This window comes from Natator depressus, chromosome 3 (genome assembly GCF_965152275.1).
Source record: "Natator depressus isolate rNatDep1 chromosome 3, rNatDep2.hap1, whole genome shotgun sequence".
NCBI classification, from domain to species: domain Eukaryota; kingdom Metazoa; phylum Chordata; order Testudines; family Cheloniidae; genus Natator; species Natator depressus.
Genome location: NC_134236.1, coordinates 130,135,982 through 130,208,070, shown reverse-complemented (window position 1 = coordinate 130,208,070; position 72,089 = coordinate 130,135,982). Strand labels below are relative to the sequence as shown.

Genomic DNA, 72,089 nt, shown 5'->3' with positions numbered 1-72,089 from the left:
AGCTCCCAGCACAACTCAGAGCTACTCCATATTGTACTAATTTGTAATGGCTTCATCACATTTCCTAGCTTGCCTGGTCCCAATCCCTCCCGAACCAGCCACTTTTAGAGCTGCTCTGGCTGACATTAGACCTCTTGCAGGTGGCTTGTGCAGCTTCACCCCTGCTTCAGGCAGATTTACCTTTGCTGAAACCTGCAACCTGGCTTGCTTCTGTTTCTGCTGGCACAACTCAGAAAGCGAATGCCACCTCAGCTATGTCACTACTGGTCTGTCTCTCATGTTGCTATTAGTATGATTGAGGATAACAACCTCAGTCAGGAAAAGGCATTAGCAGAAGACACTAATGAAAGGTTCGGGATATTCTTAGAAAAGACCATCATTTAAAAGGGATGATTTAAAATATTTATTTAACACAGGAAATTATTTGAGTTAGCTGACTTCTGATATTACACTACTTTTTTCTTTCATTTACAAGGTTACCAAACAAGCCAGTGAGGACCACAGGTGCTGGCTTCCACCTTTCCCCGGGGATGCTCAACCCCCACTTAGCCCCAATCCCCACCCCCATTCCACCCCTTCCCCCGAGCCCCCACCCCTGCCCTGCCCCTTCCCACCCTGACTCTGCCCCAGGCCCCACCCCTATTCCACCCCCTCCCCCAAGGCCCCACCCCTGCCCTGCCTCTTCCCGCTCCCACCGCACCCCCACCCTGCCTCTGCCTGCCCAGTTCTGCCCCCCTCCCCTGAGTGCGCCCCCCCAGTGCATCCTGAACACTGCAGAATGGCTGATTGTGGCGGGCAGGAGGGAGCTGGCTACCGGTGGGTGCTAAGCACCTGCTAATTTTTTTCTGTGGGTCTGTCAAGGTTCCTCCCCCACTCTGAACTCTAGGGTACAAATGTGGGGACCTGCATGAAAAACCTCCTAAGCTTATCTTTACCAGCTTAGGTCAAAACTTCCCCAAGGTACAAAATATTTCACCCTTTTGTCCTTGGATTGGCCGCTACCACCACCAAACAAATACTGGTTACTGGGGAAGAGCTGTTTGGACACGTCTTTCCCCCCAAAATACTTCCCAAAACCTTGCACCCCACTTTCTGGACAAGGTTTGGTAAAAAGCCTCACCAATTTGCCTAGGTGACTACAGACCCAGACCCTTGGATCTTAAGAGCAATGAACAATCCTCCCAACACTTGCACCCCCCCTTTCCAGGGAAATGTTGGATAAAAAGCCTCACCAATTTGCATAGGTGACCACAGACCCAAACCCTTGGATCTGAGAACAATGAAAAAGCATTCAGTTTTCTTACAAAAAGACTTTTAATAGAAATAGAAGTAAATAGAAATAAAAAAAAAAAATCCCCCCTGTAAAGTCAGGATGGTAAATACCTTACAGGTTAATTAGATTCAAAACATAGAGAACCCCTCTAGGCAAAAACCTTAAGTTACAAAAAAGATACACAGACAGAAATAGTTATTCTATTCAGCACAATTCTTTTCTCAGCCATTTAAAGAAATCATAATCTAACACGTACCTAGCTAGATTACTTACTAAAAGTTCTAAGGCTTCATTCCTGGTCTATCCCCGGCAAAGACAAAATATAGACAGACTCACATACCCTTTGTTTCTCTCCCTCCTCCCAGCTTTTGAAAGTATCTTGTCTCCTCATTGGTCATTTTGGTCAGGTGCCAGCGAGGTTACCTTTAGCTTCTTAACCCTTTACAGGTGAGAGGAGATTTCCTCTGGCCAGGAGGGATTTTAAAGGGGTTTACCCTTCCCTTTATATTTATGACAGGGTCTCCAGGGCTGGATCACCCACAGAATCAGCACCTACGGCGTGGACCCCCAAAGTGGTCTCTGTGACCAACCAGAGCTTTTAGGAAGCATTATGATAACACTCAACTCTATTTGTCCCTGCAAAGAAATCATTGAGGAGATACCGTAAAGTTACATAGGCAGAACAGAGAGCTTTCTCCAGGAAAAGAGCTTCTCAGCTTCCAGCTACAAATGTTTTCAGAATTTCAAAAGAAAAAAGGGCGTCAAGCAGCAAGATTTGGATTCGAAACACCCTAAAGCAGTGGTTTTCAACCTGTGGTCCGTGGACCCCTGGGGGTCCTCAGACTATGTTTAAGATTTCCAAAGGGGTCTGCACCTCCATTCGAAATTTTTTGGGGATCTGCAAATGGTTGAAAATCACCGCCCTAAAGGTTGGGGTGTTTGGGCCCAACTCTTTTCAAAAGTCCCAATCAAGCATTAAGCTTGAATTGTTTCTTTCAGAACAGATAATCCGTAGAAGACTTCATTTTCTTGCAGTTGGTATGAAGAATCCAAAAGGAAACCTAAAACATGGTTGAGGGGAGGAAGGATTATTGTCAGGGCCGTCCCTAGCGGGGTGTGGGGCCCAGGCTGGAAGTGACGTCACTTCCAGGACTGACCATGCCAGGGGCGGGTAGGAGAGGCGGGGGGAGATGGTGCCTCCCCAAACAGCCAGGCATAGCCTCTTGCCCAAACTCCGCCCGCCCAGAGCCCCACTTTGGCGGTGCCGCTGGGCTCCAGGGAGCTGAAGCAACGCCGCCCGCCTTCCCGAGGCTGGGGAGGCTGTGGCAGCACCACATGCTCTCCCTCCCAGTGCTCTGGGGCTGGGGATGCTGCAGTGGCCCCACTGCATGCCTTCCCTCCCAGCGTGCTCTCCCTCAGGTGGAAGGAGCAGGGAGAGGGGTAGCCTTTCCCAGCCAGGGGTTCACCCACCGCCTATGCAGCACTGGCCAATTGCGCCGGCCCGCGGGGCCCCCCAAAGCATGGGGCCCGGAGCGGTCACCCCGATTTGCCGTCCCCTAGGGACAGCTCTGATTATGGTCAGCATTTTGACCCTTCTGGGTCTTTAATATTAGGGGACTCTGCTAGTTGATTAGTGTCCAGTTTCTCAAAAGTGGCTATTGACTTTGGGGGACTCATCTTTGGACACCTGGGGCTGCCTTTCAAAGCTGATGCACACCCACTGCGCTCTTTGACTTCTTTTGGAGTCCTGGGTGCTCAGCACTTCTGAACAGGAGGCCAGCAGGTGTCTGAAGTTGGGTACCGTGAGATGGCAGCATCCAAAATCAGTTGCCACTTTTGAAAAACGTGGTCTGAATCCACTGTGGTATCAGACACGTCAGCCGGTGATGGGGACAGTATTGGTTTCTGCCTCTAGCGCCGCCTCCTGTAGATGGAAGAAATTGTGAGATATCGAAGAAATTGTGAGATATGGAATTGTTGATTTCTAGTGGAGACAAGTTTAATGTTACCCCTTACACCACCAGCACCCACCAGCCACCCAGCTGTTTGGAGGGCCCTGCTGATCAGCTCCTCCCCTTTCCCTCTCTCCACCCAGTGCCCCCTGCCGATCAGCTGTTTGGTGGAGGTTTCAGTGGTAAATTTTCAACTACCCTACTCCTAGTGGACAGGAGGAACTCTGGGTTAGGTGCTTGCCCACCCCTCAGCTGTCTAAATATTTTGCTTGATCTCCATTTAGGCAATGCCGTGTCCAGTGCTGGGCCAGCCACACCCCATTCCTCGCTTCCGTACTGTCTGCCTTTGCTATCAGAGACATTGGCAGTTTGTACTTAGAGTGTGGGTTGCTTTTAGGGACAGCACTGGTGGCTGCCCATCTCCTAGGGTGTCATGCCTTATGAAACCACCTGGCCTTTCTGTGCCTAAAGCTGTGGTATGGGTAGCCATGATTCAGTTTTCTGTGTCTGATGCAATGTAAGTGAAGAAGTCTATCCGCTGGGTTCAAGCCTCTGAAAGGATTCAAGATAGAAAGTCTGTGTCTCACTCTTTGTGTCTATCATAGGGACTGGATAATTGTTCTTTCTTTGCTTTTATTTTAGTTTAAGGAAAGCAATCTCGACTGAAAGTAAATGATTTGTTTTGTGTATGGAAATAACAAAAGCCCTCACTGGTCCTGAGAAGAGATTTATTATGCTGGATTTTGCCTAATTATGTGGTGGTTTCATAGGTACAAAAATCTGCAAGATTATGAAATTGGTATAGTTTTGCAATGAGGGAAGAAAGAATAGCACTAAGAATGGAGACAATTTCCCCTATAATGCTTTTGATGACTGGATATATAAAAAACACAAAAGAAATTAATTTTATGATCATGTGGTCAGAGCCCTGTGTCAATCAAGCAAAATCTATATAATTTTCTATCAGTCAAACTCCCCTGTCAGCCAGCGATCCAGATGGTGGTGGTAGTATAAACATTCAGGTCAGCAAACATGGTTATCTACATGCAGCTTAATTGGCCGAGGGTAAGTTTCCATACCCCACCAACCTGTCTGAGCCTAAGCAGAAGGGCTCCCCACTGGAGAAAGAAGGTAGTGCTCTCTCCAACCTATTCACTCCTTGGCCTTGCTGAGGAAATTGCTTGATCCTTCTGGCACTCTTGCCCTCTGTGACGTGGATATTTGTTCACTATGGACCAATGGGACAACCAGCTCGTTTAATCGTACCCAGATCAGCCAGGGGATGCTATGGATTCTGAGCACTAACAACCTGTTCGGGATGTAAACCAGTGAGTGAGAAGATGAACAGGATACAAAGCCTCTCCCCAGAGTTGTCTTATCCCCTTTCGGTGATATAATGTTCATGTCACTCTTTGCATATGGTTTAATCTGAATTAATTTTTTAAGCTAGGTCTGGCGCAGGTTGACCTTGGCAGCACTCAGATTCTGTCTGCCCTCTTCCCTCTACCAGGCCTGATTTGAGAACCTCTTAATGCTTTGTCCAGAAGGGTCCTGGTGACCCCCTGCAGCTGTAAAACATCCCCTTTTTGTTGACCCCAGTAATTCTGCTTCAAAATTCACATGCTACAGGAATTGTCCCCTTAGTGGCCCTCCAGAGAGCATGTTATACCAACATGGAAAAGACTTTTAATCAAAGGTGCGTAGGGCCTAACAGAGAAGCTGTTACTGCCGCTGAGCCCAGTGTGTTATCCTGACTATCTACATGCATAAGTACATAAGTAGTGAGGAAGGGGTCTTGTTGTGGACCTACAGGTGGGCATTTCACTTATCTGAATTCATCCAAACCTTTAAGTATTTGATTCAGCTGAGTTTCCAGCTGGATCATTTGTCCCAATCCTTAATTATGAAAATTCTGTGCTTGGCCTTTGCTTCACAACCATTCAGTATCTTCTTCTAAGAAGAAAGAGATTAACAAAGGGTGAAATGGGGTGTGCAAGAGCAGATCACATATTTCAGGTACAGAAATCTGCAAGTAAGCATCCCAGGAGAAATCTAGAAAAAGAAGAACCTGATCTGGTCTTGCCTTTTTATTTTTGGAAGCAATATTAATATGTGAGAGAAAGTTCTGTCTATTCTGAGATAGATTTAAACCTCAGTGGAATGTTTGAAACTCATTTCAATGACAAAATATTCCACTGAAATGATGAGCTGATGATGATTTTAGAGCAGCTATAAATAAATGGAAGTACTTTAAATAAACAATGTCACATAATTGGTGTGACTGAGACTAACTATTAAGACAAACTGAGGGAACTGGGATTGTTTAGTCTGCGGAAGAGAAGAATGGGGGGGGGGAGGGGATTTGATAGCTGCTTTCAACTACCTGAAAGGGGGTTCCAAAGAGGATGGATCTAGACTGTTCTCCGTGATAGCAGATGACAGAATGAGGAGTAATGGTCTCCAGTTGCAGTGGGGGAGGTTTAGGTTGGATATTAGGAAAAACTTTTTCACTAGGAGGGTGGTGAAACACTGGAATGCATTACCTAGGGAGGTGGTGGAATCTCCTTCCCTAGAAGTTTTTAAGGTCAGGCTTGGCAAAGCCCTGGCTGGGATGATGTAGTTGGGGATTGGTCCTGCTTTGAGCAGGGGGTTGGACTAGATGACCTCCTGAGGTTCCTTCCAACCCTGATATGCTAGGATTCTATGATTCTATGAAACAATAACAGCTGCCACTCACTGAGCTAGGGAAACGTGGCAGGTCAAATGCTTGGCTGGTGTAAATGTGCAACAGAGCTGCTTCTACTTATAACAGCGGAGGATGTGGCCTGGAGTCTCTCCCATCTCACCATCAGCAAGGGAGCTTAAGTATGTACCCAGGCTCTGTGCTGGGCCTGTCCTACCCACCCTGAAGGAATACAGGCCCACATTAGATTGGGTGATTGATGGTTTTAAATTAAGTTGGGATATTAGCATGAGCAATAGGCCCAAAGCATGTGACCAAAAAGAATGAGCTCATGGGAAAGAAGAGTTGTTGTGTTAAACTTGTTAGTGACCTTTCAGAATAACATTGTTATCTTACTTAAGGTTTGAGCCGAAGTAATAGAAATAAAACACAGTTAATTGGGCACCAGGTGCAGTAAATAATTGGCTATATAAGAAACTGCTTCATTTGACCTTAGCTAAGGTCCGATAATTGGCAATGACATCACTTGTTTGTTAAAGGGTGTAAAAAATAAACTCTGAAAGGGTTCATTGCTAATATCTGCTTGATTGGAGCTGACCAATAGGGGCCTAAGCACCCCTGGGTTTAGTTTGTTTGTAAGTATCTTGATCAAATGCTTATAAATATTTTGTTACTGTTTGGATGTAGTAAATTGGTTATTAATTAGGCATTTTAGGCATATTTAGAGCAAGTGTATAAATACCATTTGGCCTTTGGATTTAATAAAGGAATTTATGGTTAAATTAGTGTTGTGGTAACACCTTGCATAAATAATATTAATTCCAATGCAGGCTGAAGCTCGCACTTCACTGGATTCACTGCTTTTGTTACCTGTGCTATCTGCAATCAAGCTAGCTCAGGTAGGCTAGTTCCTTCACAGCTTTTGCTGTGTAGACATACCCGGGGCAGGGGGGAGGCTATACCAATCCCTCCTAAACTTTTTACATTTTTATTTGGGTTTCACTTGGTTGTGTCTCACTCTGACTCATTGGATGCTCTCTGCTCACTTGGAAATGATATCCAAGGCAAGCTTATGTGTACTTGAAGTTTTTCCTATTTGGTGCCAATATTCAAGGCAGCCTACTGGTTGCAGGTCTATGGGGGCAATTTTTTGTACTTGCTGCCCTTAGATGGGGACAAGGTTATAGCAATGGAAAGGATTGATCAGTCACAGGTAACACAGGCTGAATGTGATTTCAGGTGCATTCACTTCAACCCAAGATGCAGGTAGAGGGATGAAATATTGTACTACCCCAAAGAATAGGAGCACCCCTTTGGAGAGCAGGCTGAGGGAAGCATGTGCTAGGTGGATCATGCCTGATGTAATTTGTTCTTTCATATCATAAGGGAGAGACATAGAGATGAAACAGATTCCAGGACTCTTGGTCCTTGACAAGCATTTGAGAGTATTGCAGGAATAATTGCCTTGGTTCACCTACACCCCCCCACCCCCCCATGTATATATGTCACAGTTCAGGGCAACTGTGTCTGTATTTCCCCTCTGTGGTCCAGCAGGGGCACCCACATTTAGGATTCTGGCTCCTCAGCCATCACCTCTCTTGGGAGGAGAACAGTCACTCTCACCTTCCTGACCAAGAGACTTTTCTGTGGTTACAAGTTCATGGCAGCCTCAGCTCAGAACAAGCACATAGACCATGCAGATCAGCCCGTTCCTTTATACAGTTTGGGCCTTTGATCTTCCGATTCTGGGAACAGCTGATCAGCAGACAGTGGTCCCCTCCTCAGTGCATGGCTGCAGAAGGCTGGGTTTTTGCACAACCAGTGTGTGTGTGTGGGCAGGTGGGGAGGGATTTGCCTTTCCCCCCCTTCCCCCCCCACCCACAGATTTTTCCCAAGAATTCCACTTTGCACATATTGTCCCAATAGACCATTCTGGTCTGCCACATTGTTCAATGTAGTCCTTTGCTCAGCCACAATAATACATAATACAATGTGCTCCAAAGATATTTAAACTTCATTCAATACAGTTTTTCAAGGCTATTGCAGAAAATTGCCATATCTGTTACATTTCCCCTAAAGAAGGGGGTGTAACTAGTGTAATAGAATGCTCAACTGTATAATCCCGTTCAGCCACTAGGTGGCACCACGTGTGTAACATACCTTATTTAAGCTAACCTCAGCCGTAGCTGACAGAACATTAAAGAATCATATAGTGAACACATCTCTGGCATATCTCTCTGGAAAGGAAGCTCGGTAGCCAGTCCATATCTGGTACAAGAGCCTGACCTGCCAGTAGCAGCCCTGCAACATACCATGTACAAGGTACACATGACAACTAGAGTGATTGACCGGCATCCTAGGGGAACCCATGGACTTATTTCCTGGACAGGCTTATTCCCTGGATGATAGGTTTCAGAGTAACAGCCGTGTTAGTCTGTATTCGCAAAAAGAAAAGGAGGACTTGTGGCACCTTAGAGACTAACCAATTTATTTGAGCATAAGCTTTCGTGAGCTACAGCTGAAGTGAGCTCTAGCTCACGAAAGCTTATGCTCAAATAAATTGGTTAGTCTCTAAGGTGCCACAAGTACTCCTTTTCTTTTTCCCTGGATGATGTTTCTGTCATGCCAGGGCCTTTCCTAAGTTCACATTTCAACTATTCAGATGCTAAACATTCTGCAGACAAGCCGGCGTGCATCCTTTAAAAATCGGTACAGAGTCAGTGGACAACTCTCCTGTACAATTTCTCTGCTTAGCTTCCTTCTAATGCTTTGAAAGCTGTCTCTTCTATGCAATTCTGCACAATTGAAAATGTACGTTCCTCTTTAAAGTAAGAAAACTGCAGAGGACATAGTACTTAAGCCACGGGGAAGATAAAAATAACTATTATTTAATTGCTAGAACTTTCCTAAACCACTTTATTAAAAATTAAAGTGTGAGGGTACTATAATGCAGGGGTGTTCAAACTGTGGCTCATGAGCTACATGTGGCTCTTTTATAGTTAAAGTGCAGCTCTCAGAGCCCCCCACCCCGTCATTCTCTGCTTACCAGATTGGTTGGGAGAGGTCGGAGCTTCTGCCCTGCGGTGAGGTGGTGGGACTAGGAGCTTCTGCTGAGTAGGGAGGGGGGGTTTCGGGGCTTCAGCTCTGCGGGAGGCATCTTCTGGGGCTTGGGGCTTCAGCGGGAGCAGGGCTGAAGCCTCATGCTCCAGCAGGCTTGCCCCGCAGGGCTGAAGCCCCGAGACTCCTGACCCTGCAGGGCAGAATTCCCTAGCCCCACCAACTTGCCGCAGGGCAGAAGCCCCAAGCCCAAGCAGGTGCACTCCGGCTCTCGAACTTCTGAAGATTGTCATATGCGGCTCAGAGCCAGTAAGTTTGGCCACCCCTGCTATAATGAATCCTTGAAGTCGGTCATGCTTAGGGTTGTCACATAATGCACTGTCATGGCAGTTTTCGATGAATGGAAATATTATTCCCCAAATTACTATGAGTTCCTTCTGGAATTAAAAAAACAACAGATGTCTCTGCTGTGTTACTGTAGAGGGTGTCATTTCTAGCAGCAGTCTGGCTGTGATGTTCTGTAGTGGGGACAGAGTCCTGTAGCTGCAGAGCTTGGCACGCTGCAGCATAGAGAGACATGGATTCAGGCTTGTCTCAGGGCAGAGCTGTGTCAAGCTTCCTTATTCTGGAGGTGACGTCCTTGTGCTCTGGAAAGGTGGGGGAAAGGGTGATGATGATGGATGTACAGTCACTGTGTTAGCACCTCCTGCTAGCAGTTTTGTGGAGGATTAGTCACTTGTGCCGCTCACCACTCGCTATTCCTACCAGACAGAAGGAACCCCGCTGCTAGTGCATTTGAAGGTGAGAGGAAGCAATTAAATGATGTCAAAAGATCATTTTGCCCAGAATAAAGTTCTAGGAACTCTCATCTGAACTAGTGCTGTTTGGACCAGACAAAGGCACACAGAGACTGTTGGGAGACTAGCAACCCCCTTTCCCTCAATAAAGGAGGATTAAGGCTAGACGGCTATTCAGATTCCGAACTGAGGATATCACAGGCAAGAATTGACAGAATAGTCACAGAATTGTGTTGTGCAACGAAGAGACTTATATTTTTTTCAGCACTGCCACTATTCAAGCAAGATTGTTGTGTGAGTGGTATTTGTGCTGGGAAGCGGGTTGTTTTAATGGTAAAATTATCACCAAAAAATAAGTATTAGAAAGTGCTCTGTTTGTAATGAAGGGGCATGTAATTCCCAGAGCTGTGCTTTGAAACATTTGACATCCAGTTATTTTTATAGGAGTAGCTTTCTGATGGGTGTCTTTATGACTGGGGGTTAGTTTGTAAGGCAGTGTCTTCCAATGCTAATTTGAAAGCAGGATGCTTAATAGCAATTTGAGTTCCTCGCTCCTTGACTGGTTTTCACATACTGTCGTATTCAGCTAGATCACAGATATTGCACACTGCCAGACACAAGTCGGTGTTTTAGCAGGGTTTGATATCTGGTGCTAACTGGACTTGCCAAGTATTCATCCTGCACATCACCACATCCTTGCATTATTGACACTAGCAGCTGTCCCAGGTAATCCAGCATGGAGTAGGGGCTGTGCTAATTTGTCTCAGCAGGACATTATTCTTTATGTATCTCACTGCAAAGTGTTCTGTTTTCAAGTTTAATCCGAGACTTCATCCTGGCTTTTTCTCTTTCCTTTTTAACTTTGCTCTGGCAAAAGTTTCCAGGCTCTGACAGCTCTGAAAATCACCCAAAGAGGCTGGGATAGATACCAGATAAAAACTGGCTGCATTCTTGGAATGCATCATGCTGAAGGGACAGTGTACTTTCTCTGCCTCTTGGGCCCTGTGTGCACACTGGGTTAAATGTGGGTTACAAGAGATAAGAGAAATCTGAAATCCAGTGGAAAATGACACCCTCCAAAATTGATTTAATGGTTTGTACAGGGCATACCTAGTCCAAATAGGCCAAAAGTACAACTGATTTTATCTTTAAAGAAATCCTGGTACTGCACGAATCCAAGACACACATTTAGTAAACAATCTTAAAAGGGATTAGGTTTACAGACCATAGAAGATGGGAAGGCGGGCACAAGATCCATCAATCACTACTCCACCCCTGCAATTGAAGGAAATTAGTCACATGGGATAGGTCTACCATATCCCAGCATGCGGTCTCTGCTCAAGAAGAGGATGGAAAATATCCCAAGCTCCATGTCAGTAATAAATTGGTGGTAGCAAACTAAAGTTAAAAGGATAACCATCCTGTCCCATGAGAATTTGACTATGCATATATAGGCCTGATCTGAAGGCAATGGAAAGACTACCACAGACTTCAGTGGACTTTGGATCAGACCTTATATGTATTGAATGGGTTGGGGGCAACTGGGATTGAAGGTGTGATTTTGCAGGTGGAGTGAAGGAAAGATGGGAATGGAAGATGGAAAGAAAAGGCAGAGGAAGGATGACTTAAAACACAGAAAAGGAAAGAAAATAATTAGAAAAAGAAAGAAAAAATATTAACGAGCATGGCAGAGGAGGGGAGAAAGAAGGTTAAGGAATATAACAATAGAAGAGGAGAAAGCATGTCTGTTCATCTTCCTGCCTGCTTTGCGGTGAAACCCTCATGGAGTGATAGGGAGCATGGTGTTAGTAGTCTGCTGACAATCATTTGTGGGGTGGGAGAAGGAAGCATGCTGGTGCATTCAGAGGAAGGGGTAAAGGAGGGCCTGGCTGAGGTGGAGTAAGGTCAAGGAGCCTGATTAGAGATTCATAGAGTCCAAGACCAGAAGGGACCATTGCATAGCTGCCGACTCCACGGGTGCTCCGGGGTTGGCGCACCCATGGGGAAAAAATGGTGGGTGCTGAGCACCCACTGGCAGCCCCTCATCAACTCCCCCTCTGCCTTCCAGTGTTTGCTGCCCCCTGACAGGCCCCGCTGATCAGCGCCTTCCCCTCTCTCCCCGTGCCTCCCGCCCGCCGTGATCAGCTGTTTTATGGCTTGCAGGAGACTTGGGGAGGGAGGGGGAGGAGCAAGGGTGCAGCGCGCTGGGGGAAGGAGTGGAATGGGGTGGTAAGAAGTGGGGTGGGGGTGGAGCAGGGGCAGAAAGAGGCAGGGTGGGGTGCAGTGGGAGTGGGGTGGGGTGGGGCGGGAGCAGGGCCTTGGAGGAAGGGGTGGAGTGGGGTTGGGGCCTGGGGCAGAGCCAGGGGTCGAGCACCATCTGGCACATTAGAAAATTGGTGCCTGTGGACAATTGTGATCATCCAGTCTGAGCTCCTGTATAGCACATGCCATAGAAGTTCCCTGAACTAGTTCCCAGAGCAGATCTTTTAGAAAAACATCCAATCTTGATTTTAAAATGGTCAGTGATGGAGAATCCACCACAACACTGGGTAAATGGTTCCTGGGGTTAATTACTCTCACGGACAAAAATTTATGCCTTTCCTGTCTGAATTTGTCTAGCTTCAACTTCCAACCACTGGATCCTGTTATACCTTTTTCTGCTAGATTGAAGAGCCCATTATTAAATAATTGTTCCCCATATAGATACTTATAGGCTGTGACCAACTCATCCCTTAACCTTCTCTTTGTTAAGCTAAACAGATGAGAGAGGATGTCTGGAACTATTGGGAGAAGTTTGATGTTGGGGACACATCAGGATGTGTCAGGAGACTTGATTGTGTAGTGGGAGGTGGTGTGGGGCTTAGAATAAAGTTATTTTTGCAAGGGCAGTTCATGGTTTTAACAAGGAATTTTGCAAGGGCAGTAAGCTCTTTATTTTTGTGCATGTGTGTCTATGTGTGTGTTTTTGTGTGTACACACACAAGGTAGTTGCATGGTTTTAATATCTGGTGGTTTAGAGAGGAGGGGAGCTACTCCTTTGTCCATCTATTCTTCCTCAGGAGATGAGGACAGAAGAGAACAGGAAGTTGGGGTGCAGTTGCCACTCACCAGGACATTTTATTTTGGTTGTCCCAAAATTATGATCCTGATGGTGGATTGCCACCTGTTGAAATTGTGTCTATAGACATTGTGGTGGTGTGTTAGGATTTGCAAATGCAAATATCATTAAATAGTCACAGTGTTGCAATGTGACTTTGGGGCAGGGAAAATTCAAGTGTCAACCTTGGGTATATACAAGAAAGAAGCAGGCAGGATTTTCTTACTTTAAATCAAAAGGTAGGATCCAATGCTACTAAGTAAAACTCTGAGTTCTCTTACTGTAACTGGATGTTATCTGACTTCTTTCCTCTTGTGGCAAACCACATACTAGGGGAAGGAGCGGAGAGTATGTAGTGGTATGAGTTTTGGCATCAGGATTCCTGGAGTCTGTTCCTTACTTTGCAACTTACTCTCTGTATAACCTTAGGCATGTATCCTTAAACTTTCTGTACCTCAGTTTCCCCAAAAGTAAGATGGGCATAAAACATGATGGGGTGAAGTGAGGCTTCATTATTGTTAAGTGCTTTGAGACCTTCAGATGGAAGGCACTTGAAATCTGTAAAGTTTGTTATAACAGTAATCATATTCCCATGGGAGATAATATATGCTGAGAGAGAAGACTCCAGGTAACAGGTCTATTGAGTGATGGGCCTGGGTTTTCCAAGATACTTAGATTTTTGGAAGGAGGTACAGTTCTGACAATGGCTCAGTATGTGAGACTTTCAGAAACTTCTTCCTTCCAAAATGAATTACAGAACTGTTCATAATTCCTTTCCTGTGATGCATGCTCTAGATCAATTTTTTTCTGCTTTCCCGTGCATTAGTCAACTTTCATGCGCACTACGGCAATTTTTTGACTATACTCTAGTTGCATTAAGGTTGTGGAGAGGCAGAAAAAACTAGGGCAAAGTTCTCAAAGGACAGTACATCTTCGAACTTCTTTTCTGCTGGATAAAAATTTATGCAAATAGCTGAAACATGACATAAAGACTTATCTTGAACCGAATAATGCAACTGCCCCATACCTGACCAAACTGCGGGAATCACTATTAGAGGCCAAGTGATATAGCATACATCAAAAGAGAAGAAGAGAGTCTGGGGGAAAACAATTATGGTTAACAAATGAACAAAAACAATTAGGCAGCTTCCCTCCCACAGTAGCAGAACCTTCAAGCCGTAATCCAAATGAGGTGCGAGGTTAACATGCTGCACATGCTGTTAGAACAAGTGGAATACTCTATGCACCATCTTAAACAACATTTCTGAGAATCATGGAAAAAACCTGTATACATTACTGGCCTAGAGTCATAAACATATTGGGACTTTAATGAAACATTCACTCACTACTTAGGTTCCTGGGACTTAGATGAGACAAATGAGTATGTTATGATCCTTAGGGCATAGAAAAGGTGGTTCAAACCCCTTCTTCTCCTCCACTCCCCACCCAATCAATCCTGCCATCATTGCATGCTGTGAGGAAACCTCTCCTCCTTATCTGGTAAAGAGTATACCTGTACTATCAGCATAAACTGTGGCCTACGTATGCCATTACTGCCTTGCTCTCTGAGGGTGACAATGCAGCTGGTGGTTGGACTAAGGATAGAAGATGACTGTGGCATCTCAGGTAGCCTATTTGCTTTAAGGTGCCTGTCCTCCTGTGGCATCCGAGCACTTCTAAGAATTAGCTACGGCCATGTTTAAATAAAATCCCTTTTGTCGGTTCAATAAACGCTATTTGTGCTGATCCTACCCACCGTCAGAGACAGGATGTAGGACAAGCTGAACCACTGCTCTGATCCTGTATGGCTATTCCTGTGTTCTTAGAAAAATATCTACTAGATAACTTTAACAAATTATAGACAGGAATAAGGAAGACACTTCAAAGGACCAGTGTTTTACAACAGATGAGAGCTCGAATTACCCCAACTGTAATAAAAGTGCATTTGAAACCTAACTTGCTATGGCTTCTAAGACAATGAAATAAGGGGGCAGTGAATCATATTGGTAGGAAGATGACTCAAAGTTTATTCACAGCTGAGGTTACAATCCTTGCAAAGCTGTTACAGTTTAGTGCTTGTGAGCAGTTCAAAACCTTGAGCATCTCCAGCATTACAAATGTCCGTCCTCCTTCTCTTCTGACTATCCCTTCCCTGCCGTATATACCACTTATGATGTTCCCCAATGATGTTCCCCATTTGTGATTGGGAAATATCAAAAGTTTTGCTCTAGATAAGCTCCAGAAAGTTTCTATCTACCCCAAATTTACCTGAGCTTTTGAAAGTCTCCCTACTTCTATGTTCTTCTTTCTTTTCTTTTAATTATTATTATTTTTGTTTGTTTGTGTACAGTAGGGCCTGGAGTCCCTAATCAGGGATGAGATACCCATTGTGGTAGGTACTGTAATCACACATAATGAAAAGACAGTCACTGCCAAAAAGTGCTTATAATCTAACTATGAGAAGATTCAGGTGGAGTTTGGGGTGGGGATGGAGCACATGGTAATGAGGATCCAAGTTATGAATAGTGTAATAAGCAGCAGTCACAGAACACCAAATGACTCACCATTGTCAAGCAATTTGTGGGCATCATTGGCACAGGTGGCCTTTAAGGGGAGGTTTGAAGGAGGATAATAATACCTGTGGCTTTTTAGCTCTTCCTATGAATAAGGGACAGTGTGGAGGCCTTTCCTTTCTTTGAGCGCCATCCCTCGCTTCAGTCTTCGCAGCTGCCCCATAATCTTTCCAGCTTCCTCTCCATGACCTCCTAACAGATCCTAGACTTCAAAATCCCACACCCAACCCCTATTAGTCCTACCAGTATCTTTAGTGTTATTCCATTGGAGCTGACCTCAGAGCTTGCTCGCTCACTCTCTCTCTCTCTCTCTCTGTTGGGCTCTAGCTGGATGTTCTATGCTTCTGGGTTCCCCACCCTTATTGGAAGGTCCTTTAGAATTTAAAAGTAATTAACCCCAATAGGGTTCTATAGAAATTATTCTGAAAACCTAAAGAACTAGATTCTCTGCTGTACCCTGTATCCATTGGGGTATGGCGCAGAGGGAACTGATTGTGGCTGCCTGATTCTGGGGTCAGTTGTATGTGGGCTTGGGCTCCATAGTTCTCTAAAGCACATCTACTCTACAGTGTGTCTTCTGACTATAATGCCCGAGGAGCCATCTGTTGCTGGAGAGTAGCCATACACACTCCCACCACCACCATTTCCCTTTGCTGGGGCAAAGTGAAACCGACCCTGGTATAGGTGGTTCTAGGCCATGGGACTCCCCAGTGTTAGAGGAATCCAAATCCAAGGTCTGGTGGCTTTCTGGCAACTTTGGGCAACTAGAGCAACACAAAGGGGCCAAAATAAATAAGATAATCTTACACATAGCATTTACTAGAGAATACAAATCTTTCTATGGGTCTGTGGAGCCATCTCATAGAATCCTGTAGCAGGGATATCATTTTCTGTTATGCTCCATCTGACTTTTCCATAAGGAGACAAGAGGGTCCTCTCAGTATACACTGCCCTGTCTAACTCTGGGAAAGTTCTGGAACTTATGAGACTTCTAAAATTATCCCACTCATACAGGGATGCTAGAGGTGCTGCTGAGAGAGATTTCAGCAAGGTGATTGCAGTATAGCAGGAGATCTGACACAGAGAGAGAGAGAGTTTTCAAACACTGAAAGGCTCATTTGATTTAATTTGAAATGTGGGTTATAAATTCAACCATCTCTAGATGCTACGGGCCTGATCTTCAGCTATGGCCAACATAAGTGTCTTGATAAAATCCATTAATTACATGTAGATTGAAGGTTTCAGAGTAGCAGCCGTGTTAGTCTGTATTCGCAAAAAGAAAAGGAGGACTTGTGGCACCTTAGAGACTAACCAATTTATTTGAGCATAAGCTTTCGTGAGCTACAGCTCACTTCCTCAGATGCATTCAGTGGAAAATACAGTGGGGAGATTTATATACACAGAGAACATGAAACAATGGGTGTTACCATACACACTGTAAGGAGAGTGATCACTTAAGGTGAGCTATTACTAGCAGGTTAGCGGGGGGGGGGGGGGGGACCTTTTGTAGTGATAATCAAGGTGGGCCATTTCCAGCAGTTGACAAGAATGTCTGAGGAACAGTGTGGGGTGGGGGAAATAAACATGGGGAAATAGTTTTACTTTGTGTAATGACCCATCCACTCCCAGTCTTTATTCAAGCCTAAGTTAATTGTATCCAGTTTGCAAATTAATTCCAATTCAGCAGTCTCTCGTTGGAGTCTGTTTTTGAAGTTTTTTGTTGAAGAATTGCCACTTTTAGGTCTGTAATCGAGTGATATATTTTTATATGTAATATACTTTAATGTTTTCAGGGCAGGGATCATGTCTTTCTACATGTTTGTACAGTACCTAGCACAATGGTTATTTGATCATGATCAGGACCCTTGGACATTACTGCAATAGAAATAATAATTAATGATCCACCAGCTCTACTTTTGGCCCTCTACACAAATAGAGGAAATATACCTGTTTCTTCTGGAAAATCGCCTTGCCTTTGTCCAGCAGTCAAAGCTTTGCATTAGAAGATTCTATACTGTGTCTGCTCAGACACCTGCTGCTCTAAACTATTTGACACATTGTAACCATCAGGCAATAGTGAAACATGAAGGAAAAAAGTCAGTGGCTGGCTGGTGAAGAAAATTGCACCCACAGGGAAGCTGCACAAGCTGGGATATTCACTGCTGAGGGAGATCAGGTAGTGAATGGAATGCATCACTGCCTCTCTGCCACAAAGGTTCTGTTAGGGGCAGACAGTTTTAATTTACAGCTCATCTTACGTTGACATCTCTCCTGCTGATTCTACTTCCTCTCTGGGCTGGCTCCCAGCAGAGAGTGGTTGCAAGCACTTTGTGATGTTGCTCTTGTCCCTCTGAGATGACTTTGTGCCACAGGGCCTGCAATTCAGATGCACCAGCAGAATTTGAGGGCTGAATATAACCTATTGTTTGGCTGAATATAACCTATTTTTTGCTGCTATTTTTGGCAATGAGAAGAGTAAAACGTTTTCAGAACCTTTATGCTGGTCTCAAGACTGTGGTCACTGCAACGGTACCAATCCCTGAGCTAACAGAAATTGCTCTCAGCACATTTCTCTCTTCCACTTCATTTCTGATCACTCACTCTGTTGTGGACTGAGCTGCCAGTGAGTACGGGTTGAACAGTAGCCTGATCTAACAGATTGCTAAGAGAGTAACCTAATTTACAACAGATGGTATTTGTTATTACTTTCCATCCATATCAGGAGGAAAAACTCTTCTTGGAAGAAAACTGAATGCAACCTTTCAGTTTTCTTGTAGGACTAGGCAAAATTTATTCAGATAAAATATGATTATACACATAAAGTAAGAACTGCCCCAAAAGTCCAGACAGAGCTTTAACCAAACCTACATTGAGTTTGAATAATTCTTTTTCCCCACATCTTTTTACACTTTTGGCTACGCCAATCTGTATTACTGGGTCCAGATAGGAACAGAAGTGGTTGTGATAAAATACCACTAAAAAGTTGGCATGCCTGTGAGTTTTAGCCCAGTTTCAAAGACTCCAAAAGTTGGTTAGTTTGGGGTTCTTATCCAAACTAACTAAATAATAATAATCCTTAGTAATTTATTTAACACTTTCAATCTTTATTTATTGTTATTATTATTATTATTACCATAGCCCCTAGGAGCCCTAGCCATGGGACGGGACCCCATTGTGATAGGTAGTGTACAAACACAGAACAAAAAGTCAGTCCGTGCTCCAAAGACCTTGCAATCTAATCTTCAAAGTGTTTATAATCTTTGCAATTCACAAGAAATGTTTGAGATTGGTAAATTTCATTATTGCCATTTTATAGATGGGGAAACAGAGACAGGTAGACGTTAAGTAAATTGCCTCAGGCCATAGCCACAGAGGAAATTAGTGTCAGAGTTGGGATTAAAGCTTCAGAACTCCAAGTTCCTAGACCTGTACTCAAACCACTATGGAGTTCCCTGGTAGTTGTGACATCGTCAGCATAGCACATGCTTGGTGATTGCTTGAAGTAAGAGCCAACAATCTGCAATGGTCAGGAACCTGAAAAAGAAACAAATGGCAACACTAATATTCCCAGTGTGGCCAATCACTCCTCTTTGTCATGCTGTGTTGCCAACTCTGGAGATATTATCACGCATATCACAATATATGTTGTGTTTCTTGAAGCACCAGTTCCTGGAGTCATGTGATTTAAATGAGACTCTCAAGTAATTTTTGTAAGTTTCTTACCCTCATGATTTTGAAGAAAAGAATGAAAAAGGCTTGTAAAGCAGAAGGCAAATAAAAATAACCTAAAATGTATTGTTTTAAAATCTCATGATTTTTAAGCTAAGGTCATGATTTTTTGGAGCTTGACTCAAGATTTTTGAGTGGTTGGTGTTGGCAATACTGCATTCAGCATATTTTGCAATGGTTTTGGTTTTTTGTATTTCGTATTTGCAGATCATCTTAATATATAAGTCTCACCATGCTCAGAGGATAACAGATCTCATACAGGTGTTTGCTTTTGGCCTAAATACTGAATAAAATAAAATTATAGTATAATGCTTGCCAATGTTTAGTTCTTTAAATCTAAAAATATTTCTCTCTCCACTTGGATACCTTTGATTCAGTTGTTACCCATTATATTCAACTGTGCCTTTGTCACCTAATGCCTATGGAGGTCAAGCTCTTTGTTACATTGGTACAGTCCATTGAAATCATCAGGGTTGTACCAAAGTAACTGAGAGCAAAACTGGACTTTGTTATATTTTCTTTGGATCCCATAAAGGTAGCACTAGAAAACACCCTGCTTAGTTTTACCACTGGCACCTTCAGTTTTACCTGTGGTTTAATGAATAGGCAAGGATAAAAATAACTAAATATGGAAATAGGCAATGTTAAAAATTAAAAACAAACCCAACAGAAAGGAAAAGACAATTATTACAAAACCAATTAATAGTATAAACTGTGGCAGTTAACAGAACTAAAATTAATTAATGGTTTAGTGGGGGTGGGGGTTTCTTACAAGATGTGGGCCAGTCAGACAGATGGCCTTTGTTATACGGTGTATCCCTTTCCCCAATTCTTTATTTGTCTTTTGTTATAGATTGTAATGTCTTTGGAGCAGACTCTCTCTTTCTATATGCCTATAGAACTCTTACCATATTTTGAGTGCTACTGTAACAGAAATAGATAATAATTAATATAGGTCACATATTAGGATTAACCCATTTACTATTAATATTGCCTTGAACCTTACCTCACAGACATAAAGACAGTTCATTATATTCCCTCCCAGGAATAGTTTGATGAGTACATTGCCCTTTTATGCTACAACCCTTGTTAAAAGCCCAAAGTGTGCACTTCTCCTTTGAACCAGTTTAGACAATGATGGCACATTTGAGTCATTTCCATAACTTCCTCATGTGCTGGTGGTATAGATATAGATTTATGTGATGTATATATTATGCATACAACTCAACTAGTGGTTATTGTTATCAAACACATTCATTTATTCACACCCTACACACTATTGTAATAATCTTTGTACAAAATATGTTTTGTGAGGTATCATTGGATAACTAATCACTCATTGATCAATATCACGATACCGTGTGTGTAGCAACATTATCTGTAAAGTTATGAACATAAGCTGAAATCATGATTGAAGTGTGTTTGCAAGATAAGTGTGGGGAGTGGGTCAACCTGTTTCTCAAAGGCAAATCACAAGCTGACATCTTTAGCCAAGTGTCATCAAAGCTGATGGGCAATCACCTATTAAGAGGCCATTTTTGGCAAAGAGGGAGGCAGGAACAAACAGATTGACATCTTAGCAAACAATAGCATGAAACCTCTTTCACCATGAAACTGCATGACTCCTTCCTTACAGAGAGAATCAACTTTATCTAGGGGTAACCCTCAGGAAAAGGCATTTCAAAGGGAGACTGGACTATAAAGTGAGGGGCAAAACCACCCCAAGCTCTCTCTCCCTATCCATCTCTCTCTTTCACCTAAGAAGGCTGAAGAAACAGCCCTTGGACTTTGGGAACAGATCCTGGCCTCAGAGTTTGGTCAACAATATTACTGAAAACACGTGATAAGGGACTTCACCTTGAACCAAGTCTAGTTTGTTAAGTTTCAGTACTAGGAAGTGTGTTATCTTTATTTCTCTTGTAAACATTTCTGACTTTAATGCCTCATTACTTCTATTCACTTAAAACTTATCTCCTTGTAGTTAAATACATTTGTTTTATTCTTTAGCCAAAACTAACCCAGTGTTGTGAACTGTGTGGGTATCTTCATTTAGGGTAGCAAGCTGTTGATCCCCTTACGGGGGACAATGGACCTATTATATCTGGGCTGTCTAGGAGAAGGCTGGACTTTGCAGAACTCATGTTTTGAGGGGAAATCTGGGGCTTGGCATGTGTTGGGGACACCCTGAAAATGGTAACCAAGGTTGGTGGAAACCAGAGTGTGACTGATGTGTGGCTGGAATGCTGCAGCTATACACAGACACTCTGGGTGTTACCTGCTTGCTGGCAGGCTGTTTGTGAACGTCCCAGGTGGGATCTACAGCAGCAAGACATTGTGATGCACCCCAGGTTGCAGGCCAGGGGTGGCACAACCCCTCACTGGTCTGGATTGCACTCTGGAATGGGATAGTTATTGAATCCCATAAGAAGTTTATCTTTCAGCTTGGTTATGTACATGCCTTGTGACCTTCTGAAATTCCACAAGGGATAATTGCAGGCTTAGCACTAGGAAGAGCCCCCCGACCTGTTTAATGGAGTACCTGTTCTCCTCTCCTCGTGTATCAGAATTCAATACAAGTCACTGGTCCCAATTTGATCCATGTTTACATTGCTATAACCTGCTCCTCTTGGAGTCATACTAAACACATAACTACTTCTCTTTTAGACTTCTTGTTCTTGAGTCACATTATTTACAGCCACAAAAATGTGCATGCTTCTCTGTTTCTGTGAAGCATCGGTGACATCCAGTGGCTAGTTATGCAGATGCGAATATTTGTGTATTCACTTCCAGTATGTTTACTAGAAGATATATTTACTCCTTCCTTCTGTTTTCTAAAGATGGAAGCCAGCAATCTTTTGGGTAGCCTTGTTCCTGTACTACACAGTATATTAAAGCACACAGGGCTAGTTTCTCAGCCACGGTTCTGTCCACTTTGTGCTGTCTGAGGATGTAGTTTGGACAAAATTGGCCAGCTAAGTTGTTCCCCAACAGAGGGGAATTCTCAACTGGCATAAAGCTAGCAGAGTTAGTTCTTATGCACACCTCTCCCACTCTGTCATCGGGAGCAGCTCCTTGTCTGCTCTGATTTCTGTCAGGGGTAGGACCAGGGTAGCTTGAGAATCAATGTGCTACAACCTGACGCCCCCCCTCTTCACTCCTGCCTGCACTGTTTCTGGCACTGAAGAGAATCTCGCCCATGAATTACCCCTGATGAAAAGAAGCCCAATTTTGCAACATTTTAATGTGTTTTACACATAAAACATGTTTTAAAAGTTGCAAAACTTTTACATAAATCAAATATGTAATAAATTATTTAAAAAAAAAAACCAAAAAAAACCAAAAAAAACCCACCACCACCAAAACCACCCCCAAAACAACAGACCAAACCAATGTCAGTGCAATTCTATGGTCCAGATTTAAATTGCACATCAGTTGGGGAATTCAGCAACCTTAATTCTTCATCTGGCTCATATGGGCCCTGATTCATCAAGATGCTAAAGCACATATTAACTTTAAGCATGAGTGGAATCTCACTGGCCCCAGTGGAACTACTCATGTGTCTAAAGTTAGGTACGGATGCTTAAGATTCTTGCTGAACCAGGATCTTGGGCCTTATCCTGCTGTAACTGAAGTCAGTGGAAAAATCCCCATTGACCTCAATGTGCAGGCTTGGACCCACAGAACTAACTCCTGCTCACTTTACTCACATGAGTAGTCCCACTGCCATGTGCTTTGCAGTCAACAGAAAACAATGGATGCAAGTGACGTATTAGTCAGAAACATCTTCCTTTGCTTTGAACTTAAGTTTCTTAATTAGAGTTCAGTCTGAAACATCTACAGGAAGTAGCCAAAATAGAATTTGCCTTTAACAATGTGGGCAGACAGCCAAGCATTGCAGTGGCAGAAATGCCATTTTATTAAGGGAATGCGCTCAAAGCAATGCATCAGCACCAAGTACATCATTTTGTTTAATGTTATCTACATTTCCTGGAGGTTCTTGGTAGCCTGCGCATCTCCCATGAATTAATTTTAGTATCTCTATCTCTGCATGCAGCATGCTCTTGTACTTCTACCCTTTATCCTAAATGGTATGCTATGTCCCTGGCAAGCAGTGCTTTTTAATAAAAATAACACCCAGAGAAACCTTAAGACTGAGACAGGAGGTTACATGGTTTCTTTACTTCCTCATTTAACTAATGTACACTAGAATGGAAGCATTTCCAAGATAGTAGATTAGTCATTGGCAGCCCTCAGGAAAGTGATGATTCAATTATACTAAACATTATTTATAATATTAGTGTGCATCCCGTTAAGTGTCCTCTGCTCAGGGATGTGAAGTGACACTGGGATCTTTAAAAGCTGTTAGCCTCTGTGCAGTCTGTAAGTACCTCTTTTTCCCACCCAATCTTCCTACTTTGGCAACTGTGTTACCTGCACAAAATTCTCTGTTACTCTCACACTCTAGGGGCATTCCTAGGGCTCAGGCATAACCCTGCGGGTTTGCAGGACCTTTTACCAGTGAAAGTGCCTTACACAGTAATATCCTTATCCTCTATTTATTAACAATTACCAAAAACAGAGTGCACACATTACACGTACAGTGCTCACCACTCCCAATAAAACAGATTAACTTTTCCGTGCTGGCCAGTCAGGATCAGGTCCACCTGGGGGACTCCAGTTTCTACACGGTGTCATTGACAGATTGTTGAGGTCTGGCAGCTCTAATCTTTGGGGCTGTGTCCTGGAGTTGGCTCCCAAAGAACTTCCTTTTGGACCCCAGTTTATATAGTGAAATTTGAGTCCTTTTTAGCTCTGCCTTAACCAAACATTATACTAAAATTTTACTAACCAATCCTAACACATTGTAACAAAATTCTCTAACCAATCCTACCCCACCACCTTAATTTACACCTTGCAAAATTAATTATGTAAAAGATAGAAACAATTAAAGAACCAGAGACCATACAGATAAACAATAGGGAAGTGGGGACCATAATGACAAAACAATAAAGAAATGAGGATTTCACAACTACAACTATTGATAAGTGATTTCTTGACAGAATGCTATTAAATTAAGTTTTCTTTAACCATCTTAAGATCTTTTTCTTTATCTGGTGGTAGAGTGGGTGCCATTAGGACAGGGTCTCCTTCTAAACAGCCTGATATTACATTGTTTTAATGTTATTTAGATGGAATGTGAAGATGTGACTTCCTGCTTCTCAGCTAATGGCTACTGTTCGGCTGCTCTTTTAATCTGGCTGCAGATGAAGGCCTTAGGCTTTACAATATGGCTGCAGACAAAGGGCTTATCCTTGCAACTGTGCTGATTCTGAAGTGTTATTTAAATGACTTTCAGATGCCTCATCTTCAGTCTCTCCAAGGGTCCCGTGAAAGAGAGGCATATATTAATCCTTTGTCACCGAGGCCAGCAGATTAAACACAGTTGGAAGGTTTCCACAAGAGTTTATTAAAAGCACCATTTCCCTACTATTTGGAATGGATGGTGTGAAATGGCATTTTAAAAAAAGCCCAGCATACCTGCAGATGATTGAAAATCAAAGAATGAGAACAGCAACATGAGTAAAGCAAAGGAAAAAGGAAAAGGGATGGACCAGAGGCTTATAACAGAAATGTACTGTAGTCATGGTAAAGAAGTAGTGGCAGAAAAGATACCTTCAGACAACTCATTGTAATGTCTGATTCATCCACTTCTATGTTAGGACTGTCTATCCTCACCATTCTTCTACATTTTTGTAATATCTCCACTCCATCGCACCACTCCCATTGACTAGCACCACTTTGGGTGTCTATTGTCTAGTTTAGTGGACTAGGGCAGAATCAGTATCAGTACTTATGAGTTCTGAAATCAACTCACTATGACTCTCTTAACTATTTTACCTCAGTTCTCATTGGTAAATTGTGAGGTTCCCATGGAGTGTTTATTATTGTATATTTATATTATACTAGCACCCAGAGACATCAGTCAGGACCAAGGCCCTCACCAATGTACAAACACACACAAAAAATACATTCCTTACCCACACAGCATTTTAATGACAAATGAGGATGCAAATACAGAACACATCTTTTGGTTTGGATTCCAATCTGGTAAAACTACTGTATAATTGGACTGTGCCTTGAGTATGTCACACAAGAGTCTGGAATTAGACCCAATTTTTATGGGAGATAGGTATCCAGAATCATATGTTAAAGGCTAAATAGATGGCTCCCGTAATAAGGAGCAGGTTCCAGTGAACTTGGACTAATTATCTGCTGCCCAATTGGTCTTGAGGGAAGGCACCTGTGTTTTATAAAGGAACAAGCATCAGCCAACAACCAGCTGCAGTGGTCTCCCTCTTTATAAGGCTCAGGTGCCTTCCCTAAAGGCAGTTGGGCAGTGAACCCCCTCTCTCTTAAAGGGGCCAATCTAACACCAACCTTAGAGCCCTCTATATAACAGAAATGCACATATACCTTTAATATATGACTCTAGATACCCATCTCCTATGTAAGTTGGGTCTAACTGGGATGCATGGAAACTTTATGCCTCTTAAAGGGGCCAGTCACCCTCTGACACTTAGAAAATCTTGTCACATTCAGAAGCTGAGGCAAAGCCTGTCTATCTTTGCCGTAGTAGAATATGGTCAAAATCACTGCCCTAAATTGTCTAGGACCAGAAACCTCATGTACGTTAGAGAACTGACCCCGAGTCAGGGCACCAGGCTAAATACCAGGGGTGGGCAGTGCTTAATTTGTGCCAGGGCTGAGCCGGGGCACCTCTAGGCTTGGCAATCCATAGCCCTGGCACTGGGCTTGCTGCATCAGTTATTAAAGTAAAAAAAAATTATTGAGCCCCAGTCACCTCTTTCATTAGCTCTTAAGCACGGAAGGGGGATGTTCACACCAGCCATGCTGCTCTGAGTTCAGATCTGTTGCAGTTTCGCCCCATCATGTCTGCACTAGCGCTGCCCTCACACCTCTCATTAGTATCCGCCCCGCCGCGCTCACTGCGGCTCCCTGAGGCAGTCGCTCCTGCGGGGAGCGTTTGAACGGCACAGCAGCCACCCCAGCACCGCCGTGGAGGAGACGGGTGCGGGCAGGGCCGCAGGGTGGTTAATCCGCCGTGGGTGGAGGAAGCCTGGCTGCAATATCCCACCTCGGCGGCTCCTCCTAGGGCCTCTTGACTCAGACCCGTCGCGTCCCGCGCCGATCTAGACCTTCAGGGAACGGTGCAGAGTCCTCCTCGGTTTCCTCAAGTTTCGCCGAATTCGGATTACGAACGTGTAGACGGGGCGGTGGGGGGTGGTGCAGTGACGCCTGGCGCCGCTAGGGGCCGCGTTCGCCGGTGGCGGCTTCTCCCAGCTCGGAGGCGGCGACTCGTCGGTGTCGCGCCCGCCGCGTTGCCATGTTGGCGGAAGAGCCGCCGCGGCCGCCTGCAGCTCGGGGAGCTGGGAGCCGGGGCGGAGAGGAGGGGCCCGGGGCCGGCCCGCGCGCGGGGATGGAGGCGAGGGGGGGCATGTGCCTGCCCCGCGGGCCCGGAAACCTCTGCTTCGACAAGGACGAGTTCATGAAGGTGGGGGGAGCTGGTCGGGGGGAGGGGTCACCGTGGGGCCAGTGGACGAGGCGGTGCCCGTGGGGCGGCGCGGGGGTGTCTGTCCCTGCGCTGGCTGCGGGGGGGGAGCGTGTTCCGGGCTTGAGCGGGGGCTGCCCGACTCCCCAGCGGAGCAGTGACGGGTCCCCTGCGGCTGGCCGGGCTGCGCGGGGCGGTGTGTGGGGCGGGCTCATCTCGGCTGGGGCCCTTGGGGCGGTTGGCAGAGGGGGCAGGTCCACACTCCTTTCCTAGGGCTGAGCGGGGGACGCTTGTTATTAATGAGCGGATTTCCGTCCCTTTGGGCTATGCACTAGTTCGCCAGGCTCGAACTGTAGCCTGGCTTCGGTGTCATTGCCTTGGGTGCCCTTCTGTAACCCGCCATGGGGCAAGGCCTGCTGCAAACCCTAATCAGCATAGCAGCCCAAGCTCCGTGGTGGCTTTGAGCACCCACAACTGAGCGATAAGCTGGGTGTATGGCGATGGCTCAGTTAGGTAGACAGTGGAAGCCTGGAGCACTAACCTCAAAAGCTGAAGTCTGAGTACTGAGATAGGCGTCAGGTGTCCTCTTTCTATTCTGATTAGGTTTTTGTACCATCACCTGAGTGCTTTTCATTAGTGCCTTGAGCAGCATGACTAATGTTTGTCACATGTTTGTTCTCTCATCCTCTTCCCTGGGGAGGAAATGTGTGTGCTGAAATTCATGTTTACATATATATACACACACCGACAACACCCATGTTGCTATATGTTTATATCAGAGAAGGCACGATTAAATAAGTACACTTTGCACATGAAGCAGAAGCTGGACATGGGTGACAGGGGAGGGATCTTTTGATGATTACTTGTTCTGTTCAGGTTTCAGAGTAGCAGCCGTGTTAGTCTGTATTCGCAAAAAGAAAAGGTTTCAGAGTAACAGCCGTGTTAGTCTGTATTCGTAAAAAGAAAAAAGAAAAGGAGTACTTGTGGCACCTTAGAGACTAACCAGTTTATTTGAGCATGAGCTTTCGTGAGCTACAGCTCACTTCATCGGATGCATAGCATATTGTGGAAACAATATTCCACAATAAACAATGTTCCACAATATGCTATGCATCCGTGAAGTGAGCTGTAGCTCACGAAAGCTCATGCTCAAATAAACTGGTTAGTCTCTAAGGTGCCACAAGTACTCCTTTTCTTTTTTCTAAAAAGAAAAGGAGTACTTGTGGCACCTTAGAGACTAACCAATTTATTTGAGCATAAGCTTTCGTGAGCTACAGCTCACTTCCTCAGATGCATAAAGTGAAAAATGCAGTGAGGATTTTTTAGACACACAGACCATGAAAAAATGGGTGTTTATCACTTCAAAAGGTTTTCTCTTCCCCCACCCCGCTCTCCTGCTGGTAATAGCTTATCTAAAGTGATCACTCTCCTTACAATGTGTATGATAATCAAGGTGGGCCATTTCCAGCACAAATCCAGGGTTTAATAAGAATGTCTGAGGAACAGTGGGGTGGGAGTAGGAAAAAACAAGGGGAAATAGGTTACCTTGCATAATGACTTAGCCACTCCCAGGCTCTATTCAAGCCTAAGTTAATTGTATCCAATTTGCAAATGAATTCCAATTCAGCAGTCTCTGGCTGGAGTCTGGTTTTGAAGTTGTAATATCGCAACTTTCATGTCTGTAATCGCGTGACCAGAGAGATTGAAGCGTTCTCTGACTGGTTTATGAATGTTATAATTCTTGACATCTGATTTGTGTCCATTTATTTTTTTACGTAGAGATGTCCAGTTTGACCAATGTACATGTACATTTAGATAAGCTATTACCAGCAGGAGAGTGTGGTGGGGGGAGAGAACCTTTTGAAGTGATAAACACCCATTTTTTCATGGTCTGTGTGTATAAAAAATCCTCACTGCATTTTCCACTTTATGCATCCGATGAAGTGAGCTGTAGCTCATGAAAGCTTATGCTCAAAAAAATTGGTTAGTCTCTAAGGTGCCACAAGTACTCCTTTTTGTTCTTTTCATTCCCTCTGGGGTACCTGGCATTGGCCACTGTTGGAAGACAGGATACTGGGCTAGAGAGACCATTGGTATGACTCAGTACGGACATTTTTATGTTATGTTAAGGTGGTGAGGTTTATGGTGATCCTTAGTTCCTGTGGGAGTTCATGCCACAGTCTTGGGCTGGCCCCGGGAAAGCTTTTTCTCCCGGACACAAACTTCCCCTTTATCGTAGAAGTTTCCACTGTGCAGAGGGGCGAAGTTGTTGACCACGATCTTGTTGATAGTGGACAAAGCCCATTGAGTGTTTTGAAGATAAAGATTGAACCCTTGATTTTGTATTATTTGGGAGGTTAGAAACTATTGTTTTTCTCAATAGTTGCTGCTTGTTTTTCTTTGGGACAACTTATTCTTCACCTTTTCTGTGGCGATGGGGGGGGGGAGTGTTGAGAGGTGATAGGCAGCAGAACTTTTGAAAATCTTGAAATTTGTTTTCAGGATAACTTGGATAACTGAGATGCCCTCTCTGGGCTTTGCTCTCTGAATACAGGCCCCTGGAATCACCCATGAGGATAGCTGAAGCACTTTTTGTTGTGGGGGCTTGTTTGCTGTGTTGCCAATGTTTGCAATTGTATTTCCAGTCTTGCAGTATTTGATGGTTTTTATAAAACTCCAGCTCTGGGGGTACATGATTATGTGAGAATCTCAGCTTCCATTTAAAAAAATGAAAGGAAGTTTCTAGCCCTAATTTTTGCAGCGACAAACTTGAAAATGTGAACTTGGGTGTACCTTAATGACACAGAAGACAAATTAAAAGAACCCAAAATGTATAATTTATTTTCACATCTTATATTTTTAAGCCAATCAAATGATTTTTGAATCCTTGAGGTTGGCAATACTGTTAAGCTTAAAAAAAAGCTATCTTTATTAATTACAGTATAGATCACTGGTGATTCTCTGCTTCTGTGTAGACTAAAGGCCTGGGGTAGTCCAAAAATATTAGTACGTTGAGAACCCAAGAAATGAATGGTCAATGAGATCGGTGTGTGTAGGGCTCTTCTATGAAGTGGTGTGCAGAATGAAAAAGCTGGTAAACCACTAGAACAGGTAGATTTGAAATATATAAATTATTGACAATTTTTGTCTAACCTGTTTTAAAATGAGTGTGTCAAGGAAAGACTAAGCTGAATCTACTACTTTGTTTGGTAAGCTTTGACTATATTAGGGACTTTTACAACAAAACTTCTACCACCATTTCAGCTCTGTTCGTTTTAGAGTGACAGTAACAGGGAAGAGGGAGTTTTGGTTGGCTTTTCTATCAGATTTGGTGATGGAACTTTACTGCTATTGAAAAATTAATGAAAAGAGAGGAAATTGAGTTTCTAGGCGTTAAATGAAAGTGATTGTGATTGTTACAATGGATGGCTTAGTCTTGTCAAAAGAAGCAAAACATGGGTTTAACAGCCCACTCTCTCAGGTGATTGATTAATTATTTTATTGTAATAATTAGGAGAGAGTAAAGCACCAGTCTGCTTAGTGTATATTGACTTTTGTCCTGAAAGACGCTTCTAGCATAGCTCTGTTCAGATCTGAAATCTCTAGATTAGATGCAATTTTTTTTCCTTTGATTTCTATTTATGTATTGTTTTCTGTTTCCAATTGTGCCTATCAGTTGTCTAGGAGTGGCTGAAAGACTTTGCAGTAAAAACACAGGGACAGCACTTAATTGCTTAGGGTGGAAGGGAGGGAGGATTGTGCAGTATATGATTGTTGGAAAGTACGCAAAAATTTAATAGGGCTAGTCTCTGAGCAGATTTTTCAGTTTCTGTGACTGAGGTAGGCCTGTGTATTAGAGTCGTGGCTCTTTACAGTTCCTTATATCCACCTCAGATGGGTATATCAGCCAGAGTATTTGCGGCTGTGCAACTGAATGTCAGAAAATCCTTTTACTGTGATGGTTTGGAATATGTGCACTACTCCGGACTACTTGCATTTGGTTATTCTTTGTATAAAAATATGTAAGGTATTAAAATCCTTCTTAGGATGACTGCAAAATGACACTTAGGAATATACTTCTAGGAGAAATACACGGGAAGATGAGAAGAAATCACAGATTTTCAGGTAGATGTTAGATTTGGGGGTGTAACTGTAAATAAATAGTGTAGCATAAGAAATATAAACTAGGTTTTAAGAAAAAGCTTTAACTTTTCATCTGTAATAGGGGAAACTTGAAACATAAATCTGTTTTAATGATTTTCCTTTTCTTGTCCATCTGATTGTTGTCTGTTTTTGATGTTTGTGCTTGTAACTGCTTCCAAATGACATTCCTGCAGTGCTGCTTCTCAATTTCCTCATACATTATTCTTATCAACTTCAGTACCTCTCTTTCTTTCAGGGTGGATTGACTAAATAATTGATTTTAGTCATGTTTTGCATTTTTACTTTTTAGTGATTTTCCCAAAGAAAGATTGATTCTCATTGGTTGATAAACATTAAAACATGTTGATTCGCAGTTAAATATAGTTTTTACACTACATTTGGTGCTTCTTTTTGCTAACCAGGAGAATACGCTATCTCTGTACGCATTTATTTAAGCAATTATATAGTTTAACTTTTTACTAGATGATTAATTTTTTATTTGTGCCTTGGGCCAAGCTTTATTTGAATGGAAATCCAAATTCAATTAATGCACAAAAATAGCATTTTATTTTTTATTAAATAAGACTACCTTAAATGTGCTCAATATATAATCAAAAGGAGTTTATCAAAACATCTTTTGTATTTAGAACTGATTGCTTTATTAAACCAAGGAAATAATATCGGTACTAATGAACTGACTTGATGATTTCTGGTCACCATTATTTCAGGATTTTAGAACTAAAAGATGTCAGTCTCTTGCGTGCAGTTTTTATTCATAGATTGGAAGAAGAAAACAAGTTCTCCTGTTCTTGCAACTCCCAGTTGGTTTCTGAACTTTGAGATAGTCATTCAATTGAACTACAGTAGTTAAATAAATTGAAATGAAGAAAATATTCTCTCTTCAGCTACAGAAGAGGCTACTGCTTTCAAAAGCTGGTTGAGCACTTCCACAAACTCTGGTTCCAGGTGCTTAGCCAATAATTTCCACCAGTTCAGTGGTCTGACTTCCTTTAAAACTTGGCAGCAAACATATGGACTGCTTAATATTATGTTTTGTCTTTTAATTTAAATAAGTTTAGGCATTAACACAGAGTCTCAGTTTCAAATTTAATTTTAAATAGGTTTGTTTACAGTAAATAAACCTGCATTTAATTTAAATTAAAGTGTAATTTAAATTTTAAAAATCCAATTTCAATAGAATATGTTTGCAGTATTAGGTTGACCTAACTATGTTGCTCAGGATACAAAATTTTTCACAGCCTTAAGTGATGCAGTTAGGTCAGTCTAATTTTTAGGCTTAGATTAGGCCTATATGTTGAATCACTACATTCTTCAGAGTAGCAGCCGTGTTAGTCTGTATTCGCAAAAGGAAAAGGAGTACTTGTGGCACCTTAGAGACTAACCAATTTATTTGAGCATAAGCTTTTGTGAGTGAGCTGTAGCTCATGAAAGCTTATGCTCAAATAAATTGGTTAGTTTCTAAGGTGCCACAAGTACTCCTTTTCTTTTCACTACATTCTTGTTGATTCTATACAGAATCAAGAAGTCTGAAGAGAACACAATCAACATCAGTAATTAACATTTTGTAGAATGTTTATTTGTGTCCTCTTTTGTCTGTTTGTGTGCATAGGTTTGTGTGTCCATTTTAATCATTTGTTTTTTCTAGACTGTGAGTGAGAATACATTTGACTCTGGATGGAATGAACCTGAAAGGCAGACTCCTATTTCCATGACATTTCCCTAGAGATTTCATAATTTACTGTGAAAAAGCAGCTTCAGCTTCTTTTCCATTGTTCTCTCTCACCTTCCACTGAAACATCTTAATTTGATATTGATTTTTTTTTTCCTGGTCATCAATCTGATTTCTCAGTGTTGTCTAGTAGTCTTGAGTGTTCTTGAAAATTGTCATCTGTTGGTTGATCTACATAGCTTCGTTTTTCCTTTCCACCTCCTGCAATCTTAACAGAAGCTTTGAACTTCTCCACTGCAGCATGACTAAAATCAAACATTTAACAATGCCTGCTGAATGCTTAGCTACAAAGTGCAATGTGGCTTTATAAAAAAAGCTTCAGGGTTGAGCTCATACTTGTAACATATTTTCAGATAAATCCATAGGCAGTTTAAAGCAGCAGTAAAGGGGTTTGGATAATACAGTACTGCAATACACATTAGAAGACAGTATCGTCTGTCCCAATGAGTCTAGGATCCTGGAAAGCTAAAATCTGTCTCTAGAGTATGGTTTGTCAATTATCTGCAAACCATTTTTTTTTTTCCCCTTCAGGTAGGCTCAACAGTTTAGTTTCATGTAGAATGCTTTATTGCAGAAAAGATCCACTTCTTTTGTATGTTTTTTATTTACATCCCTGTATCTTTTTGCTCGTTTCATTTTCAGCCAGACTTTGATGTCGATCACTTTGTGTCTGACTGCAGAAAGCGTGTCCAGTTAGAAGAGCTCAGAGATGATCTGGAGCTCTATTACAAACTCCTTAAAACTTCTATGGTAGAACTCATAAACAAGGACTATGCAGATTTTGTTAATCTTTCAACAAATCTGGTAAGTCTTCAGGTTTAATTATATGTGTGTGTGTTTTAGTGTGATATTTAGTTACACCACAAAATAGTGAATGTCTTTCTTTCCTGGCATGTTAGGTAAAGAAGCCTTGAATTGTTGCCCTTCAAATTGAGAGATACTGGAAAACACGTACTGTACCTGTACTTTCTATATAACTGCTGTTTGTCTGCAGTAAGATGAAAAGCAATAATTGCGATTTCTTATAGATAATGGATTTAGTATGAAGGTAGTAAATAAATGTTGAGAATTCCCCAACCCCCTTAAAATGTGAAAAGCCCCTAATACATGTAAAGCTCCAGATATCTGAATTATTAAAACTGAGCGACACAGATCTGAGATTCCCGTAAGAATCCTTCAGAAATGGCCATGCTTATAAGCATGCAGACTATGTAACAAGTCGGTACTGTTCAATCCAGTTGACCAAGCACCACATTTCATTTTTCAAATGGAAATGTCTCTAATGCTACCCTTCTACACCAATTTACATGATTTTGCTGATTGAAAAATAAATTATATTTATGTGTAATTATGCACATTTTTGGTCATTGCATTTCTGTATGGTGTGCATTGGAATGCATAGTACAAATATCTATCTTACATAGTTTTTTATTTTTCTTCCTGTTCTGCACGACTAAGACAAATAGTAGTGCTGATTTTTTTGTGCCTTCCTTGTAGTATTAAATGACCATACTGGCACATCACTAATAAGTATGAATCAAGATGAGATGACTTTTTTGTGAGGATTGTATAGGTCTATAAAACAGTGCTGTATCTAATGGATACAGTCAATAATGAATTCACATGTTAAGTGAAACAAACATTATTATAATCAAATAGCTTCCCAACTGTATGTTTTGATCATTTCTGTAGGTTGGCATGGATAAGGCCCTCAATCAGCTTTCAGTGCCTTTGGGACAGCTACGAGAAGAAGTCATGGTATGTTTGAAATAAACCATATATACCTCAAAATTGCTCGGCAAACTTACATCTCCTACTATATCTTATGAAAATTAATTGCCTTTTAAATTTCTCGAATTGATAATGGTTTATCAGAGTCTTCTCTTTGAAAATGAGAAATGTAAGACATCATTTCCTGTTCATTGTTTCAGAGGACAGTGTGATATTACTTCTGCTACTACATAACTCCTTAGTTTGCATTTTCTGTAATGCCTTCCATCCAAGGACCTCAAGTGATCTAAGGACATAAATGAATAAGCCTCATGAAACCACAGTGTAGTGAAGAATTAGCACTATTTTACACCCGAAATTGAGGCGCAGAGCCCTTAAGGATGTCTACAGCAGAACCAGAAATAGAGGATGCATCTCCTCCCTCCCCGTTGTATTCATTATTCACAAAGACATCTTTCCTCCCCTTCTCCTTTGAGACCTTTGTTACGGTAGTTCGCCTAGCATGAATTGCATTTAGCAGCTGAAATACGTTGGTAAAAATCTTCTTCACAGATGTTCCTAGAGGATTTTTGTTGAAACCTTGACTTAAACCTCATCTCTTTGAGGTGGAAAATGCCCATGTGCTAGTACCTTATCTTTCCTCCGTGGTGGAAAAATGTTTAAATCCACATATTGCCTTCAGTTCCAAAAAACAAAATCACATTAGGGTACCTGTGTACTGCTTGCAAGTTAGTACATTTAACTCATTTTCTTTTTTAAATAAAGCATAAGTTAAAGGGACACAGTCAACTTAAAAAAATCACACTCCTGTCTGAAAACTTACTGTTTGTTTCAGGTAACACTTAGGTAAATTTAAGCGAGGTAAGCAAAGATCTGTACTGGGACCTGTGCTGTTCACTGTTTGCTCCCTTTTCCAGACCATTAATGAATACGTTGAAGTGGCAAAGTTTGCAGATGATAAAAAATTATTCAAGATAGTTAAGTCCAAAGCTGACTTCATGAGGTACAAAGGAATCTCTCAAAACTGGGCAACAAAATAGCAGATGAAATTCAGTGTTAAGTGTAAAATAATGCACTTTGGGAAAAATAATCACAACTACACATGTATAATGATGGGGTCTAAATTAGCTGTTACCACTCAAGAAAGATCTTGGAGTCACCCTGGATAGTTCTCTGAAAACTTCCACTCAGTGCAGAGTAGCAGTCAAAAAGGCAAACAGAATGTTAGGAACTATTAGGAAACGGATAGAAAATAAGACAGAAAATATCCTATCACTATATTAAATCCATGGTGCACCCACATCTTGAATACTGTATTCAGTTCTGGTTGCCCCATCTCAAAAAGATATAATAGAACTGGAAAAGGTTCAGAGAAGGGCAACAGAGATGATCAAGGGTATGGGACAGCTTCCATGTGAAGAGAGACTAAAAAGGGTAGGGTTGTTCAGCTTAGGGAAGAGACTGCTAAGGGCGGGGGGGGAGATCTAATAGGTCTGTAAAATCGTGACTGGTGTGGAAAAAGTGACTAGAGAAGTGTTATTTACCCTTTCCTGCAGAGGTCACCTAGTGAAATTAACAGGCAGCAGATTAAATACAAACAAGAGGAAGTATATTTTCACACGTCGCACAATTAGCCTGTGGAACCTTTTGCCATGGGATGTTGTGAGGGCCAAAACTATAACTGGGTTAAAAAAAAGAACTAGATAAGTTCATGGAGAATAGGCCCATCAATGGCTATGAGCCAAGATGGTCAAGGATGCACCCCTATGCTCAGGATGACCCTAAACCTCTGATTGCCATATGTTGGGTAGGAAAGACAGGGTTTGTCACTCCAGCTGCCCTGTTCTGTACACTCCTCGTGAAGCTCTGGTACTGGCTACAAATACTGGGCTAAATGGACAATTGGCCTGACCCAGTATGGCAGTTCTTAAATTCTTAAATATAATTGAAAATATTATTCCTCTATTTTCAGTTTTATTTACTTTGTGCATTTGACAGCAGTTCATGTACTGTCTATTTCAACTTGTTTCCTCTGTATATCAGTTAATCAGTTTTCCCTATTGTTTGTTTGTCTCTTACATCATAACAGGAGAGAGAAGTGTTTTTTTTTTTTTAAATACGAAAATGATTGCAATCCCATAAAAATTAACAGTTCTTAAGGACAGCCAAACCCTTCTTTTTTTTAATTGACACAAGTTGGTGTGTTCTTAGGCTTAAATTTTTCCATATCACTAAGCCAAATTTTCCAAATTAATTCATGTCTCTTTCAGAGCCTTAAGTCGTGCGTGAGTGAAGGAATTCAGGCAGTAGATGAACGTATGTCTAAACAAGAGGATATCAGAAGAAAAAAGGTACAACAGACAAATAGCTGGGGGAAGAAAATACACTAATTAGAGTTATGTATCTCCCCCCACCCCCCTCAAATAACTGTGTTAAAACAAGAAATTTAGAGAGATGGCTGTGTCTGTCCATATCATACTGTGCACTGCTTTTATACATGTAAAAGTTAGACATCCATTGTTTGGAGACTACTGGTAGTACAAGGTGAGTGATGGTCAATCAATCATAATCCCAAATTTCCTTTTATCGTTAGGTCAAGCCATTTTTACTATTAACACTTACTTTACTTTTCACTCTATAAAAAAGACTGCACTACTATTTCCATTTCATACTGGTGTGTAAAGTTCCACATAATTTAAATGTAGTATAATAAACGTGGAGAGAAAAATGTTTAATTTTTGACTTACACAAAAAACATCTAATTTATTTTGACGTGGAAGAACAAGAATTATTTGGACATGTACTAAAATGTAATGTAGTTCCTATTGTGCTTAACACCATTATATCTAATTAGAATCATAGAAATGAAAGGCTGGAAGGGACCTCAAAATGATCAAGTCCAGCCCCTCAACTGAGGCAGGACTAATAAGCCTAGAGTCCTAGACCATCCCTGACAGGATGTTTTTCTAACTTGTTCTTAAAACCTCCAGTGATGGGTATTCCACAATCTCCCTTGGAATCCTATTCCAGATCTTTTCTACCCTTTGAGTTAAAGTTTTTCCTGATATCTAAACTAAATCTCCCTTGCTGCAGAGTAATCCCATAACTTCTTGTCCTACCTTCAGTGGACGTGGAAAACAGTTGATCATGGTCCTCTTTATGACAGCTTTTAACATATCTCAGGTCTGTTCTCATGTCCCCCTTCAGTCGTCTTTTCTCAAGACTAAACATGCCCATTTTTTTAACCTTGCTCATAGATCGGGTTTTCTAAACCATTTATAATTTTTGTTGCTTTCCTGTGGACTCTTTCCAATTTGTCCAAGTCTGTCTTAAAGTGTGGCACTCAGAACTGGACAAAGTACTCCAGCTGAGGCCTCACCAGTGCCAAGCAGAGCGGGAAAATTACCTTCTGTGTCTTACGTACAACACACCTGTTAATACACCCCAGAATGATATTAGCCTTTTTTGCCACTGCATCACATTGTTAACTTGTATTCAGTTTGTGATCCACTGTCTGCCCCAATCTTTTGCAGTAGTACTACTACCTAGCCAGTTATTCCCCATTTTGTAGTTGTGCATTTGATTTTTCCTTCTTAAGTATAGTACTTTGCTGTCTTTATTGAATAGCATCTTGTTGATTTCAGACCAATACTTGAGTATGTCAAGGTTCTTTTGAATTTTAATCCTGTCCTCCAAAGTGCTTGCATCCCTTCCCAGCTTGGTGTCATCTGCAGATTTTTATGAGCATGCTGTCCACTCCATTATCCAAGTAATTAATATAAATATAAAGAACTACCAGAAGTAGGATTGACCCTGGCAGGACCAAATTAGATACGCCCTCCTAGTTGTCAGCGAACCATTAATAGGTACGCTTTGAGTATGGTCTTTCAACCAGTTTTGATCCACTTTATAGTAATTTCATTTTTATCACATTTCCCTAGTTTGCTTATGAGACTGTTGTGTGGGACTGCATGAAAAGCTTACTAAAATCAAGATATATCCAGTCTGTTGCTTCCCCTCTATCCACTAGGACAATCAGAGAAGGAAATTTGGTTGGTTTGGTATGATTTGTTCTTGACAAATCCATGGTGGCTATTCCTTGTCACCTTAGTATCCTCTGGGTGCTTACAAATTGATTATTTAATAATTTGATCCAGTATCTTTCAAAGTATTGAAGTTAGGCTGAACTGGTGTATAATTTCCTGGGTCGTCTTTTTTTTCTTCTAAACCAATTCAGATTCTTAAGAAACTTTCAAACAAAAATGTGAAGAGTGGCCCCAATACCATTCTCAGAGTTGTTAATTAGAAAATGGAGATTGAAACAGGAGATGAAGATGATGATAAATAATGCTTTATTTACAGATGTGTGTCTTGAGACTTATTCAGGTTATTCAATCAGTTGAAAAAATTGAGAAAATTCTACACTCCCAAAGCTCTAAAGAATTGTCCTTATTAGAAGCAAACAGGTAAGGAATGTGCAAACATTCAAGATATAGTCCTAACCAACAAGTGCGGTTTCATTGTTGTACTGTACCAGAATTTACAAATACCCTTATACATGTTTAGAATTTTAAATACAGTGGAATGACAGCAAGGCCACAGTTAAGTAGTGCCATAGTTCTAAATTTTACAGGATTCTTAAAATCTCAGTTATTGTTCTGCAAAGTGGCAGTAAATTAAATATAGAACTTAACATTTTCATAAATGCTGAATTTTTGAAAGTGTTTTTTGGAGTAAAAGTAGATTGTTGCATGCTCATTAATCAATTTTTAAAAAAGTACATTTCAAAAATTTTGTAGCGTTGTTTTTTTCAGAATCCATTTGCCAATAATCTGTAACACCTTTGGCTCTGAAATCCCTCCTATGTTTCTGCAAATATACCATTAACTCCAGTACTGTTGGGAGTAAAACAAAAAGTAGCTTCTCCTGTTTCCTCAACCTTTTCATATAATTGAAAAGAAAATTGCCAACAGCAAGATGATGTGTATGTGATGATGTCGTATCTGTGGTGGAGGGAGCTTCATGAAGAGCCAGACGGGTACTTGGACTTCTCAGATAACTTCAGGGACAAGTTCCCTTCTCTCTTCCTCTAAGGAAAGATGCGGGGGGACTTCTCTCTCCAGCTGCCTTGAAGCTGAAGTACCAGATGTGATCCTCACATACCTCATCTTGCCTGCAAACTAGCTGTAGTTCATAGGCAGGGGAAATGCTAGTCTTGTGCGCCTCTTGGTGCATGAGATCAGCTCCGCTGCTCTTCAGTTGTGGTACAGGAGGGCATGTCTGGGGGACACGGTCAGTATGGGAGGGTTAGGAGGGAGAATGGATGTAGGAGCCCTGGATACACCCTCTCCTGCTGTTTAAAGAGGGGACACAGTGAAAACTGAGACTGGGTGCAGGGGTAGCAGTTCAATTGTAGGGAATGGGGAAGTTTAGTGGAGCCATGCTAGGATCAAGAAGGCATGGCTATTTCCTCAGAGATGGCCTTCATTAGTGCTGCCATGCCACAGGGGATGGGCAAAGAGCGGGTTTCCTTCATCAGTCAGATTTGTTCCTTTCCAGAGCTGTTGAGTTCTGTAAAACTGGCTTCCCCTGTGACAACAAGCAGAATCGTCATTGCATGGACCAATGTTCTGGGTCGCTGAGGCAGGATCTTGTGCCCAGTATGCCTGCCTCTTACCATTATTCACTGGGAAAACATTGTAACTCTGACCTCATACCCTCCCTCCCCCATGTTAGAGCTGAGAGTTGGGCAGGGAGCAGTGTGCATCTGACCATTAGGTGGACATGATTTTGTTTGTGGAGACCTTATTGTGTATTGAACTGCTAGTTCTAACCTAACATTCTAACACATTCTTTTTCAGCCCACTTTTGACTGGACAGATTTTAGAGAGAATTGCCACAGAATTTAACCAATTACAATTTCATGCAGTACAAAGCAAAGGAATGCCTCTTTTGGACAAAGTCAGACCAGTAAGTACCACTGTTACCCTGCTTAACCTCCATGAAATCTAACATATGCAGTAGGTACAGAACATTACATCAACAGTAATGTTTTAATTAGTTTGTTCTGAGCAAAACAGGTTCCTAGTTTAAAACCACCCTTTACCAATGGTATCTTCTGTGGGTGTTCATGCTGTTATTTTCCAACATCTTTTAGATGAACAGCTGAGAATAGGAATAGAAAATAAGAAATTATATTAAATGTTTGTCAGCATAACATCTTATCCTTAGTCTAAATCTAGACCTTGGTACTCAGGGGATTTAATAACTCTGATTATCTTATACAGACTGAAGAATAAACAATTGAGTGTGTCCAGAGTAACTACCCTGAATTGATTAAAGGTTTGCCTTTGTGTCCACAGCAATGCTTCCTTAAACTAATTGAGGTGTAGTGGCTATTATCTTTGATGGCTTCCTCAGCCAGTGAACCACCTCTTAGGGTATATCTGCATTGCAATTAGGCAACCTGTGGCCTCCTGCAGATGGTCAATGTAAACAAACTGTCTCGCAGCCCTCCAGCGGATTACCCTGATGGGCCTCAGGTTGCCCAACATTGAGTTAGACTCTTACAGCTGGCCCGTGCTAGCTGGCTTGGGCTGTGGTGCTGTTTGATTGAGGTGTAGATGTTCAGGCTCAGTCTGCAGTTCAAGCTCTGAGACCCTCCCACCTCACAGGGTCCCACATCTCGGGCTTGGGCTCGAGCTCAGATGCGTACACGCTGTTAAACAGACCCATGCCCCATGAGCCCGAGTCAGCTGATGTGGGCCAGCCACTGGTCTTTAATTGCTGTGTAGACAACTGCAGTATAAGCCCAGGGTTCGAACTCAGCCTCAAGCTTAACGCCCTGGCTTCTACACACAAATTGCACTAACCCAGAGCTCAGACCCAGGACCCCATGAGCTTGAGTCAAACCAGGACCCAGGGTTCAAACTCCAGTTCATTGCAGTGTAGACACAGTTCCCCCTGGACTCATGCTCTGGGAGTCCTATGAAAGTGTATCACTGGGGGACTTTTAGCCTTCTGGACAGCCAGATGTATTGGACAGTCACGTTTTCTCATACTGCACCACAAACAAATGTAGTTGCTCTAGCCCTTTTGGGAGGTCACTAGGAAGTCTGGGTTATGGTGGTTGGACTTGGGTCCTCATAATGCCGTGTACATGATAGAGCTCAGGTTGGGACCCAGGGTTCAACAATTCCTAACCTGGGGTTACAAATGAGCGTGGATGCTCAAGCCCTAGGTTAACAAACCCAGGGTCTGCTAACTCGTGTTCTAACAACTCTGGGCTTACATTGCTTGCAGCTGGCAGTTGAATTACCAGCTGAGAATAGTGCAGAGGGAAAGGTGGGAACATTAGTGGAATATTTCAAGAGGAGCAAAACTGTGGGGTGCCTTCCCTATAAATACTCTCAACCAGTGACCCAGTTGTGTGTTTTCAAATGATTACTTGCAGCTGGTGACCTACATTTGATTGCCATTTTAGGATGTTCAGGATGGATTCTGAGAGCATTTCCAAGGAGATTATTTTTTAGGGGGATACTTTGAGAGGGGGCATAAAAGGGACTAGACTGGGGGTCAACAGTTGAATCATCAGCTTCATATTGGGAGACATTAGCTGTACAGTGGGACGCTTACTGGGGGAATCTCCTGGAAAGGCATGGCCAAGGGGGTATTTCTGGGGAGAGTGTTGGGAATGAGTGGGGCTTACGTGGAGGAGATGTTGCCAGAGGGAGACCCTCCTCCAACAAACTTAAAGGAAGTTTGCTGGCTGAAGCAGCTGCTAGCCCTGGCAGCTGCCTACCATGACAGTCCTTCGTTTGTGCTAATAGGATGCAGTCATATTGGCTCTCAGTTCTTTGACCTGAAATGTTTGGGACTCAGTCACTGCTTTTCTCAAAAAATCCAGGGGGTAAATGTTGCAAATGATTCAAATGGGTTTGTGTGTTGACACAAGGTGTAGGTTAGTTAATTGGGGAGGAACAATTGTTGACTTATCATTTCTCCCATGTCAATCAGATCCTAGACTGTTTACCAGATTGATTTTTCAATATATGAAAGAAAATAGCTGACTTTTTCTGTAGTTTAACATTGTTAAATTGAGTAATTTCATGATATGAAGTTAAATATACAGTGATAATCCATAGGTTTATTTTAATCATTGGATTTGAATGTTAAATGGATACAGTTACTACAATTCTGAATGTACACATTTTAATTTTAAAAGTGTGTGTTGAAGTTGGTAAATCTTCTTACACATAAGTCCTGTAAAGAGGGCAGTGCTCTGTTTTTATCATCTCTCTTCTTTTTTGTAGCGTATAGCTGGAATAACAGCTATGTTGCAGCAGTCTCTGGAAGGGCTGCTCTTGGAAGGCCTTCAAACATCCAATGTTGACATAGTACGTCATTGCTTACGGACCTATGCAACAATAGACAAAACACGAGATGCAGAGGCATTAGTTGGTCAGGTTCTTGTAAAACCATACGTAGATGAGGTAAGATAAGAGCCAGAGAAAAGTAACTTGCTTGGGAAAATAATTTGTTTACTTGTGAACATGCCTAGCTTCCCTCATGCTCCCTCTGAGTGTAGTTAGCACCTTCAAAGCTCCTATTTCCAGCTTCAGGTTGCTTGATAGTATCCCCTAATATCAGTATTAATTTTTAGTTGTCTTAAATATATTTGGCATGAGCAATAGAAAATCAAAATAAAACAGAAGCGAAGCAAAATATAATCATCACTAGTGTTAGACTACAATACTGTAATTAGTAAGGCCAGACCTCTTAATTACAGAATATTGGTTAAACAAGTTGAATATCTCAAATTTCAGAAATTCTGCTCTTGACAATGCATTCTGTTTCAATCTCACCGTCTTTCTCCAGGGTCAGGAAGTATCTGATCTCTCTGGTCTTATCTGTACTGTCAGTTCTGGTGGAAGGCTTCCACCATTGCACGAGTGTTGATGCAGCTCTACTGGCAATGGTGGAAGTAGTGTTAGTGTAAACCAGCAGTGCCAGGGTTTTTTCCACAGTGTCGAGACATGCTCTGGCCTGGATTATTCAATTTGGGTGTTAAAAGTGCTGGTGAATAATCTGCACTGCTGTTCCCACTGTCTCTAGCACTGGTGCTGCTGCACTGTTGGTTACGTAGTGGTGGAAGGCTTCCCTAAAATTGCCAGTGTGGACAAAGCCTTTGTTAGCTGCCCAGATGTGTTTGTAGACCTTTTCTACACTGGAAACTTTCCCCTCCCCCCACAAAAAAAATCTGTATTAGTAATAGCAATGATCAGAATACTAATGTATACTTGGCATCAGCTGGTCACTGGCACTTCTACCAGCTTATCAACACTAGCATTCCCACCATCACTATGGCTGGTTCAATTTAAGGGCAAATTTAGTTGGCCATGGTAAACAAGGCCTCAAGCTCTCCCTGGGGCATCATGCTAAGGGATGTGTAATAGTTTCAGGGTAACTGAACCTGTATTCATCCCTTCATAGTCTACTCCAGGAGTTCCCAGTCAGGTCTTAGGTCTCTGACTGTCACTTGTCCCAATTTCTTCTGACCAGGAAAGTTCTAAGACTGCACAGCTTCCTGCCATGCACTGTGATATTCCCAGCAAGCTAGTCTGCCTAATGGCCAGTGCTTGTGCTTTTCTTTCTCTCTGAGGGCTATGAACAGTGTTATGCCAGCAGTTACTACACCGCCCTTTATAAGCAAGCCCAGTTATTCCTAAAGTAAAAGGATTCCAGAGAAAACATAAAAAACAACAAAAGGTCCTAGACACATGCTAAAAGCTTGTCTGAGATCACCCATCAGTCTTAGGGGCCCTGGTGGGCCAAAGTCTTTCCAACCCTCCTGCAGGGGTTGAGGACCCCTTTGACAGAAGGTCCTGTTTGTTGCTGGAACAGAAAAAAGGCCTGCAATCAGTTTAAATGCAGCCTTTCTATACCAAACCCACCTTTTTTTGTCTTCCTAGTCTCTGGAAACCCAGTTTGAACCAGAATGCAAGAACCTTCTCAGGGGGTACTCCTTGTCTGGAGGTGTGAGTGATTCATCTTAATCATACCCCACTGTTCTAGTTCCTGAAGGATCTGTGGTGGTAACCCTCCCAAGTGGAGTAGACCACAGTCATGAATCCAATACCTGGCCCACAATGATACATAAACTTAATCCAGTGTGTTTCCCCCAGAGATACTGCATGCGGTTTCAATATCTGTCATGGTAATAAAAACCCATTGTTGGCATATCTGGCATTGGGTCATTCCTCATTTTCAAATAGACATAGAAAATAAGTTTACAGTAGTGTTAATAAAGTTCCTGATCGTCAAACTGATGTAACTTCCTCTCAGTTTGCATTGGGGATATATCAAGTGAAATTGGCATATCACTCAGGTTTAAGTTATGTTTCTCTTCTTGGCTTTTAAAAAATATTATAAGTATAATTATCTGTTAATTATTATTCTGAGATTCTGCACATTGTTCTAGCATGTGTGTGTGTGTCTGTCAGTTTTTCCTGTCACTTCCACAGATTAGTCTGATTTATATGCACTCAAGCAGTTGTTACTGCCAGTTAATCATGTACATAACTACATATATATATTACACACACACACCTCTACCCCGATATAACACAACCCGATATAACACGAATTCGGATATAACGCAGTAAAGCAGCGCTCTGGGGGGGCGGGGCTGTGCGCTCCGGTAGATCAAAGCAAGCTCGATATAACGTGGTTTCACCTATAACGCGGTAAGATTTTTTTGGCTCCCGAGGACAGCGTTATATCGGGGTAGAGGTGTATATAAATCATTTACCAAGTTGTTAGGAAGTGCTATTCTACATGTTCTCATATTTAAAATAGTTTTTTTTTCTATTGAAACTTGAAGAGCTAAACCCCCTATATTAAGTTTTATACACTTTTCTTCACAGCCAATTAGGAATTCTTTCCAGGAACAGGTAACACCTCCATATTGTTTCGGCGGACACCCACTCCCTCTGGGATCTGAGTAAACCCCTAGTTTAGATTATATTCAGTAAGGCTGTTAATTGACTGTCTTGATTTGGGTGTTTTCCTTGTTTTTTGATTGAATTATAAAATTGCTATACTAAAATTAGTATCTTAAAGCTTTCAACACTGCTAATGGTTCTGAAAGATCTGGCCCATTCATACAATGTCTGCTTGGGGGAAAAGCCTATATAATACCAGAGTCATCTCAATAATACCTGATGACACACATGTAAATTTTTCTATTAAAGAACAAAATATTCATAATGTATGCTCCTCCTGTGTGTTATTGTGAACAGTAAGGAATCTCTCCTACCCTCACATGTTGGTCTCTGTATTGCATAATATTTTTCCTCCTTATCTGGTGGCTTTGGGTTGTGGGTCAATTTAATTGTTCATTCTCACGCTACTTTACCCTTAAGACACTGTTATGGCCACCATTCTCTCAGTTGAGAGAGACTTAATAAAGCTCTTCTCAGTTGAAGGGGCTGCTATTGAGCAGTGTGAGGTGCTGAGTGGTACTGCATTTTCTCTCTCTACTCCTAGGATAGAGCAGGCTGTTCTTGTAACAGTCGTATTTATGCTCTGCTGTGACTGGTTTATTGATAAAAATGACAAATATTTAAGGTGCAGAACAACATCTCTTTATCAAAATCAGTAACAAAGGGATTTTATTTCTCAGATACTTGAGCACATTCCCATATTGTGCTCTCTTGTTCCTGGGGCTGTACAGTAGCCTTTCCTCAGCCTAGCCTGTCTCCCTGAAGATCCAGGCAGATGTGTCCTTAAACTACTACTTCAGGTTGTTCTGCTTCAGTTCCTTTTAGCTGATGATTTCCACACCTGTGATTCTTTACGTTAGTCCCAGGGGCTGATCTGTGTAGCAGTTGTTTACAGGGTGGCTGACTCTATGGATCATATTAGGGAGATGTCTTCATTATGTAATGAGAGATGCCTTTGCATCTGGAGGCTAATAGCTGGCTTTGTTTCCCCTTTAAGCTATGGTTCTTTCACTCTTGTTGTTGAAGAGTAGTTTCCTCTTCTGATGTGCAATGTGGCCACAGCTCCACTGACAACAGTGAACGTGTTCTTTTTTTCTGCTCAGAGAGAGGGACAGAACCTGCAAAGTTTTGGAATAAATGAGAGAAAACTGTTATGAACCATTCTGATTCATCTCTCACCCATGTATGCAAAAATTCACAGGGAAGAACCACTAAAAATTAAGGAACAACCTTTGCGTCTTGAAAGAGGAAAAGAATAGAGCCCTCACCCTGTCCATTAGGAGTACTGCTCTCAGATCCTTAGTTAAACCAAAACAACCACAGGAAAGGCAAGAAATTCTGTCCGTTGTTATGTTAGGTTCCCAAGATCCCTTCTTTCTCTCACCTACTATCCTAAAAGACGAAAAGGGGAAATATACAATATCCTGACAAATGGATGGGGAATACAAGGAATCAGTGGGACAACATTGAAAACAGACAGTATTGCATCTATCTGTTTTGTATTGTTTTGTACTTAGTCCTTGCCCTACAGAGCTTACAATCTATCTTTTAGTTCTGTGTTTGTACAGTGGGGTTCTGGTCCATGATTAGGGCTCCTATGTGCTACGCTAATACAAGTAATTAATAATAATTCACTTAAAAGGGTAAAATACCCTGTAACAAAAGCTCACTGTTGCTTGGGTTGATTTTGAAAACTAACAATAAAAAGCTATTTGAAAGGGACTGTGGACCCAATCCTATGTCCATTAAAGTCAGTGGAAAGACTCCAGTTGACTTCAGTAGGCTTTTGATCAGGCCCAACAAAGTCCAAATTGTAGGTTTTGGAAAGTTTGTTCTTACAAAAACTAAAACCAGTAGAAAATTTTCTGTGATTTTTTTTTTTTTTTTTTTTAAGTCCAAGGAAAAGTTTATAAGAAATAATCCACTGTGGTGTTTGCAGTCCAGCTATTGTGGCAGTGTATGCAAACCTGAAAGTACAGTTGATTAGAAACTGACTGTTTAACAATGTTGAGAGCTGCAAAAAAGTTATAGAAAGTAGAAAACTAAATTCAGTTTTAAAGTTCTTAGATTTTAATAATCTCAGATGTTTTTGGTAAATTGCTTTACATAAATGTCTTTAAACATCATTTTTAATCTAACATTGTCCCTTAGAATAACTCCATTCCTATGCATCTTATGGGGGACAAATTGCTACAATAAATAAGTAAGAGTAGGTTGATAGACTAGGACTCCTGAAACATGAGCTTTCTGTGTATTGCTACATTCCTATTCTAGTCCACTTATTAAAGTTTTGTTTTTGAAGCACCTAAATACCATGATGCTAATCACATTTGAATGATTCCAGAGGCTGGTTAAGCCAACCAGAGTGCTACATAAGATAAAGAAAATATATAACTCAAAATGGGCATTACATTGTAGCAGTTGTAATATTTATTGAATTCAGCGTGTGTATGTTTTACATCTGATTGTTTTTTTGTTGCATGTTCTCCTGTCTGATGTTTCATATTAAAATCTTCCTGGCAGGTGATTGTGGAACAGTACGTTCAATCTCATCCCAATGGCCTGCAGGCCATGTACAATAAACTGCTGGAGTTTGTTCCTCACCATTGCCGTCTCTTGCGTGAAGTAACAGGGGGAGCTATGTCAAGGTAACTGGTTGTCAGCTATAGTTGTGACAGTTGTTGATTATCCAATACTTCTGAATGACCTGTATGATATTTAACTACAATACACAAAGGATTTGCCAGTCCTTTCCTAAAGATTAAAATCGATACTGTTTCTCTTTTAGATCTGCACATGTAAAAAAAAAAAAATGTGAACAAGTTTTCCTGATGCTGTAGCACTGGGCCTGAGAAGGGGGAGAAACTGTATACTACAATAATGAAACTGAGTACCATTACAATAGTCCATCAGCTTGGCCTGACCCTGCAGCAGCCCTGGCCTTCTGCAGCCAGTCTGTCTGGGACCTTCCCTACTGTTATCAATTGGGTCCAGCCACCTCGAAGAGTAGAGGGAAAGCCCTCAGAGCAGGGCACTAGGCCTCCGGGAAGCCAGGGGCTAGAGTCGCCAAGAAGCCCAGTTGTGTTGGAAAGTGACATTGTTCAGAGAAGCCAGTGAGAGGTTTTGATTGCTCTTTGCTCCCATTATACAGGCAATGGGTCTGGGTCAGGGTTCTGAAGCACCCTGACCCTAGGGTGGCTTTCCCCAGTCTGTAGGGTGCCTGGAAATGGCACCTTTACATTTAAGGAGAAGAAGGAAGAGCAGGTCATCAGCTTGGAACCTCAGGTTGCTGAAGGTGTCCGTCATATCTTCATTTCATTCAATGACACTTTTGTCCATGTGACTGATATCTCTGGCAAGGAAACAATCTGCTGAATGCCTGATATGATGAGTCCTTTCCCTATGCTGCTGTGTTGGAAGTCTAGGAGGTTGTCCAGAGGTGCAAGTAGCTGGGCAATCGCTGCCTTTCACATCAAGCTACAAACAGGTGGAAGTATGACCAGAACTCCTGGATCTAGTGCCCAGTCAGCCCTTGGAGCATTGGTTCATTCCAAAATGAAGACTGGGCCTACTGAGGATGTAACCCCATCCCCCTCTGATAGTACTCCCAGAAGGAGTGGTTGCCACAGTCATTATCTGTAAACCAATGGTTGGGTTAGATTTTTCTTTGATGCGAGGGAACTTGACTGTGTCCTCCATCCAAGGAGAGGGGCACAAGGAAGTTATTAGAAAATTCAGTTTTCAAAGTTACTAGATTGTCTGCATAACAAAAAAGAAAAAAATTATTAGTTTTTCCCCCATAGTTTTGACTAATTCATTCTATGTTCTGGAATTACAGATTTGATTGATCTGTATACCTCTTTTTGCTGTCTACTCAAAAACGCTTAATTCCTGTTGCAATTAAACTGCCTGTTTTGAAGCCTACAGAATTCAAGTCTACTAAACTTTATCCATTTATTTATCTATTCAGAGGCTGGTTAATGTAGTAGACTGCTATAATTAGCAGTGCTTAGAATTTAGTCTCTAGAGATTGCAGAATTACTTTTCTATTTAGCCATCTATTGTTGTGCTTTTTACATGTCTTTAGATTTTACTAACATCTCAATTCTGTTAATCCCTCAGCATTTTTAATCCTTCTTTTAATAGGAGGATGTTTTTAGTATTTACTCTGTACCCTACTAGAATTATAAATGCTTCTTTCTTTTTCTGCTCTGTCAGCTTTTGAATTTGGAAATTCAAGATAAACTTTTAATCTTCCACTTGGAAGCATAGCACCAATTGCTGCATGTAGAAATGAGACTCAGAGGAAGCAAAGAGAGGAATTCCCTTTCTTCCCAACATCCTATTTCCATTTGGCATCTGATTGATGAGGGACCTGTTGAAACTTTAAAACATACATGTTAGAGTAGGAATTTTTTTTACTGATAAATATTTGGGTTTTTTTTCAGAATTTACTAAAAATGTGCTTCTACATAAAACTATTGTTTTTTTCTAGAAAATGTATTAAATTGGAACAAATGTGGTTGTCTCAAATATGGTGCTCCAATGTAGACATAATAAATATGAAAATTGTGAAGAACACAGAAAGAAAGAACTGGTTTAGCTGAGTAAACATGCCTATATAACATGCCTATGTAATGCAGTGCCTGAGTTTTGGTTAACATTATTGCCAAACTTGAACTTTCATGAGTTAAACTTACCTTTTTATGAATATTTTTTTGCAATAAATGAAATATTTATCCTCTTGCAGTGAAAAAGCAAATATTGTTCCTGGATATGATTTTTTAGTGAATTCAGTGTGGCCAGAAATAGTACATGGCTTAGAAGAAAAATTACAATCACTTTTTAACCCTGGAAACCCAGATGTATTTCATGAGGTAATTTTACATGTTTTTACATTTGCTATAACTTTGATGTGGGGAAGAACTTGTGTGTCATGTTCTCTAGCTTGTTTTTTCGGATTCTATTGTGAAAATTCATATTGCTGCATGCCTCCGAATAAGATAGTGTGGTAGAGATCATGTGATAGTTTAAATTCTATTTTAACTTTTTTAGGAGCAAATTCTGCCTTCAGCATGCATTCTGCCCATGCATTTGAAGTTAGTGGGACTTGTACGGTCATGTGAATTTGGTCTTAACCTTTGCAAGACAGCAGATATCTCTAGTTTATAGAAAAACGCAACGTAAATAAAGGAGGGAAAGGGAGAACTGAATGTTTAAGGCTGGAACTGCCAGAAAAAGACCGCTGTTGTGTTAAACATCTGGGAAGCAACTTGGCATTTGAATGTGACTTGCCCTTTACTGTGGAAAGGTTTAAAAAAAAAAAACCCCAAAAAAACCCACCTTCTTTGACATCCCATCTTTCTCTCTCAACCTTTAGCCTTTTTCATCACTAACAGTGCTGTGACTAAAGGTGTTTCAGAGGGCAGCTTGAATAATTCAAGTATTTTGAGGGAATGTGGATGTAAATAAGACTTTGGAGAAATGGCCTATTGAAAGAACTGCTTTATAATGTCATAAATATTTACTATGTATGTTCAAAAATGGATTATGAAGTGTATGGAAATACTTGTCACTACAGTTTTCCATAATTGTGAACAATGTTACTGTATATCTGTGAGAGATGACATTTTACTGATACTTGTCAGCTGGAAGCTCAATCTGATGTAGAGTAGGGCATAGAGACTGCAGCTTGCCATCTGAACAGATGACAAACTAGGAAATGGTAAGCCTTCCGCTTTCTCATGCGTTCAGATGGTGAGATGCCTGTGTCCTTATCTAAACCAGAATGTCAAAATAGCTTTCTTTTGGGTTTTTTTTTCTTACTTGTACTCTCTTAATTGATAGAATCCTCTTTGTAACTAGCTCTATTGAAAAGGATTCTTACATTACTCCTTTTAAGATGGTGGGGTGACTATTTATTTGTAACAAACGATCTCAAGGTGGGAGAGGGAGGAGGCATACCAGGTACATCAGTGCAAACGGACTGTTTAAGAAAATGTTGAACTCTTTGCATATGTAGGTGTATCTGTCAAATGGTTCTCCCTATTTTCATGCAAAACTATCTGTAAAAATAAAAACAGATCAATTTCTCTTAGAATTTAAGGTCTCCCTCCTGTAAACACACAGTGTAATTACTCACATGCCTAAAGTTAAGCACATGTGCTTATGGGTTCGGGGCTTAAATAAGGGACAAGCATCATAAGGAGGTTAAAGAAAGAGATCCTGTTTTCATGCAGCTGTCTCGGATAAGGAAATACAACAAATGTGTATGTGTGTGTTTGTTTCTAAAGAGAATGCTTTTCAGTTTTCCATAAAGCATCAGCTGCTCTTCAATGTTCCATTGAATGCCCTGTGTATGACAGTGTATCAGTTGCATAGTGCTTTTGTTCTTCATGCTGCTCAGGTTAAATTGGAATCTTTGTATCTTTATTGAAAGCTTATTTCCATGTAAAAAAAAAAAACTTTTAAAAGCTTGCCGTTTAAAATTAATCTGATATTTATCCATAATCCAGATTAAAAGAATTTGACCTTCAGTTACACCATGCAATCAAAATAGAGTATTTCTCCAACTGACTACGTAAATGAGAATTTAGCAATTCTGAATCTGAGTCATTAAAATATTTTAACCTAAAATCAATAAGAAATTAAAATTTCAAGTGTCAAAATGACTTATGGGTTAAGAATTGTGCTGATCTTTTCCACATGCCAAAATGGAACTGTGCTTTAACCATCTCAGAGGCAAACCATACTGTAATTGTATCCCCGATACAGATGAGTTGCCATTGAAGACTAGTTCTAATAGTTTCTTCAGTTTCAAGGCTGCCCAGGAGCTTAATATCCCCGTTGTAGGTCCTAAGACAGATGAGAATTTAAAAAAGCAAGCTACCTAACAGCAGCCTTAGGCCTTCTTTTTGTAGATGTTTTAGTGCTTCATAAGAGATTTTTGCACACCACTGCACGCAATGCTGCAGTATATGGTAAAGGTCCTACCATTACAAGCGCACTGCAGCAGAGATGCTCTGTTCAAATCAGAAATGTGGTGTGATTCATTGATGCTTATTCCAGAAAGCCAATGACTACTTATTAGACAGATCTGGATAAATGGCCAGCCCCAGGGACTGGTTAAGGCAGAGGTCGGCAACCTTTCAGAAGTGGTGAGCCGAGTCTTCATTTATTCACTTTAATTTAAGGTTTCACGTGTCAGTAATACATTTTCACGTTTTTTAGAAGGTCTATATATCATATAACTAAACTATTGTCGTATGTAAAGTAAACAAGGTTTTCAAAATGTTTAAGAAGCTTCATTTAAAATTAAATTAAAATGCTGATCTTACGCCACTGGCCAGCTCAGCCCGCTGCCAGCCTGGGGTTCCGTTCACCTAGGCCGGCAGCAGGCTGAGCAGGGCCTGCGGCCGGGACCCTGGCTGGCAAGGGGCTGGCAGCCAGAACCTCAGACTGGCAGCGGGCTGAGTGGGGCTGGCAGCCAGGACCCCAGACTGGCAGTGGGCTGAGCAGCTGGGGGTTCAGTCCGCCAGTTCTGGGGTTCAGTCCGCTGGCTCCTGTCAGCCAGAGTTCCGGCTGCCGGCCCCGCTCAGCCCGCTGCCGGTCTGGGATCCCAGCCCTGCCCATATCGAGTGGGTACCTACCTTCTCCCTGGTTCTAGCCCATTCTCTTTCTGTCTCTCTGCACTGAGCTGAGGGTGGGAGTGCACTGAGCACAGGGCTGGGGATGAAGGAGCAAGCTCGGGGTTGGGGTGGAGGGTCTGGCTAGGAGCTAGAATGAGGGAGGGGGCTCAGGGTTGGGGTTTGAGTGTGGAGTGCTTACCTGGCCGGCTCCCATTTGGTGCGGGGGGTGCAGGAGCTCCCGTTTGGTGCTCAGGGTGGGGGTGGGAATATGGGGGTGCAAGAGTCAGGACATGGGGTGTGAGGGGGCTGGGGCCGTGGGGGGGGTGCAGGGGTCAGGGCAGAGGGCTGGGGTCGTGGGGTTGCTCCCAGCCCCCTGCCCAGAGCGGCTCACAGCAGGGGGCTGGAGGGGATATGCCCTGATTCCACCCCCCTTCCCCACTTCTTTTCCACCTCCTCCCCGGAGCAGCGAGCTTGCAAGGGCCACAGTTGATCGGTGGCAGGGAGGGAGAGGAGGAGGGGCAGGAACCCAGCATGCTGGGGGAAGAGGCGGGGGAGAGGGGAGCTTGCCTGCTCTGCAGCAGGAGCCAGTGTGGGGGGGTGGGACGGGACAGAGAAGAGCGGGCCGGGGCGGGCAGGATTTTTAATGGCACGCTGCTGCCTGCCAGGGTCCCGGTCTGGGTTCGGCAGCGGGCTGAGTGGGGCCGGTGGCTGGGACTCGGCAGGCAGCAGCGTGACATTAAAAATTGGCTCACATGCCGTCTTTGGCACGCGTGCCATAGGTTGCCGACCCCTGGGTTAAGGACATACAGGAGTTTCACTATCCGAAGCAATGAGGGCGTGTATGGTGTTACTTGCACGGTGGTAGTGGTGGTGATTATAAAGGCAGCTTTTTTCAACAGCTATCAGGTAGTATCCAAGAGTTTCTTTTTTAAGGGAAATACTGCAGTATCTCAAGATTCCACTGTGGCACATTAACTCTGTGTATGTTGTCTGTTTTATGGCGCTGCTGTACATTGCCCTACGGTTAGCCTAAGAAATGGCATTTAAGCTGTGTCTACACTGCAATGAAAAACCCATGGCTGACCCGTGCCAGCTGGCTAGCACTAAGGGGCTGTTTAATTGTGGTGTAGATGTTTGGGCTTGGGCTGCAGCCTGAGCTCTGGGACCCTCCCACCAGTAGCGTAGCCGGGGGGAGCAGCCGCTCCCCCTCTGAGCACAAGTGGCGCCTTTTTAATTTATAGGCGCCTTTTTTAATTTTTACTCACCCGATGGCGCTCTGGGTCCTTGGCGGCGGGGGCCTTCACTCGCTCCGGGTCCTCGGCGGCATTTTGGCAGCAGGGGCCTTCAGTGCCACCGAGGAGCCGGAGTGCCGCCTGGTGAGTACAAGCGGGTGGTACCTTTTTTTATGTCCGCTGCCCCTGTTCGCTCCACCCACCTCACTGGGTCCTGAAGCACAGGCTGCAGCCCAAGCCCAAATGTCTACACCACAATTAAATAGCCTTTTAGCCCAAGCCCCGTGAGCTCGAGTCAGCCGGCATGGGCCAGCTGCAGGTTTTTAATTGCAGTGTGGACATACCCCTTATGTCTTGTAGTCTTTAACTCATGTTAATTTTATTCTGTCTAACGCAAAACAAGCCAAGTTCATATAAAATTGGTTCAGTATTTTAAGTTACATTTGAGTTTGTTCAGGTTTTTTTTAGATGGCTTCAAAGCTAGTGTGTTAGAATGTTATACCAGTTCAACTTTAAGCATCATAGAACTGCTGAAGCAGTTTTCATCAGCTCTGTTTTTAATAATCTCAGTGAGATGTGTAAATTAGATCCAGTCTCAGACTATGTGTTGTACTTGAACTTATTATATATAAGGTTGTTAAGAAACTCAGATTTGTATTCTGTTACATATTTATTGGCAAACATATGGTATGGAGACCATATTTTAAAGAATGAGCAAGAAGGACAGATTTTAACCTTAACTCTGCTTTTCCTAATTTCTGTTAGATATCTCACCCTTAACATTACATTAATGTCACTCTTTTTGAATGAAATAGTGCATAAATGTTGTATAGTAACAAAGAACTACTCAGAATGTATCTCCTTTTCCTCAGGTGGTGGTTAGCTTTATGCCTTGCAAAACACAGAATGTATGTCTTGATGAATCACATACTTTATTCCTGTTGAGTCAGTTAACAATAGTTTATTTTTGAGAATGGATGCAGAATGGGTTTGAGGTACTTGTAAACATCCCACTTGAGGTACACGACTCTGAAAGGAAGTAGTCTAGATAGTTATTCTGAATTACTTATTTGTAAAACATCTGTATACAACCAAAAACATCTAAGATAGCTTCCTAAAATAAGGGCCTAATTTATTACATCTATAGTGCAAAGTAAACCTCATACTATCAATCGGTTTCAAATTCTCTCCTCCTTCCCTTCCCACACCAGTTCATTCCGTTCCTACTTCACAGCTTTATCCCTACATGCTTGGCATTGACACTCTCCCACAATCACCGGCTCCCACCTTCCTCTTCTCCTAACACTGAGCAACATAGGAGCTTCTCTTCTTCCACTTCCAGACCACTGAGTCAGCTCACAAGTCCTGGAGCATCTCTGAGTTGTTAGTTCAGCATACTTGGACAAGTACGGAGCACCAATGAAAAGGAGGTGGAACTTGCACACTCATGGCATAATTCATGGTGAAGTGGTCAGTCTCATTTCCCTTCACCATGGAATAAACTGGATGATTGCTTCAGTTCCATTGCAACCCAGGCTCTGGCCTTATGTGGTATGTCTACACTACAAAATAAATCCTGTGGCAGTGTGTCTCTGAGCCCAGATTTATAGACTGAGACTCATGGGGCTCATGCTATGGCGCTAAGAATGGCCATGTAGATGTTCCTGCTTGGGCTCTGAAACCCAGGGAGGGGGTGGGTTCCAGGAGCCCAAGCTCCAGCCTAAGTGGTAACATCTACATGGCTATTTTTAGAACTGAAGCTTCAGCTCAAGTCTGTAGACTCAGGCTCTGAGATCACTGCCATGAGTGGTGTTTTTGCAGTGTAGACATACCTATGGAGATTAGAAAGTTGGGGTAGTGTCAACTGACTTTGAGAAATGAGTACAACTATAATCTTTATAGACCACATAATAGAATCAGCATACAGTCTTGACTATTTAATAGGAAAAACTGAATTATAGTAGAATGTGTTTTTTCTTCGTACAGAGATACACTATAAGCATGGATTTTATACAGAGATTTGAACGACAGTGTGGATCGCAGGCCAGCGTGAAAAGATTAAGATTACATCCTGCCTACCTCAGCTTTAACAATAAGTGGAATTTGCCTGTTTATTTCCAAATAAGGTCAGTATTTGATTTATTTACTTGTAAGGAAGGAAGCAAAAGCGAAGTTTAGCCATGGCAAAAGAATGTAGCCCACAACCAAAGCTCCTTTGTCCCTGGGAGCTGTACTTGTCACATAAAAGCAGCTTTCTTAAAATGGAGAAGCCAAAATGTAAATAAATCTGAAGAAAAAGCATGGATACTGCAACTGGTTACCAGGGCATGTAATTATTTTATACAACTTTCACTGAGATAGACAAGCCAGAAAACCAGTTAGAGTTATGGTGAAGTTGGTACAGAGTGTCACTGCTGATAAGACTGCCAGGGACTGGTCTAGACTAGTTTTCAAACCTTGTGCATCTTCTATAGCTCAGTCTCTGCTTACCTTCTTCCTGGAATTAGAAAGAATGTAGATTTAATAGAGTTTTTGCAAGGCTGGTGGAATGCTTAATAAACTTGCTATCATAGTAGAGTTCTGTTTTTTAAAAGCTCTAAAATAAAGGGTTGAATATCATATCAATTAATCTTCCATGGTTATGGGTTAGCTGTACCTCTAATCCCTTCTCTCATTTTACTGGGTGTACCTCCATAGGTGTTAGGTCTCATGACTTTACCTTTTCTGGGATGGAATCCTGCAATTCTCCACTCTTAGACCAGGTCCTGGGCTAAAGTAGCCTGTGTACCAGCTATGGTTATTCAGCTGATCCAGTTGGACTCAGTACGTGTAGTTTTCCCTTTTGGAGCTTATGATCAGAGGTAAACGCAGTGGATCAAAACAGCCTTTAAAAAAAATAGTTGTGTAATCTTAACAGTAAGAATGAAGTATAGCATAAGAGATAAGGAATTTGTAAAATAAAGGTCTACACACATCTGTCTTACCTAGAGGCTTGTCATCCCTTGGCAGAGAACCTGGGCATGTCTCTCTTACTGTCTCCCAACAAACAGTGTCCCCTCCCTGAGAGTGTCAGTTTCATCCCACCAGAAGCTCTTTGTCTCAGATTGTCTCCTATATTTACAACTTGGTATACCTCTCTCTCTCTCACACACACGCCCCGTCCCGCCCCACCCCGCCATTGAGCTCAGATGGTAAGAGGTGTGAATTGCCCTTGCATAATCTCTTAAATATCTGTCTACGGGTGCCTGTCCAAAGCCTTTGTTGTATGCAGTATGGTGGTAGCTATTGAACAGATACGTATCTTTAGGCTGTGTACGCAGTTTAGGTAATGTATGTTGAAATGAGAATTGAAGGTTTTCAGTACTAACCCCCAAAGTTTTTTGTAGTTTAAAAAAAAAAGAGGTCAGGGCATCCAAATCAAGGGAGGAACTATTGATTTTTATCAGGTACAGAACTGTTTGCAGGACCTTGTGCCACTCACTGTTCATTAGCAAACATGCAGAAAGCTACAGGCACCACGATCATGTGACCTACCTGAAGGTTAACTAAAGCAAATGTAAGAAGTGAGACAATGTGTTGACTTTTTCAGTGTGAAAGCAATAAAGTAAACAAGTTAGTGTTTCTTACTAAAAGTATAGACACTGAATCATCCTCAAACTTGCTGCTTTTTACAGGATGTTTAAGATTATAACTTGAATCTCTTTCCCACTTGTCCCACTTCATTTCTGCTTGGAAAATTCCATTATTTCTCTTTTAAATGCTTTCCAGTTAGGGATCAAACGAAGTAAAAACCAAAAAAAATCTCCCCAAACAAAATCCACACCTTCTTTATATAGCTGATAGCATAAGGCATGTTTAGACGCCAGTTTAATTAATCATAACTTGTAATACTGAACAATATTTGTTTCTTTCTGTCAGATTTAGAGAGGTAGCAGGAGCCTTAGAAGCTGCACTTTCAGATAGCCTAGAAGAGGCACCAGGTAAACTTCCTTTACTAAAACTTGTAGTTTTTATTGTGTAAATAAAACTGTTTCCAGGTAGTGACGGTGATTGTTAAAGTTATCAGTCACACAAAGCTTTAGATCTTAAAATCATGTCAGTCTTTTTTACTGGTGAGTCAATTAAATGGGCTAGACCAACTCATTAATACAAATAGTGGTACCTGGTTTACACAAATGAGATGAGGGATCTAAATTAATGTAGGTCTCCTAGAAGATGCAATTAAAAAATTATGCCATGCTATTGGAGCGAACATCTTTCCTATTCAGAACACTACAATTATGAAAGTGAGGAAGAAATGACCATTTCTAAGCAGCAAATGCACTTATTAATCTCAGCAGTATAGGCATCAACTCTAGGAGTCATTTGTCTGGTACATTGGCCAGAAATTAGACAGGAGCAATGAATTCATATCTATTTAGTGAATTAGGAGACTGGAAAAGTGAATTTATAATCTATTGAGTGAATTAGGAGGCAGAACATATTAAATGGGAATGGAGGAAAAGGACTGGTGCTGTGGGAAGAGCCAGGCTAACGTACAGGGCCTTTTAAAAGAAACATTAAAGGCAGTGAAAGTGTTTGGTTTTTTTAATGGAATTAGTCTCTCTAATCTGTATAAAACAAATTTTCTAAGCATAGGACTAAAGATTATGAGAAAACAGGACAGCAGAGTTGGCAATATGGGGCACGTTGCCTTTGTTTCTAGGATTTATGCATTAATCTTAGAAACTAAATGAAAAGCATTTACAGACTGAGAGCTAAGTACTATTCATTTGCAAACTGTATAACTCTATTGCCAAAACTGCTTTAAAAGTATTCATGTAATTATAGCTTTTAGTTATTGAACTTAACACTCCTTTGGTACCGAACAGTGATAACAGCTGCTGTTTATTGCATTGTGTTGTCAGGACACAGAACAGTTGCTGCTCTGATTGGCAACTTTCATGCACTCACGGCTGTTACTCTGAAATCAGTCAACTTAGTAACTTTTTTAATGTACCTTGTGAAACCGGATAAGATAACTAAAACTAGTTCTGAAAATGTTATCCTATTAGGTGGATAGTCAGTAAATATAGAGACAATGTAGTTGAACGAAGGGCAAGATTCTTATGTCACCTTTGTGTTGCACATTTATGCAATGTTAATGGACACTTGATCCAGGGGAAAGTAGGTCTGATATTAAAAATTTGGCTTTAAACAATTTCGGTAAATTATCTTGGTGATGTTGAAAACCATTTTGAAGTCATTTTTAAAGTTCAAAGTATTTTGATTTAAAAAAATTAATAACAGTAAAAGTACAGTTCCATAAGCTTTGAAAAATAAATGTTCAAAACCAGATTTTAAATCATGATTAGTAATATAACCATTATCCCCTAATTATTTTTTTAGCTGGAAGCTCATATTGCCTTTTGGCCACTCACCTGGTATGGGTGAGTCTTCTGAAGTGTTGGTCAAATCAGATGTTTTTACCATTATTAGCACACCGCCTATGGAAATTTACACTGCAGATTTTAGCACGCTACTCTGTGTTTATTAATGAGGTAAGAGAACGACATGCTTATGCCATTGATACTTATTGATGGCCTATACATACCAAATGAAATGTGTTCAGTTTAAATCTATAATTTCTAATATATTAGTATCTTTTAGACTAAGAAATGTGTATCAAGTACAGTTTAAATAGAGCCTTAAAACTAAAAAAGATATTGCAAAAGAATGTTAATGGTCACTGTTGGGAACTATCTTGAATCATTACTTATATGAAAAAGTGCCATAGAGAGACAACCCATTCACAGAGTTGTCTCCTCTCAAGTCATTATAATGGGACTGATACTCATGCTTCAGTTCTTCTATGTTGCAACTGAAAAATGGCAGTATTGTTTACAGTGTCATTATACTGCTGGGGAAATCAGCCAGTGGAACCCCTAATGTGCACAGGGGTAACATTTTTAGGAGTGTGAAAATTGCAACATCCTTTGTGAAATGAAAAAGCGTAGTCAAGTTCTCAATTTCCATCCTTCTCCCAGTCTCTGCAATCTAAACCAGACACAGTGGTTTGACTGTCATCACCTCATTTTATGGACTTTGGCCCAAAGAACAGATTCAGATACAGAATACATAGATCTCTTTAAAGACATTGATTTTTACACACCAGGGTCTTGAGATGATGCTGTACAATGTTAGATATTCTGCGGCCTTTTGTTAATATTAAAAAAAAAAAACCCAACAACCCTATGTAAACCAAGTACAACGAGGCAGAATAGAAACTTAGATGCTTATAACTTCTGCAAATGTTGTACTGTGCTGGGAAAAATTTGTAGAAGACTTTATACACTGCAATTTTGAGCTCAGCTGTAACTGTCTTCTCAAAGACTGAAGTTCATTTCTCACTTGGCTACTACAGCTTTTGTTCAGGCCCATCTCCAATGAAAGTACAAAGGACAACAAAAAATCTGTGGCAACCAGTAGCAAGGAATCCTCTGTAAACCCAAATCCCAGTGAGGACCAGGGAAATGGCGCTCCAGAAACACAGCGTTTACCTTCTATATCCAGTACTCAGTTGGTATATATTGCTGCAGATTTGGATAGACTTAAGGAGCAGGTTAGTACATGCTACTATACGTACAAGAACATTTCCACTGACCACATGTCAATACTGTTTGGCATATTGCTCACAACGTCTTAAATATTTACCAGTGCTGAAACTAGCATAGTCGAAGTAGGGAGGTATCACAAGCAACAAAGCTTTAGGGAGGCGCTGTTGTTTTTATTCAGATCTGGTTGGTTACAGAGATACCAGTCCAGGTACAGGTAATTAAGGAGTCTAGTTTTTCAGTAAAATGAATTTTTCAGCAGCTGTTGCACTGGCTGCTGAAACCAGATTTTTCCGTTCACTTTTAGCACCAGTTAGCACTGCCCCACTCTTGCACCTCTGCTTGTGTGAATGATGAACAGCAAGGACCTGGTGTCCAGGGGCACAGTGCAAAATCAGGCTTCATGTTTTGAGCTATTTCTGGTCTAAACAAATATTTACTATTTTAACCTTTGAGCCTCAGCAAGATTTTACTGGTAACAATGAGTTTAAAGCAAAATTCTAAATCTTACAGATGGTTGGGTTGTACAGATCTGCTTGGAGGGTCTCCTGTGCTTTTGATTAAACTGAACTTCCTAAAACCTTTGAAGGAGCCAGCTTGTTATAATAATATGAGTAATATGGTGTTTCGTTAATTCTAATGTTTTGCCTTGAAGGGCCATGGTGGGGGGAGGGCACCAAATGCTTAATGCCATTTTCTCGGGTATGTCATGTATTTTGGTCTTGTTGATTCCCATTTACTAGTCAGTAAAAATATACCCAGTATTTAAACATAACACAATCTCTCCTTTTAATGCATGGGAGATTTTCAGACCTTGAGAGAACAAACCCATATATGTTCATAATAATGGTTGCATGCATATCTGTTTTTGTTCAGCTTCCTGAACTCTTGGAAATTATCAAACCAAAACTTGAAATGATTGGCTTCAAGAATATATCCTGCATCACAGGTAAAACTGGGAGTTTGATTTTAGTCATTTGGGGAAACAAAGGGAAAACATTATGTGTATGTATATTCTTGTAATATTTACAAGTAAGAGTTTTTTAAAAAAACTATACCATTTGATAGTTCTTTAAAATCTCATTTGGACTAGAACAGTTAATTAGAAATAGTCTTAAATGGGAGCTTCAGAGCTGGAAAAAAATTCTACTGAACTTTGGGAGAGTTTGTATCTGATTCTGAATTTCCTGAGTGTGCCTCATCTCTACTATTACCAACACTAGAAAGCAATTAATCTGATGATCTCCCCCACCCCCCCCCTTTTTTTTTTTTCTGGCTGTGGCATGGACTTTTAGTAACTATTTCCTAAGCTGTGTAATGTTAAATATAGGATTTGATTGCAGAAATAATATCAGAAATGTCTTTGTTACATATCCTAGAACAAGATGTATTATATGGAGTGGGGATGGGAAGGGTTGCACAAGTTTGCTTATGTCTGGGGCTTGGCAGTGTAGCTTAGTTTCAACTTCCACATTTGTAATTCAACAGGAGCCTTGGAAGACTCTCAGGCGTCTTTATCAGCCTCCATGCCTACCTTGAATAATAAGATTATTCAGGATTTGAGTGAATCCTGCTTCAGTTATCTGAAAAGCGCACTAGAAGTACCAAGACACTATAGAAGAACCAATAAGGTCAGTGCTGATCTCATGTGAAAAGAAGTGCTCTCATGAAAGGCTGTGAATACAACCAGCTGATGTATTCAGGGTTTCTACCACACCTATCTATAGCTGCTTGCAAATATCCCTACTTTGTGACTGTTTAATTCCTGCCACCATTTCATTCTTGCCACACTCAAGAGAACTTTAATATGGTCTTTAAGAAAAATATCATACTTGGCTCTTAAAGTGTGACAGTAGTTGCTAAAACCTGCTGTCACCCTTAGGTGTCCTAGAGAACAGTTGGTTTCAAGAAGCAAGTGCCCTTGAGGCAAAAAACCACTGCAGCTGTTGTTGGCACCATTGTCAGGGCAGATTGGAAACAATATGGAAATTGATCTGTCCTCTCATCCTTAGATTTGGTCCTGTTCTCCACAGACCCCTCATCTGTCTTGTCCTAAGTCCGAGTTGTAAGCACAATGGCTAGGTATGATCGTACCTGTTTTGTGGACAAATAGAGAGCGTTAGTCACTGATGCTGTCAAGCCTGTTCATTTCATGAATTTATTTTCTTTTGGGTGGGGGGAAGCCTTGATTTAAATAATCAATTTTAATCAGTTTTTCCATATGTACTTCAGTTATTTTCTAAAGAATTCTCAATGGTTGATATAAAACATTAAAACATAAGAATGGCCATACTGGGTTAGACCAAAGGTCCATCTAGCCCAGTATCCTGTCTTCTGACCATGGCCAATGGCAGGTGTTTCAGAGGGAACGAACAGATAATCGTCAAGTGATCCATCCCCTGTTGCCATTCCCAATTTCTGTCAAACAGAGGCTAGGGACACCATCCCTGTCCAGCATGGCTAATAGCCATCGATGGACCTATCTTCCATGAAAGTATTTAGTTCTTTTTGGAACCCTGTTAGTGTCTTGGTCTTCATAACATCCTCTGTTGATTTACTACTGAATAGAGCCTTCACTATATTTGGTACATCTTTTTGCTACCTCGGATGGTACTCTATAACTATGTACATTTATTTAAGCATTTATGTAGCTTATTATTTTCAGATTTTTTTAATTGTACATTTTTAGTATGTTAGAAAATGGTGAATCATATATTGCTTATTTTCCAGATAATTCAGTTTTTGCTCATGATTTCTGTCAAGCTGCATTAGGATGGTAACTGGAATTTAATTAAACATAAAACAGCATATACAATGTATTTTTATTAAAAACATGTATGTAAAATGTTTTGGATACATAAACTTCTTAACAAAACATTTCATGTACAAGTAAATAATTTATTACATAGGGGGGTTAACTATAATCAGTGAATTACATTGATTATTTCAGGTCAGCCTGGGAAAATTTTTGAATATGCCTAAATGAAAATGAATGGAGCATAAGTTCCTACTCACTCTTGAAAATGAGACAGTCTCCTAAGTTACTTAATTGTCCTTCAGACTTTTAAAACTAGTAGATTTCATCCCCTCCCTCCTCATTTTTATTCATAGACTGAAAGGAAGAGACAAGTTTTCCTGCTTTTTCAACTCCCAATTGATTTTTCAACTTTGAATGAATTTGCACAAATGAAGAAAATATTCTGTGTGCACCTTCAGAAGCAGCTACTCTTGTCAATAGCTGGTTGAGCATTTCATGGTTCCGGGTGCTTAGCTAGTGACTTCCCCCAGTTCAGTGATGTGATTTTCTTTAAAATGAGAACTGAGCCACTCAGAGCTCAGGTAAGGAGAAGCTATAAAACGTGCCTACGAGACCTCGGGTGGGCTCAGTGAATGATCCTAATGATCTTTGTTGGTGTCTCCTGGAGTCAGAGGCCTGGTCTCAATGCCGGTGATTATCTTGGCCAGTCTCTTGCATCCAGAAGCATAACCCCTTGGTCCCCAACAGGATCAAGCCTTTAAAACAGTACATGGCCTGTGGTGTCCTATTTCTAACGCTTGACTTCAAAAGTTAGATATTTTCCCCCCGATACTGTCTTTATATAGAAAAGCAGCCTTTAACTTAAAGCTGTTGCTAGAGGCACATGGATTCAGCATACCTATTTTTTATTTCAGTGTTTTAAGAGGTGATGATAATTTTAGGCCTGAACAGATTTTGTATTAAACCTGTTTAAAATGAAATCTGACATTTTTTTATTTTGATGTTTAAATTATAATAAGGTTTTCTTTTTAAAAATCTGATTTCAATAAATCCGATTTAAAAAAAAAATCAATTATTTTTATCCACCTTGCTAGCGGGAGACTCAGGAGACATGGTTTCATTTCCTGTGTGACCTTGGGCAAAACATTTAGTCTGTCTCAGTTGCCGCTCTGAAAAATGGGGCTTTGCCAGAGGTGGTGTAAGGATAAATGCACTAAAAAGTGTCAGGGACTCAGATGCTATGGTAGTGGGGCGATATACATATCTAAGACTAGGGCTGGCTGGCCAAGGAGGGTCGGACTGAGATGAGGAGCCAGGGGTAGGGAAGAGACAAGACTGGGACAAATTGGGGGCATGGGGCAGAAGGGGTCAAGCCTCGGGAAACTCCCAAACTTCTGTGCCCATTAGAGTACACTCCCCTCCAGAGCCTGGAATGGAACCAAAATTCCTGAGTCTCACCATTACTGTGCTCTCAGCAAATATCTCTGAAATTCCCTGGCATCGTCTCTCATCCCCCTCTAGTCTGGTCCAGATAGCGGATGACTATCTGCTACAGCTACCTGTCACTCCATTAGCTCCAATGGCAGAGGTCTGTGGTCAAGCACGGTTGATCCATGTACGTGTCGGTATGATACCACATGAGAGAATTTATTAAATGGCTACTTCCTGATCTTGGGGCAGATTAATGTGGTGTTTCCAAAGACACGTAGTGGAACAGATACCTTGGCCAATGAGGGAAAAGAAGTGTTCTGTTAAATGTGTGGCAGTTTCTGGACAATTCCTGAGTCACAAGATTGCAGAAGTTGCACGGAGTACACCATCACGTGGGGATTGCTGACAACAGGCTGATTTGCCTCAATACGCAAATTGCGGGATATACATACAACTGCCTAGGTGACTACTGACTCCTGCCAGTTACATCTTTTCCTGTTCTCAAAACTAGGAGATTCAATGGCAAAAACTCTAAGGCAAAGTGAGGCTTGCTTGGTGATATGTCGTCCCCTTGCAGAACACTGAGTTGAGCAAAATTCAAACTTCTGAAAACCAGGAAATGCAGAGTTAAGGTTGCCCATGCAGTCTGAACTCTTGCCTCTTTCAGCAATGCCCCAGTACTCCCCATTAACACACACGTTTATTCTACCACCCCACAGTTGCTGAAATGTACACACACTTCACCTCCCTTTACCAGCTATTCACTCTCACCCACAGGATTCTGTCTGCTATTAAAGGACAAATAGGGGAAGGGAGGGAAAGGTTGCCTATGCCACTTTTCCCTCTGTTCTCCTAGAGCTGATTTTCAGAAGTTTGAGTTTGGCTCAACTCCACGTCCTGCAAGGAGATGACATATGCCCAAGCAGCATTAACATCCTTTTTGCCATTGACTATGCTTTGCGTTTCACGTGTATGGTATATTTGACGTGGCATTCTTAAATAACAAGATATTTATCTGCTCTGTTCTCCACCTTGCTTCCTACACGATTTACCAGGAGGTGCCAACTAAAGCATCACCTTACGTCGACAGTGCTCTTAAACCTTTCTACCGACTGCAGAATGAGTACAAGGATATGTTGACGCAACCCAGGATTCATCAATGGTTGGAAAGTGCCCTATCTGAAAGCACACAAAAGTAAGTGAAAAGATAGTCGAACCATACAGAACAATCTTAGTGTTTGCCAAAACTGTAACCTTAACTCACCGGTCAGTTTTTTTTTATTTCAAAAACAAAGCAGGCATATTCCGTTGTTAGCAAGGTATGTTCATAGGGAGGTAGTGTGGTCTTGTGTGTACCACATGCAGGACTGGGAGTCAGGAGACCCAAGTTCTGTTCACAGCTCTGCTACTGACGAACTGTGTGACCTAGGGTGAAGCACTTAACCTCTGCTGCACTTTTCCCCTCTTTAAAATGCATGTAATAGGTTACCCATCTTTTTAAAAAGCTTTTGAGATCTATGAATCAGGTGCTCTGTATAGGAGTTAAGTATTTTTTATTGTTTTCAGTAATTACTCGTAGTTGAAAATAAAAAGGCATTTAAGTATTGGACACTTCAAAGTGTTTGAAATCTAGAAATTACACTTATTCTGTGGGTGGGTAGAAAGACTGCTGGATAGTAAAGAGACATGTCTTGTCTTTAACACTGAGCTCTTTTCTCCAAACCTGCCCCTATAAATATCCTGATGAGAGAGTGTCTCATTCTTCAGAAGAATACCATATTATTTTGCCTTTTTCTTGGATCAAATGGTGTATTGCCTGAAATCCCTACTTACGTAGGAACTTAAATTCCATTAACCTCTCTTTACTCAGGTATTATGAAACTGTATCAGATGTTTTGAGCTCTGTAAAGAAAATGGAAGAGAGCCTGAAAAGACTCAAACAGGCCAGAAAAACTGTAATTCCAAACCATGTTAGTTCAAACGGGGGCATGAGTGATGATAACAAAATCAGACTACAGTTGGCCCTGGATGTTGAGTACTTTGGAGACCAGGTAAGTTGGAAGAGAAAAGTCTACTTATTAAAGGGTTATCACTAGCTATTTCTTGTGGACCTGTCTTAGTTGTTTACAGTTTTGTTCAGGTCTGCTAGAAAAGGTTGCATGCAAATGCCTGTATAAGTCTGACTTCCATTAAAGCCTATCTCCTAAGCATAAAGCAATTCTCAATTACCACAAATAAAAACTAAAATAATATATTACACTTTTCCGCTTTATTCATTTAATTATATGGGTTGGGAAGAAGTCTTGCGTTTCTTTGTTCAAATTCAATTCAATGATCTTCAGAACTTTCTGTTGTGAGAATGAAGCATAAGAAGAGATATAAGCCTCTTCTGTGGTCGGAGTGTAGAGCCAGAGCAAGAATTTCCTTAATTCTAATTTTGGCTCTGACCCAGCAACTCTTGTGGCCCTGAGAACATTAAACACCCTCTGCCTTGATTTCCTCATGTGTTGGCAATCTTACCTGAGTTACTACGTGAGGAGTAGTTAATCTTTTTGAAGGGCTGTGAAAATGCCAGCAAAGCAATAAGTATTACAATGCTTAAACTTGATTCACTTTTGAAATATCATAATGTCATATATAAAACAAAACCTTAAGCACATACAAAGAGAAAAAATGCACAAGACATGCAGTATCACTAAGCTTTTTCATGTTTTTGTATTTGTAACCCTCTTCCCCCCCCATCCTCTTGTCTGTCTTCTCTTAACTTGTCACTTCCCTGCAGTGATTGTCTCTTTAATGTGTGATGTTATTTACTTGTATTATCTAGCATACTTTAGGGTGCTCAAAGAATAAATGAGGTTTCCTCAAGGTAGGGTGTGTGTACACTCCTCACTTCAAATTACACGAACTGAACATTCATGCTGAACTATGGACATACTAGGTATATTTTTCAGAAGCAAAGCATAAATATTACCAGCTAAGTGCAGCTTCGTAACATTAGTTACCAAATAATGTTGCTTTTTCCCTTGGTTATGGTTGTGGAAAAGCATTTAAGTGTGATGATAAATAAATAGATCCTCTAGTCCATCAAACTTCCTGTAAACACATGCTTCCCTGGTACTGGGGTTTAGCACAGGGGTTAAGGGAGAAGACTTTGTGAGAACCTCTTTTTAAAATAAAAGTAGCAAATATTGTTACTGCTAGGGCTGTCAAGCGATTAAAAAAATTAATTGCAATTAATTGCGCTGTTGAACAATAATAGAACACCATTTATTTAAATATTTGTGGATGTTTTCTACATTTTTCAAATATATTGATTTCAATTACAACACAAAATATAAAGTGTACAGTGCTCACTTTATATTTTTATTACGAATATTTGCACTGGAAAAAATAGAAATAGTATTTTTCAATTCACCTAATACAAGTGTAACTTTAGCATCCTCATGGCCAAGATGGAGTCTGCTTTGCAGGCAGCTCTGGCCAAGAGAAGGCGTGCGCAGGAATGCAGCAGGAAAAATCCCTTCCACCCCAGGGGCACCTGTTCCAAACCCCCCAGAGTGAACGAACACACACCCCACCACCCACCCCAGGAAAAGTACAATGGATATAACAAAGGGAGATATTTATTTACAGAGGGATGAGAGGAGAAAAACAACAAGGGGAAATATAGGAGGAGCAGTAAAACAGGGTTGCATCCAAACCAAGGCCCCACAGGCCTAGTGGTAGCACAGTCTGAAAGGGCAGACACCAAGCAAATGTGTCTGCACACAGAGTTCAGGAGGCCTGAGCAAAGTTCCAGTTCAGTGCTGAGTCTTGGGTGCTCCTGGTCATCTCCGGCGCCAGTAAAATTCCCCCAACAAACCCTGCCGGTGCCCTCTTCTGCTGCTCTCTGCAAAGCCACACAGAGCGACCACCTCCCCACTTAACTAGTTACAGCCTCCCTCCTTATTCCCAATGCAGAGTCACAAGCCCCAGTACTCACAGCCGCATGCAGTAGTGGGCAGCAGTGATACTGGGTCCAGCTCCGGCCCGTCCTTCTCGGGTGATTCCTGCCTTGCACACTGCTCCTCCTGGCTACTGTCCTTTCCACGCTTCAGGCAGGTTCCCTGCTGCTTCACTTTGCGAGGGCCTGTGGGCTGCAGCCCTTCTCTCTCTCGCTCTTGCTCCAGAGCCCCACCTGGATTTTCCCACCTTTCTCTCACTGCTTCCCCTCCCCTCCTTAGGAAAAAGATTTAAAGGGGCCATGCTCTCTAAACCCCAGGGGTTACACAAGTTTACTGTAGTGCAATCTCTTTATCATGAAAGTTGAACTTACAAATGTAGAATTATGAACAAAAAATAACTGCATTCAGAAATAAAACAATGTAAAACTTTAGAGCCTACAAGTCCACTCAGTCCTGCTTCTTCAGCAAATTGCTCAGACAAACAAGTTTGGTTACAATTTGCAGGAGATAATGCTGCCCTCTTCAGTGTCACCTGAAAGCGAGAACAGGTGTTCACATGGCACTCAAGGGTCTCAAGATATTTACGTGCCAGATGCACTAAAGATTCATATACCCCTTCATGCTTCAGCCACCATTCCAGAGGACTTACGTCCATGCTGATAATAGGTTCTGCTTGATAACAATCCAAAGCAGAGGGGACCGACGCATTTTCATTTTCATCATCTGAATCAGATGTCACAAGCAGAAGGTTGATTTCCTTTTTTGGTGGTTCGGGTTCTGTAGTTTCTGCATCAGAGTGTTTCTCTTTTAAGACTTCTGAAAGCGTGCTCCACACCTTGTCCCTCTCAGAGTTTGGGTGGGACTTCAGATTCTTAAACCTTGGTTCGAGTGCTGTAGCTATTTTTAGAAATTTCACATCGGTACCTTCTTTGTGTTTTGTCAAATCTGCAGTGAAAGCATTCTTAAAACGAACATCCTCTGAGCCATCCTCTGAGACTGCTATAACATGAAATATATGGTAGAATGTGGGTGAAACAGAGCAGGAGACACACAATTCTCCCCCAAGGAGTTCAGTCACAAACTAAATTAATGCATTATTTTTTTAACAAGCATCAGCATGGAAGCATGTCCTCTGGAATGGTGGCCGAATCATGAAGGAGCATACGAATGTTTAGCATATCTGACATGTAAATACCTTGCAATGCCGGCTACAAAAGTGCCACGCAAACACTTGTTCTCACTTTCAGGTGACATTGTAAATAAGAAGAAGGCAGCAGTATCTCCCGTAAATGTAAACTAACTTGTTTGTCTTAGCGATTGGCTGAACAAGAAGTAGGACTGAGTGGACTTGTAGGCTCTAAAGCAGTGGTGGGCAACCTGCGGCCCATGGGCCGCATGCAGCCTGTCAGGGTAATCCTCTGGTGGGCCGCAAGAAAGTGAATGGTGAACCACGGCCACTGGGAGCTGCGGGTGGCTGTGCCTGTGGATGGTCAGTGTAAACAAACTGTCTCGCGGCCCGCCAGAGGATTACCCTGATGGGCCACGTGCGGCCGGTTGCCCACCACTGCTCTAAAGTTTTACATTGTTTTTTGAGTGCAGTTATGTAACAAAACAAAAAATCTATGTTTGTAAGTTACACTTTCACGATAAAGAGAATGCACTACAGTACTTGTATGAGGTGAATTGAAAAATATTATTTCTTTTGTTTATCATTTTTACAGTGCAAATATTTGTAATAAAAATAATATAAAGTGAGCTCTATACACTTTGTATACTGTGTTGCAATAGAAATCAATATATTTGAAAATGTAGAACAACATCCAAAATATTTAATAAATTTCAGTTGGTATTCTGTTTAACAGTGATTAATCGCAGTTAATTTTTTTGAGTTAATTGCGTAAGTTAACTCTGATTAATCAACAGCCCTAGTTACTACGTTATCATCAGTTTTAACTCTGTCAGCACAAGCTGACTCCAATTAGGAGTATTCAGTTCATGCACACGTAGCATGTTTTAGATCAGATCCTCTATAATCGCTGAGAAGATAAATTTGAAAATTATCCATTGTTACAGTAGAACAAAATAAACACCTTAGAATTATTTCAGTAGTTTATTTAAGCAGTAGTTTCTTGTCACACAAGGCACACTTGTCAAAAATATGTCCTCAGAGAGCTAATTCTCATAAATGGTAAGTTTGCTAGATAAACTTTATAGGGATCATTAGCAACAGACACCCTGGAAAACTGCTAAATATTTGCCTGCAAAACGTATTAAATGAAAAGTCTTAAAAGCTGGATAGTCCTCTCTTTACAGAGATGAACACGTGTAATAATGGACTTTGCTTTGTCAGCACACAACAAAACATGATATGCTTCTTTTCTAGATTTTTACAGTAGAATAATGCAAACAAATAAGGTGTCTACCTTATCCTACAAAAAATGTCAGACAACAATTTAACCCTGTCTTCCGTGGGTTTTTTTAGATGCAAAAGATGGGATTACAGACAAGCAACATAAAAAGCTTTTCAGCTCTTCTAGAGCTTGTTCTCGCTGCCAAGGATCAGACTACAGTGGAACAATCTTAAATATATTTGAAAACATGTGATGAGGATGAACCAGGTCTCCAAAAACGGGAGGGAATTATTTCCCTCTTCTTTCTTTTACCAAACACTATGTAGCAATGAAGTGCTTCCTAATGCGTCTCCAGCAACAAGTCAATGCATCTTCTGTCAAGATACCCAAAGACTTGTTTCAACAATAAATTACAAGAGAGCATTCAGTGTAGTTTTCCATTGTATGGAAGGCAGTTTAAAGCATTCTGAACTTTCTACTTTAGATTAAAAGCAAAGCAAATGTTTTTATTTTTATTGTAAATCTTAGTGTGGAAGAACTGACTTAACGATTAAAATAAATATATAATAAATTGTCTTCCTAACTGTGTCATTGAGTGGGGGAGGGAATGGTGCAGTGGAGTCCATGGGTTTAGGGGTTTTTCATCAAAATGTTTAAATCCTGAGTCATCTTCAAACTTAATTTTCAAATGGTGATCCTATGTGCTGACATCTAGTATATAAATGTGCCACTCATGGCTACTTTCAGACCTCTAGAACTAATGAATACATATACAACGGGAAAACTCTCCT

General features: G+C 41.5%; 1 protein-coding gene across 3 annotated transcripts; it reads left to right on the top strand.

Moving 5' to 3' along the window:
* Positions 1–26,624: 26,624 nt before the first annotated feature.
* COG2 (component of oligomeric golgi complex 2) lies at positions 26,625–71,835 on the top strand. Of its 3 annotated transcripts, none has more exons than XM_074947028.1 (18): positions 26,625–26,734; positions 33,267–33,428; positions 34,317–34,382; positions 36,626–36,706; positions 38,718–38,821; positions 40,217–40,325; positions 42,668–42,847; positions 47,882–48,006; positions 50,109–50,235; positions 56,205–56,344; positions 58,137–58,198; positions 59,607–59,758; positions 60,622–60,819; positions 61,688–61,760; positions 62,300–62,442; positions 66,056–66,195; positions 66,871–67,051; positions 71,430–71,835. In XM_074947028.1, exons 1-18 carry the CDS (start codon positions 26,660–26,662, stop codon positions 71,529–71,531), a joined length of 2,220 nt encoding a protein of 739 aa, XP_074803129.1. In that variant the 5' UTR covers positions 26,625–26,659; the 3' UTR covers positions 71,532–71,835. The 3 variants fall into 3 exon arrangements, with proteins under 3 accessions (XP_074803129.1, XP_074803130.1, XP_074803131.1); XM_074947029.1 differs by having other exon boundaries at positions 26,672–26,734; positions 33,271–33,428; XM_074947030.1 differs by lacking the exon at positions 26,625–26,734 and having other exon boundaries at positions 33,354–33,428; positions 36,626–36,705; positions 38,716–38,821.
* The last annotated feature ends 254 nt before the right edge of the window (positions 71,836–72,089 follow it).

Excerpts from the sequence above, each read along its gene's own strand:
- COG2 (XM_074947028.1), top strand. The coding sequence starts at position 26,660 with ATGGAGGCGAGGGGGGGCATGTGCCTGCCCCGCGGGCCCGGAAACCTC. Across the intron at positions 48,007-50,108 it reads ACAGGGGGAGCTATGTCAAG|TGAAAAAGCAAATATTGTTC; the intron begins GTAACTGGTTGT and ends ATCCTCTTGCAG. Across the intron at positions 66,196-66,870 it reads CTATCTGAAAGCACACAAAA|GTATTATGAAACTGTATCAG; the intron begins GTAAGTGAAAAG and ends CTCTTTACTCAG.